Below are 72,089 nucleotides of genomic sequence, written 5' to 3' on the forward strand. Positions count from 1 at the left end.
GGTTAGTGAAGCCCTGCTCAGCGTGGTGAGACACCGCTGGCATTGGCCAATCCAAATCTGAGCTTTGCTCACTTCCTCTCAGCCTAGCCCAACGCCATGGACATTAAGAATCAAGTGTAGAAACCCAGGATCTGCTCAGGCCAGCCTGAACTACCATCTTTGAGACACGGTTTCCTGAGCTGCACCTAAGAACCCACCCCACCCCAAAGCAATGAACCTGAAGGATTAAGTACATTGTGAGGTGTATATACTTGCTTATTAGACAGCAAGAATGCTATCATTCCCATTAACAGTGACCACCAGCTTCATACATAAAAATAATCGACCTACTGCTTATTCCCTTAGAAAATACAGAAAGATCCTGTCTTGAAACAAGAGAGAGAGAGAGAGAGAGAGAGAGAGAGAGAGAGAGAGAGAGAGAAGAGAGAGAGAGAGAGGAAAATAAACAGACTGGAAAAAGACACAGTAATTCAGAATGTTTCTGGGAGAAAAGTCCAATATAATCAACTATATTAATGGATTAGAAGTTATAATTGCTGCGAACACTGATAGAGGCCTGGGACCCTAGGCTGAACCAGAGGATGTGTGCTGAGTCCAAGGGCCAGGCTACACAGCAAGACTGCTTCAGAAAAGGAAGGAGATGACACAGCAGTTAGGATCACTGGCTGCTCTTCCACATGGCCCTGCTCTCTCACAAGGCCCAGGTTCTGTTCCCAGCATCCACAAAGTGGCTCACAACTGCCTGTAACTCCAGTTTCAGGGGATCCAACACCCTCTTCTGGCCTCTGCAGCCATGTACACGGTATACAGACAGGCAATCAAAACACTCACACACATGAAATCTCATACACATGAAATAGTTAGTCTAAGAAGTGAAGACAAGGAAGAAATTAACATAAAGCTGAGAAGTGTTATATGATCAGAAAGAAACTTAACCAGAAACAAACAGGAGACTGTATGAAAAAAAAATACATATACCCTTCACTTCAGTATTGGCCGAAAGAGAATAATATTGGAACAACTAGATTGCCTTGTGGGAAAGCATGTGGTTAAATTAATACATAGTCTACATGGTATAACAAAATTCCACTGAACAGAAAAATACAAATCACAAAAATAAGATCCTAAGGAGCCCAGGACTCAGGTCACCTGGCAAAAGCTCTAAGAGTCCCACAAACTCCCACAAGCAAATGCTGGGGCCCATCTGACATGTAGAAGGGACATCTGCACCTGTAATCCCAGCACCCCTGAAGAAAAACAGAGACAGCATCACCCAGAAGCTCTCAGGCCAGCCAGCTGAAGACACAGTAGCTTAAGAGAGACATTTCCTCAGAACAAAGCAGACAGCCAAAAAGTTGCTGTGGCCTGCATGTGCACATATGCAAATTCTCTCCCTCTCCCTCTCCCTCTCCCTCTCCCTCTCCCTTTCCCTCTCCCTCTCCTTCCTCTCCCTTTCCCTTTCGCTCTCCCCCACCCCATAGAATTTATTAGTTTTTAAAATCAGTAAAGATAAAAATACTACAGAAAGCATATATCTTTAAATCTTTAAAACTCTTTATTACATGTGTTTATGATTCTGTGTACCATGATGTACATGTGGATAACTCAGGTTGTCAGGATCTGCAATAGCCCTTAAAAATAATCTTATTAAATGACGTTCTTTATAACCACTCTACAAAACTTTAGGTCAGTGGTTCTCAACCTTCCTATTGCTGCCACCTTTTAATACAGTCTCTCATGTTGTGGTGACCGCTAATCACAAAAGTATTTTCATTGCTATTTCATAGCTGTAATTTTACTACTGTTATGAATCATAATGTAAATATCTGATGTGTTGTTTATCTGATATGCAACCCCAAGGGTGTCTCAACCCACAGGTTCAAAACCACTACTCTAATGTCAATAATTTGAACCATCTTTTAAAAAGAAAAGACCAAATCCATCATATAGTACTATGACGTGTAATCCCAGAACACGAAAAGGTAAGGCAGGAGAATGTGTTACATCGCAAGTGGGGGGCTCGCTTAGGAAGTAGGATCATGTACCCTTACCTCAAAAAAAAGGGGGAAGAGCTGGCATGGTGGTCCGCGCTTTTAAGAGGCAGTCAGATCTCTGTGAGTTTGAGGCCAGCCTGGCCTGTGTGAATTCCAGGTCAGCCAAGGGTACACAGAGAAACACTGTCTCAAAAGACTAAAACAAAAACAAAAAAAACATAAGAGAAAGAGAAGGGGAAAGGAGAGAAGGGGAGGGAAAGAAGGAAAAGAAAGACCTAGGTTCTGGGTGGGCTCCATAGTAAGGCACCTGCCTAGCAGCCATGAGTGTATAGATTTGTCCCCAGCTCTGGAGAAAGAAAACGGAAAGAGTATCTAGATATGTGTGCACACGTTCCAGGCCAGACAGAGCTACAAACTGAGTCTCTGTCTCAAAAACAATAAAGTGCTGTGAAAGGCTCCTTAATCACTCTTAATCACAGGAAAACACACTCAATCTCATCCACAACAAGATAAACACAAAACGAAAGTCAAAGATACTAGAGACAAGGATCGCCATGGTTGATAACAGGCTCATTTGACTAAAAGAAAATAGACATTCTTGAACAGTGCCAGCCGGAGTCTGAACTGGGATAATGTCTGTATGAGCAACTTGGCAGAACTAGGAAAGAAAAAGTCTGGCTGGGACTTGGCTCACTTGGCTGAGTGCCTACCTAGTACGCAGGAGCCTCTGGGCTCTATCCCCAGCAGAGCATTCGCAGGGTACAGACAGCTACACATGCCTGGGGTCCCAGCCGCAGAAGATGGAGGTCACCCTCAGCTACCTAGCAAGTGTGAGGCCAGCGTGGGATACATGAGACCCGGCTTCAATAAACAGTCAAGCGCTTGCCTTGGCAACCCGACTTCTACAAGTGCGTTTCACAGTCCACTTACCCATTGTGAACCAACAAAAACAGACTAGCAATTTCAGCACTGCTTAAGAGCAAAGGAACAGGGAATGGATCAGATAATGACCACACTAGGAAAAAGAGGAAACATGCAAAGCGGTGCTCAGTGTCTGCCACCGCATATACAAAACCGTGACATAGATGCTTTCATTTGCTTGTGTGAATCACCAGCTGATACACTTACTCCATGTGACAGATAAGATAGGCATGGCGGCTCATGCCTGTAATCCTAGCACTTAGGAAGCTGAGGCAGTAGGTCCATCAGAAGCCAGCACAGGCTACATAGCGAAACCCTTCAGCACACAGACACACACGGGAGTAGGGGAGAGGGCAGAAACAAAAAGAAAGGCGTATAGGGAGGAAATCAGACAGAAAGTGAGAGTCGCAGCGGAGAGAGGAGCTGGGCGGCTGAAGCACAGGAATGAGGGCGACCCGACCGCCTTTCACTGTGTGTAGCTCCTGAATTTTGTCTTAGTCAAAAATGTTAGAGGACAGATATTGGGGTGCGCACCTTTAGTTTCAGCACTCGGGAGGGATGCACAGACAGGACAGCAGGACTAAATAGAATCACCCCACCTTAGAAAAACAAAAATCACAACCAAAAAAGTTAATGAGCATGAGAAGGCCAAAAGGTGCGGCTTCCTTAGCCTTACATAAAACCTAGAAATGCAGATCCTGCGGGGTGAGGAGGGACCCAGGGTCAGTGTGATTTTAACAAGTGCTGTGCGAGGTTCCCCTGCATGCAGCATCCAGGCAATGCACCGTTATCAATGTGATAACAGCATCACACTGCAGGAGGCACTCCACTCACCAAGGAAGAGAGAGCCCACACGGTGACTGCCAAGATCTTGTAGGAATGTCCTGGGGGAAAAACTTTGACATAACAAAGCTCAGAGAGACTTTATAGCAGGCAGGCATTCTTTATGCTTTCCAGTGTTGTGGGTAGGAGGAGGGGTGATATGTTGTCCTTTATGTTCTCTGATGAATGTTTAGTAAGAGGGGGGTGTTTGGGGTTGGGAATTTGCTTTCATTTGGTGTGGTTTGAGCTTTTCCAGACAGGATCTCCTATAGTCCATATCGACCTCTAACTTGACATAGTTTACCATTTTGTTTTGTTTTTATTTTTTGAGGCAGGACTTCTGTCTTGAAATTACCTTGTCCTGGACTCACTTTGTAGACAAGGCTGACCTTGAACTCAGAGACATACCTGCCTCTATTTCAAGAGTGCTGGGTTTAAAAGCATGTGTCATCACGGCCGGCTAACCTTAAATTCTTGATCCTCCTGCCTCCACTTCCCAAGTGCCTGGACAATGAGGATAAAAAGGTAATAGGGTTCAAATTAAACGGAGGCCCTGGGGCCAGCATGTAGTGAGCCACTTTGCTTGCTGGATCCCAATTTATTCAGTCTAAGATAAATTGGTTTGTGTGCAGTACTTGGTGTAGAGATCAGCATCCAGGCTAGGAGACCGGTCAGTTAGTCAAATGCTGCATGAAGACCCAAGCGCAGTCACCAGCATCCACTGAGGCTCAAGCAGCTGAGTGTGTAACCCCCACAATCTCGCAGACAGTTAGATCCCAGGCGTACACTAGCTGGTAAACTCAGGTTCAACGAGAGATGCCTCAAAGCTAAGGGTTATTCCCTAACGATAAAGGAAGATGCTTGACCTTGCCCTCTGGCCTCCACAGTGTGCACAACAACCATTGTACCACATCCCACATGCATGCACTACACACACACACACACACACACACACACACACACACACACAAACACACACACAGAGAGAGAGAGAGACAGAGAGACAGAGAGACAGAGACAGAGAGAGACAGAGACAGAGAAACAGAGACAGACAGAGACAGAGAGAGCTAGAGAGAGAGGGGGAGAGAGAGAGAAAGAGAGAGAGATCATCACCTTTGAAGCCCCACATAAATGGACTGTTTGCTCAGGCTGGCCTTGGAATGTTAAAAGAATTCACAAAAATACAGCTAAATAGGCTGAGGATATATCTCAGCAGGTACAGTGCTTGCCTGTTGTGCACAAAACCTGGGTTTGATCTGCAGCACAGCGAACTAGGGTTGGTGGCACAAACACGTCAATCCTAGCATTCAGGAAAGAGAGGCAGAAGCATCAGTAGTCCACCACACAGACACTTTCAAGCCATGAGATTTTCTCATAGTTATAGAAAGTGTATAGAAAGAGGCCGCACCTCGTGTGGAAACTGGAGTAGAGCAGGTATTATCTGAGTAGATGCTTCTGTCTCCTCAGGAACAACCACAAAAATGCTGACCAAGCACACGGGTGGGGAGACAAAGGAACGTGGAACCGCTAAGGAGAAGACACGGAGGGAAACAGTGTAACAGTTATGGAGAAGAGAGGGATGGAAACAGCTAGGGAGAAGACACGGAGGGAAACAATGAAAAGTTGGCTGTTTCTAAGAAATAAAAACCTCACTAAAAGACACTGACGAGCCAAGCAAAGCAAAGCTGTTTTTTCCTCGTCCTGGAGACCCAGAGGCTGCCAGACTTTTCCACTTTCCTGTCTGGGTTTATATAGATGTGTAAATTTTCTGTGAAGGGCCCCAGACCTAACAGGTTCAAGGTGAGGGGCAGTGCCAAGTCTTACCAACCCATGCTCTTGAGGGTGATAGGATTTGTTCTCCCTGGACTTACTCTGAAGGCCAACGCCTGGGGTGGGGGGTGGAGAGTGGATGGCAACAAGAAGAGGAATGGAAGGACAGTCTATGACTGGTCCAATTCCACCAGCTTCAGACCAGGGGACCCCAAACCGGGCTGCATGTGCACTATTGCCTCAAAGATATTCTACTGTAGGAACTGTGGGATGAAAATGCAGACAGGAGGAACTCCTGAGACTCAATGCCATTCTCAGGCTCAAGAAGGAAGTCATGGGCTGGAGAGATGGCTCAGCGGTTAAGAGCACTGACTGTTCTTCCAGAGGTCCTGAGTTCAATTCCCAGCAACCACATGGTGGCTCACAACCATCTGTAATGGGATCTGATGCCCTCTTCTGGTGTGTCTGAAGACAGCGACAGTGTAACCACATACATGAAATAAATAAATAAATCTTTAAAAAAAAAAAAAAAAAAAAAAAAGGAAGTCATTCTAAAGCTGCAACATCTCCAGATAATTATCTTAAAAGAGATGGCCATTAATAACAAAAATGGATGCACTTCTGCTAAGCACACAGTTTGTCTTTAATTGCTATAGTTTAGCCATTTTTTACAATACTTAAACAAGTAAATAAAAACCAAGCCAAATAAAAGTCTTTTTAACTAAATTAGTGACGTCACCCATGTCAGGCACGGAAAAACAGTGCAGAGCAACTCTCTCCTGCAGATATGGGAAACGTTGCTGGACTTTGGGGAGCATGGGTGCTCCCCTGAGAAGGTTCAGCTCTGTCTGTGACATCCTGTTCTTGAGGAGGGACTGGGAACTGTCAACCGGGACCCATTTGTCCCAAGTCCCTGTGAACTTCCTTGAGCTTGAGCTGTGGTATTGAACCAACCAGAACACTGCAATCTCTCTGCTCTGTGTGACACACACACCCGTGTCTAATGCCTTCTGAATCTGACTCCCACCCAGGGGTCGAAAGCCTGCTTGGAAATCACCCATTGAACAATCCATCCAGAAGCCTCAAGCAGATAGGGTTTTAGGTGCCAAATTTTAACCAATGGACTGTTTGCAAAAGATCTGGGTTCAGACTAGTAGCATAGGCTTGTAACCTCAGCTACTCTGGAGACCAAGACAGGAAGATGGAAAGTTCAAAGCCCACCTTGGCAACTTAGTGAGACCTTTGTCTCAAAATAAAAAGAAACAAGGCAAAAAGCAGAGAGGGGTTGGGGATGAGGGAGGGAAGAACTAGCAGACAGATCCAGGAGAATTGGCTAGAGCCAATCCAAATGCCGTGGCCCTTTAATACAGTTAACATGTTGTGGCGACCCCCACCCATAAAATTATTTCATTGCTACTTTATAACTGTAATTTTTCTACTGTTATATCTGATATGAAGGATATCTGATAGGTGACCCCTGTGAAAGGGCCAGGACTCACAGGCTGAGAACTTCTGGGTTAAAAGCTCAAGAGGCAGTGGACCTGGACTATGGCTCACGGCAGCAGGAACAGAAGGCGGAGAACCCCGTGCTTACACTTAGACATTCACACAGTGACTTTTGAAGAAAGGACTGAGATGGCTGCTGTGGTGGCACATGCATGTAACCTCGAGATGTCAGAGGCACGTGCATGTACCCTCAGCACAAAAGCAGAAGTAGTAAGATACTGGAAGTTCAAGGCCTCTCAGGACAGTCAGGAGTGCATAAGGAGTCACTGTCTGAAAGGGGAGTTGGGGATGGCAGTGTACGTTGGCAATCAGTGCTAGAACGGTCATGTGCCGTGTGCAGAGGGCCTCATGGCACTCTCGGGTACCTGATGTACATGTTTGTTCTAGCAAGTTTACTGATATTTGTTTCCCATTTGAAATAATCGAACTCCAGCTAGCGTCTTTAAACTTAGCAGTTTAAAAATAACGTTTTGCTCTTTCAGAGAACCCAGGTTCCTTCCCAGCAACATCGCAGCTCACAACCCCCTATAACACCTGCCCCAGAGGATCTGATGCCCTCTTCTAGACTCTTTGGGCATCAAGCACAAACATATACATACACATATGTGCAGGCAAACCATGCACACACACAAAAAAAAAATTTATCTCCTTAACCTTCCTCTATAGACAGCCAGTGCTGCCAATTGTAATACTTCAACCCAGAGCGGCTCCATTAGGAATTAATGTCTTCCCTCTCCCTCCTCAGTCTCCCCATACCCACTACTTTGTTAAAGGCACAGGGATCCACAGAACCCACAGATGTGCACACGGGACTAAATACAAAGCCACTGCCTCGTCTGGGACTGGGACCTGGCAAAGCCACTGTGGCCTGTATTACCTCCCAAGGGCTAATTTATCTGAGATCTGAAACTGTACTAATTTCCAAGGCCTGTGGAAAACATTTCCCTTGAGCAAGAAGCTAATTTATCTGCCAGAAGTGAATGCTGCCCTGCTTTCCTGACCCTCCCATAGACACCAGGAAACAACATTAAGGGAACCTGGAAATAGACCCCAGACGGAGCTTTGCTTGTATAAAATCAGACAAGGGTAACAGGATATAAATTCTACAAACTGTGGTAATGGGCCTGGGGGCTTTGTAAGCTAAGGAGCAACATCTATTTAAATTAATTCCCTACTGAAAAATAATAAGCTGGGCTTGGTAGTGCACACCTGTAATCCCAGCATTGAGGTAGAAGTACAAAGATTAAGACTTTCGAGGCCAGCCTGGGCTACACAGCAAATGCAAACCCAGTCTGAAGATTGTAGACCTGGTCTTTAAAAAAAAAAAAGTATCAGTCAGGCTTTGAGAAGTCGAGGTAAGCGGTACATTTGGAAGTGAGGGGCTTCTGCTCTGTTGGGTTACAGGTAAACAGCGTCATTTTAAAGGCCCGGATGAACACGACTAATTGTGCTTTAAAATACACTGCAGAAGCCCTGGGCCTTTCCTCTGCCTCTTGTCATTTACTCCATAGCTCCTGGAATTCTGTCCACCTTCTAACGGAGGATTAGCAATTATACAGCATTTTAGGATTGGAGAGGGTTTTGTGAGACGCTCTCCACCTCTCAAAAGTGGTCATTCGGAGCTTATTAACTTGAACTCCCAATCATCTAGATGGGATGGGACTGGACCAGTACGGGGATGACCACTCAGGGTGATCCTGATCTATAAAAGCAGTTGGCCAAGGAAGGTGAACTGAACGTCACACACACTTTGCCCATCTAGCCATACCTCTGGACTTGGGGGTGAGGAGAGCCCCACACACCTTTTTGTTGGTGGTTTGGTTTGGTTTGGGTTTTTTGGTTGGTTAGTTGGTTGTTCTTTTGGTTTTTTAAGACAGGATTCCTTTGTACAGCTTTGGTTGTCCTGGAATTCTGTAGACCAGTCTGGCCTTGTAGAGATCTGCCTGTTCCTGCCTCCTAAGTGCTGGGACCAAAGGCATGCACACTCAAGTCAAGGAGTGGGAGCTCTTGCCAGCCTTCTTCAAATTCAAGTTACTACCATGCGACAGGCACTGTAGTGGGAATAGTGCATGAATTGTCTCACAGCAACCCCATGGATTCTACATTGTTTGTTTTGTAGATTATGGAAAGTGACAGTTAATTGGATAATCTATCACTGAACTAACTGGTCTCTGGCTGAGCAGAGACTTCATGGGAAGCCTGGTGGTCTGGTTTTATACCTAACTCCCTAGATATACACACCAGCCCTAAGAACCTGCCAGCACGGCCTAGTTTTCTGCCATAAGATTTCATCTACTGCACCAAGAATATCTGTAAAAAAAAAAAATCGAGAAAAGAAGTTCAAAATGCCAGACATTCCAAGAGCCAAAGTTAAACATCACCATTTCCAGTTGTACCAACAATTGCCTAACCTCCTAAACTCCACCCAACAAAGGTTGTCTGGTGGGTGTCAGTCCTGCAGCACCAGAAGTGAGGACCATAAAGGAAAGCGTTCTGACCTAGAGCCCCAGAGTTTAGTCACTCACAAAGAAGCCCAGAACTGGCTAAGATGTTTTCAAGCAGTGGTCTGAAATAACAGACTGCTCATAATCTCAATGTCCTCCATGATGGTCACATTCATTTATACACAGTACCTCCAATTGGCACTCCATATGCCAATTTCAAATAACCCAAGGTACACAATAAGCCCCCAAAGAACAACTTTTAAATAAAGGTCTCGAGGCAGCTTGCAAATACCACCAGCACTTTTGTATGTTTTTTGTTTTTCAGAGGAGAGCTATGACACTTTATAGTCACGAACAGCAGTTCACGTACAGCAGTAAAGTAAGTTGAAAAGGAAGGAGCTCACTGTACAGAACACAAAACAATACCCTTTTTATTTTTTTTAAAACTCTGGTGAAATAGGTTTCCATACGATATCCCTTTAAAAAAAATAATAATGTAAACCAACCTGTGGGTTAGTCACACGGTACAGACGTCACGAGTGTTTACAGATGCTTAAACTATTTACAAATGCTATTCTTTAGGTAGTAAAGGTTTGTTGCAATTTTCCAGCACTTTTTCCTCAGTAAAAGAAATGGGGATGTGTTGGTGTTCTTGTATAAAAATTCATAAATGGAGAAAGGCAATTTCCTGAGAGAAGATTTGTTCTTGAAATCGTTTTTCTTTTAAACAATTGGGAATACAGAAGTGGGCTGTGGGTGTAAGAAGCATATGTCTAAAGTTAACATTTTTTTAAATTATTTTAAGTACCATTAAGTTAAAATGTTTACATTCATTATAAAAATGCTGTTAAATCTTATGCAAATGATTTAACACTGATTGCTGCAACGCAAATTGCACTTAAAAAAATTATTGTGTACATGGAAGAAAAATATCTTGTTTGCTACCCTGTTTACAAATTCCAAGTGACCTCAGATCAGCCACGTTACAATAAACGTTGAGATAAGTCAGTCAGTGTCTGTCATAATGCGATCTTGCAAACTAATATTCTTCTCAAGACCCCAGGAATGCACTCAGCCTCCAGGATGGACCTAATGGCCTCCAATGCTCCTCTCCACGAATGCTTGTGAAACGTGCACGTAGATCAGGGATGAAAGAATTCTGGGATAACCAAGGTTGATCACAAGAAGCACATGATTTGGAGCAATACACAAACTATTTTTTTTTAATCTCTCAATCTTCCTTAGCAGACAAGGCCCCAGTCATTGTCACAGTTTCTCCCACTGGTGTGGAGCAGAGCCAGAGGCGAGCTGGCTGGAAGCAGCCCAGGCTGACAGGAATAGGCCACACGCCCACTGTGCTGCCCCTTCCTACAAAGACCCATCTCTTCTTACTTCAATAAGCTTCTTGGGAAATATATCTCTTTCAAAACAAAGGCACAGAAATCACGCATCGAAGGAATGTTATGTCTGCATTTTTTGCCGCCATCTGGACTGCTGGACAAAATCAGACACAAGTGGTATGAGGCCTTCAAAGCCCTTGGCAGCACCAGCTCAGGCCAGGGCCAGAGCACACCAAGAATCCTGTCGCACCGAGGATGTAACTTCGGCAGGGGAGGACAAACTGACACCTATGTAGAGGCCATCTTGACCTGAATACTTGAGGTCACTGTTCTCAGGGTTGGCACTTTCTCCCACTGCAGACATCACTGATGCACCCACCTGGTAGAAGAACAGAGAAGGAGAGATGGTTATACGTGTTAGCTGGTCCAATCCTCCTGCCTCAACACCAGGGAACAAATGACATAGTCAGCAAAAAAACTAAAGCCACTCAGGAAGAACTAAGGCTCGCCTTGCTCTTCCTTGCCCAAATCAAGGGGCATGCACTGTGCTGACCACTGTCGGCCAGTGCCGTCCACCTGCTCCTAGCAACAATCTTAGAACAGTGCTGTTACCTTTTCAACCATGACTACCCAGCACAAAACAAAGGTAGACAGGAAGGGGTTCTGAAGGACCAACTCCAATTTGTCAAACTTAAGAGTGGAGAAGGCAAACAAATCATGCCCAACAAGGTACACACTGCAAATGCCATAGGACCAAACCCAAATAACTAGAAAAGAATGGAAAAGAGAAGGAAGGAAGGAAGGAAGGAAGGAAGGAAGGAAGGAAGGAAGGAAGGAAGGAAGGAAATCCCAAACTCAGATTTTAATGTAACTATTATAAGCATAAAGACCCAAGGTGACAGCATTATATGCATCAGGAGAAACGGGGGGTGGGAGGGACGCAAACGTCACAAAGCTGTAAGATGTCAAGCCCTTTGTTTTGTGTTGTTTGGTTTTTTTGTTTTGGTTTCTTTCTGGTTTGTTATTGTTGTCACTTGAGACAGGGTTTGTCTAGGTGTCCTGAAATTTACTCTGTAGATCAAGCTAGCATTGAACTCAATATCCGCCTGCCTCTGCCTCCCAAGTGCTGGGACTAAAGATGTGAGCCACTATGCCTATATCCAGATGTTTAAAATTGTATCTAGATTCTTGTGAAGTTACTGAAATAAGTGCAGCGATGCTACAGATAGCAGGACACTCAGAACTCTGACGAATGACTTTAGATCTTGAGTCCAGAAACTCCATTACAAGCACATAAGTCCAAGTGACACAAGAACAGTAGCTTCTGTAGAGTGATTTCTATCATGCCTGACTTCTTACCAACACACTTATTCCAAAACAGCCAATCTGCTAGTCTCTGGTGTCTGATTTCTCTGAAACAAGGTGTTACTTCTGAGAAATTCAGAGAGAGCTGGGATTGTCCAGACAGCTGGGACAGCAGGGAGCTAGCCCAGTGCACCAAAGCACTCCACCAGGGTCATTAACAAGCCCTGCTGGGGTTGGTAGGAGCTCCAGGAGGGAAGGCTAGCCAGCAAGCAGCTTAGCTTACCATTCTGCTCACAGCTTAATACAAGTGATAGGGGAGAAGTCTCAGAGGCCAAAGGCTGGGTTGGGATCTAAATCAGCCTGCTTGGTGAAGACAGGTTGAATTCCAAAGTTCTGGGCGGGTCACCTAGGGTGCACTCCAGTCTACACACAGGTTACCTGGCTTAGGCTTGACTCAGCGTGTCTGTAATCATGTCTGAATGGTGCCTTGCTATGTAAGCATTCTGAAGGGGCAGCCACATGGCAGCTCACCACTGTGACTCCAATTCCAGTGGATATGACACCCTTGTGCAACACATTCAGGCAAACACCAGTGCACATAAAATAAAAATAAATAAAATACCTCTCAAAACTAAAAGGTCAAGTGGTGATGGTGGCACACACCTTTAATCCCAGGGCTTGGGAGACAGAAAGGCAGATTGAGTTCAAGACCATCCTGGTCTACAGCGAGTTCCAGGACAGTCAGGGCTACACAGAAAATAAAATGGATATCTGGTGCCGGAACATCATTGTTGTTAACTGCCATGTCTGTATATAAAGTCTCTACAGTAAGTGCTAGACCATTGTAAAGATTATACACATAGAAAGTACTGTTATTAAGTTAGCATTGTTAAAATGCTCTCCCCTGTTTATTCTCTCCCTAGTTCTATCCCCCAGCCCGGGACAGCAATCATTGTCCAGGAACAAAAGCGGTGTAAGTGAAAGCCAACGGTCAGGCTATGCATTTGTTTATTTGCCTGTTCATTTGAGACACGGTCGGCCTGTAATTTACTATTTAGATCATGCTGACCTCAAACTTACAGAGATCTGCCTGCCTCTGCCTCCCAAAGGCTATGCATCTTAATTTTAGCGACAGCTCTTCAGAAAGAGAAATGCAAGATATTCAACAATCATTCGAAATGACCCTTAGCTCCTGTCTGTTTTGAAAGTGTTTTGAAAGAAAATCTTTGAGCTGTGCACAATACTCAGGAGGCTGAGACTGGAGGAGTACCATGAGTTGGAAGCCAGCTTGGGTTACAGAGAGAGAGAGAGAGAGAGAGAGAGAGAGAGAGAGAGAGAGAGAGAGAGAGAGATTAATTCAAGCACACCAGAGTTCTGTCCCAAGAACCCAATCATAGTGGTTTTGAATAGGTACGGCCCCATAGACTCATGTGTTTGACTTTCCATAGGGAGTGGACTGTTAGGATGCATGGCCTTATTGGAATAGGTGTGGCCTTGATGGAAGAAGTTTGTCACTGTGGGGGTGGACTTTGATTGAGGTCTCCTATGCTCAAGCTACACCAAGTGAAGTACACAGTCACTTCCGCTGCCTTCAAATCAAGATGTAGATAGAACTTTCAACTCCTTCTCCAGCACCATTCCTGCCTGGATGCTGCCATGTTCCTGCCATGATGATAATGGACTGAACCTCTGAAACTGTAAGCCAGCCCCAATTAAATGTTTTCCTTTGTAAGAATTGCCTTGGTCATGGTTTATTCCCTGCAATAAAACCCTAACTAAGACACCAAGTAAGCTGCCTGTTACTCCAGATCTAGGAAGATGAAAACATAAAGACTCAGCCATCCCATGCACTAAAATCCATGCGTGCAAACACATGCAGGCATAGCCCACACTGAACTACATCCCTAGCTCCAAGGGAATGCTGATGCCCTTAGTATTGTTCTTATACCTGAAAAACAATTCCAAGTTTCTGAGAAATAACTCTTCTATATGAATACTAGACTATATATAAGAAGTTCACAGTCCTACAGAGGGCCAACCAACCCCAAAATGCAGATGTGCACACGAAAAACATCAGCTCCTAAAACGACAGCTGAGGCTCTCAGGAAACACAAGAGAATTTTGTGCCAAGACTTCATAACCTTTCACCTTTCAGTGTGTGTGTGTGTGTGTGTGTGTGTGTGTGTGTGTGTGTGTGTGTGTGTGTGTGAGAGAGAGAGAGAGGGGGGAGGGGGGATTGGGGAATGGGAATAGGGATGTGTATGTGCCATAGCATGTATGTGGGCAGACAACTTCATGGACTCTCTCTCTCTCTCTCTCTCTCTCTCTCTCTCTCTCTCTCTCTCTCTCTCTCTCTCTCTCTGTGCCTTCTAAGATTAGGCGTAGGGTACCAGGCTTGTAATACTGAGCTATTTTGCCAGTCCTAAGAACATGGTATTTAAGCATGAAATACAACACAAGAAGTCTGGGGCCTGCTGATGTCCCTGGTGGTATACAGTAAAGCCAATACTAAGACTCTGGGTTTTCTTTCTCACCACAGAAGGAAAAATAAAATTTAAAGTCTTTATAACACTTCAAAAGGCTGGTGTCAAGTAAACATGCCAGTCCTTTGTCTGTGGCCCATGAGGCTACACTTTGGTTCTGACAAAAGGCAATTAAAAGTGTCCAAGGCCACTGAGAAGCTTATGCCCTGCTGAACTCGGTAATTCCACTTCTGGAAATGTATTATAAGGAAATAGTCCAAAAGAAAGGAAAGGTGGCACAAAGGAAGCCATCCATTACTGGAGTACTTAAAATAGTTGAAACCATGGGAACAATCCAATATGGAATGGTCTGGAAACCTGGGTCATCCGCTCCATGAACGATTATGCAATTATTAAAAATAATAAGACCGTGTAGCAGGACAGGAAAAATCCCTCCTACAGTGGTAAGTGAAAACCATCAGGTCGCGGACCCTGTGTCCTGTACGTAAACCCGAGTGTCAGGACAGGAGTGAGGACATGGGAGAGCACTGGGCCTCCTAGCCAGTTACTCCTCTCTGAGAATTTTCCTTTGAATGCTCTAAGGGAACAGGGAACACCAAGGCTTCACAAATCAGAGGCAGAAGTTAGAGACTCGGGTGACTGAATGGGACTGTAATGTAGATGAAATGAGGGCGTGAGAGGAGGAGAGGCCAGGCGGGCCCAGTACATCCGAAACCATCTCCAAGCTGCCCAGCATAAACCCAAGCTTGACACCCAAGCCTGGGAGAAACACACGACTCTGCTCTAGTTACGAGCACTGTTCCTGCGTGGAGTGACTCTCACAGCTGTTCTTAATTGCAGGGTCACTAACTCTCCTGAAGAAGCCTAGCTCATCACTGGTGTTCGTCTTAAATCCCTTCTCTCACAGGTTTTAGTCATGGATCGTCTAAGAAGAAAAAAAAAATCAGAAAGCATTCATAATCCTGAAACCAGCCATTTCTGGAAACTGAGGCAGAAGGACGGAAGACTTTGAGAACTGCATGGACTGTATAGTTAGATCCAGTCTCCCCCAACACCCGCACCCCAACACACATGCACGCACACACGCACAGAGACACACAGACACACACACACACACACACAGGCACACACACACAGGCACGTGCACACATGCACACAGACACGCACAGAGACACACAGACACACACACACAGGCATGCACACACAGACACGCGCACACAGGCAGGCATAGTATCTCATACCTATAGTTTCAGTACCCAGGAAGCTGAAGCAGAGGTCAGCCTGAGCTTGTCTTAAAGGATTTTTAAAGGGGGTGGGGGGGGCACAGAGCTGGGAGCTGCGGTGAGCGGCTGTAACCCAAGCACTGCAGCAGCAGGAGGATGGGATTCAAGGCCATTCTTCTCACTTGCACACAAGGTCAGAGGCCAGTCTGGAGGATTATGAAATACTGCCTCTCAAAAAAAAAATTTTTTTTCCCCAAAACAGCAACAATAATAAAAATGATCTGGTAAGAATTTTAGGGGGCTGGAGAGATGGTTCAGTGATTAAGAGCACTGACTGCTCTTCCAGAGGTCTTGAGTTCAATTCCCAGCAGCCACATGGGATAGTAACTCACAACCATCTGTAATGGGATCTGATGCCCTCTTCTGGTGTCTGAAGACACCTACACTGTACTCACACATATAAAACAAATAAATCTTTAAAAAAGAAGAATTTTAGTTGTGGTGCATGCCCTTAATCCCAGCTTTTACGAGGCAAGTGGATGTCTGAGTTAGAGACACCGGCCTGACGTAGTATTTCCTTAGTTACAGACCAGCCAGGGCTACATAGGGTGACCCTATGTCCAAACAAACAAATCAAAGAATTTCCATGAGTTAACATTTTCCCACATCTAATTAAGTCCTTCAAAGGACTTTATCAAATGGTGAGCCTCTCAATATAGCCAAAGGCTCTTCTAGAACTGAAACAAATGTTCCGGCGGGAAAGCAGAGAGGAGCTTAGATACCAGAGCCCAGCCATCCTTCCTCCCTTCCCCGGGCAGACAGGCAGCTCACGAGACAGAAATCCCCTCTCCCAGATCAAAGTGCACAGAGGGTGGAGTAAAATCTGTTCTGTGTTCCCATTCACTGCTTATCTGCCCTCCACCCTCCTACAGACAACTGAAAATGGAGGTACTTCCTGTTGAAAGAATGTGTTATCAGCACCAGACTCAGCCTGGCCTTAGCATAGCATGCACGCCAGGGTAGGTGGGAGACAGCAGCATGGGAAAATGCCCCTGGAAAAGAAGAAGCGATTCCAGGAACAACTCAAACAGAAGGGAAGGAGGGGAAAGCCTGTTTGCCCGTGAGGCACACGCAGGTCATCTCACATCACCCAGCTGCTTCTCTTGAGAATAAGCCGTCTCTGTCTTTGAATGTCACTGGTAAAGTTATTAAAGGATTCAGATTTGATTCATTTGAGCTGTCAAATGCTCAGAACGGTGTCTACCACCAGTCGGCTCCCAGCGGTCATCTCCTCCTTCCTGCCCTGGCCTTCACATCTTGCAGGGCTGGAAGCTGGGGAGAGCCTCCACAGGAATAGAACTCGGAACACACCAGAGAGAAGAAACACAAAGACAGCTCCGGGGTAAAAACGTGCTCTGAACAAGACAGACCACAGAAAATTCAGTTTCCAAACCTAGAGAAAAGGGAGAAAGTAACTCTCAAAAGTTTTCTTTCCTGCACTGCGTGTGGGAGTTCTGCACATGGACTTACACACACACACACACTAACACACACTATTCTAATTTTGAACAGAATGCTGGACATGGGGGCACATGCCTTAGGGGAGATAGGGGCAGGGGGATCTAAGTTCCCAGGCTAACCTGATCTAATAGTGAAACACTATCTCAAAAAGAAAAACAAGTGAAACAGAGCAAGAAAACAGATAAAAGTTTTCTAGCTTATGAAATTGTGTGCACATGTAGAAACACACACACACATTGGAAATGGACTGTGCTGCTATCTGCCCAGGGTGGCCTGGTTCTCACTCACCATCCTCCTGCCTCCCACATCACAGTGCTGGTATAGACACATGCTACCATACATAGCATAAGTTTTAATGTTGTAAGAAAGCCCCAATGAAGCTATTGAGGAGCTAGCTCAGTGGGTAGAGCCCTTGCCAAGCCGCATGAAACAACCCTGGATTCAATCCTGAGCAGTACATGCACCAGGCATGGCGGTGCTGCTGTAATGACTGGGGAGATAGGTCAGAAGGATCGGTTCAATGCCACCCCAGCTACATACCAAACAGCTGCCAGCATGGGTGGGCTACAGGGGCTTTTGTATCAAAGAAACCACAGAACTCTGCTAACCTATCTGCATTGCTTCTAAAAGTTCCTCTCTGCAGGAAGGAAGTGCTGTCTGTACCCAGGAAAGTTACAGGGTGAGTGGTCATGCTCTGGTGTGGAGCTCTAAGCTTCAAGACCCTGATCTGCCTCCCATGCATCTGAGTGAGTCTGTGCTCACGAATCCTGTGTGAGGGGAAACCAGGCATTCCTCAGCAAAGCTGTGTTTTTGTAGCCTCTGGGCTTAAACCCCTGTGGGGCTCTCTAGCTCCCTTCCACAAGAAAGGAAAAAAAGTATGCATAAGTCCCAGTACAGGCATATACTCTCATGGAAACCTGTATGCCCACTTACATGGTGGCAGAATGGGACTCAGTTCCCAAGGTGACATGTGGAAGGTACCGGAACACGTAATCTCTTACCGCAAAGCCCTCGAGCTGTCCATGCCGGCATGCCAGCCTGAACTCCTCCACTCCTAAAGAGTAGCCAGTCCCCATAACTGGCCTAACTCTGTCTGTTTAGATTCCTTCCTAAAATGTCAGATTCTCTAGCTGCAGTCCACCCTGGACAGGGAAGCAAGTTGGCCTAGCCCCCGTGCTCCCACTCTAAAGGAGGGCATCAGGTGGGGAGGGTAGCCAGTTTGAGGCTATGCAGGGGCAAATATAAACTACCAGGGTCTGTCTGGGAACGTGAAGTCAATCTGGAAACTTCTTTTTAAAAAAAAAAGGTTTGTGAAATTGGAATGGATTATTCCATTTAGTAGTCAAAAGAAGCTGTACAGGACCCCGAGGCAAAGCCTTTCAATGAATGCTGTGTGTCACCACTTTCATGTGCTCCTTCTCAGGAGATGGGTGAGGATCCTAAACCCTGAGCTTCAGTAGGAAAACAACGAAGGTCAGAAGAACACATACTCAGCCACCACATCAGGAACTAAGGAACACAGACCATAAAAATGCTAGCAGAGAAAACAAAAGCTTGAAAAGCTTCTTATAACACGGGAACACTTCTTTACATTCCCCTTTTAGAAAGTAAAGATTTATTCCCACTATCTTGGGGGGGGAGGGGGTCTGAGTGCTACTCGAGCTTCTATCTTAAGTGCTTGCTGTTCATAAGCTTCAAAGCAGTCTGTGGGCATCTCCCATTACGCTACGCAACACTCCTTAAGGACCAGATGGGAGGAATTATTCTTCCCTTGTAGGAGGACAAGTCTTGCCAGCTCCCTACAATCACGGAGAGCTTCAGCTGGCTCTTGGCTGCCTGAATCTGTTTTCTCCCAGCTGCTAATCTGTGAGCCCCAGAATAAACTTCAGACCATATCCAGGCTTCCGTACAAACCAAGCACTAATTTAATGACATCAAACATAGTTTGATACAATAAAAAAAAATGGCTTGTAACACTGGCAAAAATTCTTGTAACTGTGGTGAAAGCTGACCATGCCAATACACCAGACAGGCAGCAAGCCATGGAGTTGGTCCCCTTGAAACAACAGATACTGTCTTGGAATTCTGTTTATCACATGACATGGGCATGGCGGCAGATTCCTATCACCACTCTTAGGAGGTGGAAACAGGAAAATCAGGAATTCCTGGCCAGCCAAACAAATCTGAGGCCAACCTGGGCTATTTGAGATTCTGTAGCAAACAGAAACATAAACTGAGTCCTAGGCTGTCCTGGAGCTGCATATGACAGAAGCTGGGTTATGAGCCATTAAGTCTGACAACACCTGTCTTTGAAAGTATTGGTATACAGAAAAAATCATCAGGTAACCAACTCTAAGTATGAGCAAGGCTATCACACTGAGCTTAATTCGGACCCACTAAGTCTTCATTTTGCTGGTAACCCTGTTGGCAGACACTCACGAAATGCATAATTACTTCAATTCCAGTAAGGGAATTCATTTTCTTCAAAGACTCATTTAGCAATAACATTTCAGATCATCCTAAGCCAGATTCCTTGTCTGTAGCATTGTTTTCCCATAACATTATTTTATATTTTGTGACAATTCTGTATTTTTTAGAGGCAAGGATTTAAAACGAACAAACAAACAATCTTTAAGAATCTTTAAGTTGGGGCTGTACAAAAAGCCAATAAGCCCTGCTGGCACACACATGCTTTCTGCCTGGCTCTGGCTTTTAGAGCTGTAAGGAGCAATGAGTCACTTACCACTTAAGCCTCAGTCCACGGTAGCTTAAGTGAGCACATACTTCGTAACTGTTTTCTAATGCATATTTTCAAAGCCATGGGATATTAAGGAGACAGTGGATTTTCTCACTACCTTACACGGGGACGGACAGACACACAGACACACAGACACACACACACACACACACACACAGGGGAGGGGGGGAGAGAGAGAGAGAGAGACGAGACACGGGGTTAGATAGAAAATGAAAGTATTCGAAATCCTTATTTAAACATTCTCTGCTAGGGTGGCTTTCTGTGAAGGCTAGATAGTGTTCAGATAGAATTACAAGTTACTAGAAAGGCTGTGAACAAAGAGAGAGAGGGTGGCTGGTACACAGGGAATGTGAAGATAAAATGCCAACAAAATATTTATGTTCATGGCTTGCAGCATGTGGCAAGTGGGATATTAATAACTGAGTTGATTGGCCAACTCCCCAGGGTGCAGGGAGGGGGAATAGCTCTGACTTAGGAGCTAGGAGACGTTGGTTCCAGTCCCCGATTCAGCACCAGACTGTTCTGTGACCTTAGGGAGTCACTCAGTGTCCTGGTTTATAAATGAAGCAATTATAATAGTGTCTTACCCCAGTGCTCACAATCAGTGTGAGAGAGTAATGGTTTTTAACTCTTTTTTCATTCTTTAGACAAGAGTGCTTGGGAATAGAAATGCTGAAACTAAAAAATGGGCGCTAGACTCCTGGAAAGTGTCTGTCTGTTTAATCATTTCATAAAACTGAGGGTTGGCGAGGTGCTTGGTGGGAGAAGGCACCTGCTACCAAGCCTGATGGCCTGAGTTTAGTCCACAGGATCTGCATGGTGGGAAGAGAATGGACCTCACAAAATGTCATCGAACCTCCATACACAAGCCACGGTCATGCATGCTTATGAGCACTCTGTCATAAAAACCTGAAACAGTAACTACCACAGAGAGCAATTTACTAACACTAGAGCAAAGCACAGAGAGCAGTTTAGTAACACTGTTAACTTTAACCTTACACATAACATCACAATTTCCACCTAATATCTCCCTGTCATACTCTGAACTCCATAATACATTTTATTTTCTATGTTGCTTTAATTTAGATTAAGAGGGTGTGTTCATTGGTAAAGCCCGTGTGCTGGAAAAGATGGCTCTGCTAAGAGTCTCGCTGCTATATCATCAGGATCAAGGGTACAATCCTAGAAACCACATTGAAAAGCTCCCTGACACCGGCAACTCTAGGCCCAGGACCTCCACAGACGCCTGTGCTGGACCTGCATACCTGTGTATACACACAAGCAGATCCACATGTATGTGAGGAGATGTGAGTGGTTGATCTAAGGCTAGAAGCCCCCCAGGTATTCTGAAGGGGTACCAGGCCCCTGTCACTACCACACCTGTGCATGAAATAAAAATTTTAAGTAGGGCTCGAGAGATGGCTCAATGGTTCAAAGCACAGACTGACTGCTCTTAAAGAACCAAGTTTGGTTCCCAGATCTAGATTGGGCTGCTCAAAAATGTTTGACTTCTGGTCCAAAGGAAATAATGCTTTCTTCTGGCTTCCATAGGTACAGCTTGAACTCACATGCATACAGCCACACACACCTGGCACAGACATACACACATATTCTTAACTTCTGAGGAGGCAGAGGCAGACAGATCTCTGGGAGTTTGAGGTCATATTGGCCTGCATAGCCAGTTTCCAGTCATCCAGAGCTACCTAGGCCAGACATGACCGATACAGGGACACACGTGGTCACTATTTTCCACCCTATTTTAGTAGTAAGATATTTGTTTCTTAAATTATGCACTGAGACTGGTCAAATGTAACAAAACATTATTTCTTCTGTCTAAAGAAATCAGTGTTGTATGCTGTAGTAGTAGTAACACTGATTGTCCAAGCCAGACCTGGTCCCAAATCAAAGCCTTGACCATTAAACTTGCCACAAGAACTTGGGCCTCTTCCGCATGTTTGTGACCCATTCGGGTGGATGAGTAAAAGTACCTAGCACATAAAAGATACTTGGAGGAAATTAAGCTCTTGCCCCTGTGCCACTAACTCACAAGTGAGAAGGCAGCTGATAACAAGGCTGGGGCTGCAGAGAGAGCTTATTAATTAAGAGCATTTGTTGCTTTTGCAGAACACTCAGGTTTTATTCCCACACATGTGGTGGTTCACAAGCACTCAGTTCTGGCGGTTGGATGCCGTCTGAGTACCAGGCATACATGTAAACAGACACACATGTAGGCAAAACACTCATATACATAAAAAGCCAAAAATAGCTGAAGTACTTCCCAGTAGAAACAGCAGGGGTCCAAGCCCGGGAGAGTGGTTCAAGCCTGAAATCCCAATACTAAGGAAGCTAAGGTCAGAAAATTCCTGTGACTTTCAGACCAGCACATACATACATGCATACATACATATATATTCGCTTACATGCAAGCAAAGCTCTCATATACATAGAACAATTCTTTTTTAAAAACTAAGAACAAGATTAACTGATATAATGGTTTAGCTTTCAGTGCTCTGTGAGGTGCATGCAGAACATTCAAATGGTGATGATGCCATGCTATTTCCCAGCCCCAGGGATGGGGGCAGGGCACTGAAACAGGAGAATCATCTGCACCCAGGCTCAAGGCCAGCTGGACCATCATAGGAAAACCCCATTCTAGATAGGTAGGTGGATGGATGGATGGATGGATGGATGGATGGATGGATGGATGGACAGACTGAGAGGTGGACAGAGAGAAGACAAGCTAGAGAGATGGCTCAGTGGCTATGAGCGCGTCCTGCTTTTCCACCATCTAGTTTGGTTCCCCGTTCCCAGCACCTATGACTGGCTCAGAACCACCTGTAGCTCTGGAGCACACACATATGTATGTGTAATACGCTCCCAACATATTTATGTATACATAAATAAAACAATTTTTTAACAAGAGCAGACCCGGGGTTGTAGCTCAGGTTGTAAGTATTTGCAGAGCATCCTCCAGGCCCTGAGTATGGTCTCTAGCACCACAGGGGCAAGAGAGTGGGAGAAGTGGTAGCTTTCTGCCCCAGGGCCAGCAAAAGCAATCCACGACTGGTGCAGGCTAAATCTGTCACCGATGTGCCTTCCAGTTCCTAAAGGAACTACTGTCTGTGACTAGCAATAACATCTTGGTAAACCCAAACTGATTCCAGCACAGTAGAGAAAAACCTTCCCATAAAAATTGTCACACTGGTAACCCAAGCACTCAGAGGCAGGCAGATCTCTAAGTTTGAGGCCAGCCTGGTCTACAGAGTGAGTTCCAGGGCAGCCAGAAGTCTCAAAATAAACAAAGCCAAAAACAAAAGAACTTGGGTGAGAGGTAAAGCCCGAGCTAAGGAATGAATGAAAACAATGCTTTCTAATTTCACCACAGGTTACAAATGTCCATGCAGAATCCTAGCACCTGGGGGGCAAAAACAGACAGCAGGATCAGAAGTTCAAGGCCAGTCTCAGAGAAGTTTGATTCCAGCCTGGACTAGTCAAACCATGTCACAAAAACTGCAAACAACACCCTAGCCTGGAGAGATGTGGACCATCCATCTCTCCACCGAGCCGGCTGTGGGTAAGAGCACTTGTTGCCCTTGCAGAGAACTGGGATTTAATTCTCAGCACCTACATGGCAGGCAGCTCACAACCATCTATGACTGACTGCAGGTCAGGGGCACCCAAGGCCTGATTTCTGCAGGCACCAGGCACACGCATACATGCAGGCAAAATACTCAGTCACAAAACATAAACATTTTTTTTATATTGTCTATGAAAAGAACCTCAAATGTTGGCCTTCCCAGGTATCTACACTGTCGTCTGAAGGTTTCACAAAGCTTATTTTAGTCTATCCCTAAGTCACTGCCGCTGAGGGCAAGCACTTAAGGGTACATGCTAACTCTTTCAAATCACCACAAAGCTCAGGGAGGGGTGCCTACAGCTAGGAGGGCAGCCAGTGTCTACAGAGAGACAAAACACAACACCTATTAAACTTCTGAAACTGATCCAAGCAGGGTTGAGACCACTGAGACCCAGACATGGGATTCACACCCTTCTGCCTCTTGGTGCGTCGTCAACAAGAAACACAAGTAAGGAAACCTGTTTCCCGACACAGCAGAACCCCTGTCTCTGGTAGGAGGTGCAGCAGAGCAGCCCCCCACCCTCCCCACCCTCAAGTCCGAGGCTGAGAAACCACTGTGTAAGGTGTGAGTTCAGTGCACATCGTGGGATTCCAGAAGAGAGAAGGAGACATGCCGGGCAAGCAGGGGCGTGCTGGCATTGCTCAATTAGCAAAATACTCCCAATCAGAAATATGGTAATTGTCAGAGTCCAACAGGCAGACAGAAAGCACACTGGTCGTGGAAGCCAGGGTTAGCTAAAGTTCCTTATTTACAAAAGAACATAGTTTGGGCTCTCATTACTGATGACTTGACATGGCTTTAATATATATATATATATATATATATATATATATATATATATATATATATATATAAAAAGAAAAGCCCATTCCTCCCTCTGTCTTCCAAACATCCAATCTCTCTGCCTTGTAGTCACACCAAATTCAAACACTCGCCCTTTGGTACCATGGATTGCTACTCCTCCTTCCTGGATACTTCTATCTACATTTTGTTTTTAATTCTTAATTACTTTATTGATCGGGAGTGGTGGCATGTGAATGACGGTTTATTAGTGTGGAAGTCAGGGCAACTTTGGGGAAATTGTCTCTTACTTTCACCACCTGTGCCCTGGGACTGAATTCAAATCTATCCATCAGGGTAGGCTGTGATCACTTTTACTAAAGAACCAATCCCGTCGGCTCTCTATCCCCGTTTGTCTCTTCAAACCTACCCAATTGAAGGAGGGTATACGTACTTTGCAAAATACATTATGCAAAAATCTCAAGTGACTAATTTTTATGAGAAAAACAGGCAACTATTTAGACAAAGGAACAGATGCCTGTAATCCCAGCATTTGCTAGTAACTCCCGGGCGAGGAATTAGGAGTTCGGGGTCCCCACTGCTTACAGAGGCTGAGCTACATGAGACTTAAAAGACTAGGGGCTGAAGAGATGGCTCGGCGTTCAAGGACACTGTCTGCTGTCCCAGAGAACCCAAGATTCCCAGCACCCTTGTGGTGAACTTATATAACTGCACCTCCAGAGAATCCCACCTTCTGCTCCTTCTGACCCCCAGGCCTCCTTGAGCACCAGGCACAAACATACGCAGCAGGCACACAGAGGCAAAACAGCCATCCACACACATGAAATATTTTTAAAACTAAATGTTACCAGTTACTCCGGGGTTCTGTTCTCCACAGGTCCTTTCCAACTGTGACAGAGCTGAAAGCCCCCCTTAACCCCTCTACTGCTTTGCTTATCCTGGTACTTTCAGGTCTGACTTGCAGAGAAAGACCATGTATGTGCGTGCCTGCCACTCCCCAGCACCTCGTACTGTGGACAGTGCCAGATGGGAGAAATGGGAGACCGTGTTCTCCCCCCCCACACCCCGTAAAAGGGGCCTCCTACACCTCCTGACTCCTTCCTCAACACCCAGCGAAGCAGAAGCGAAGTAGATATTTACCGATGCCAAGTGCAGTGTTTAATGATGACTGATATAATCTCAATCAATCTCGTTTTTAAGTAATGGCTGATACTATTTTTAGGCAAAATATGTCCAGTGATTCTTTATATTCGCGCATTAATTCTCTGTACATAGCCCAAGCTGGCATCAACCTGGAGATTCTCCTGCCTCAGTTTTTGGAGTTCTGAGATTACAGGTCTAGGTTACCACTCTAAGCAGGTGAGTGTCACAAGTGCACGCGCACACACAAACACACACACACACACACACACACACACACACACACACACGTGTTAGCCTTTTAAGTCAAGGGGGAAAGACTACTGACCAGATATCTATCTAACAACGATGGAAATTGTACACATTAACATTTCACTCGTAAATAACAAAAACAAAAGGTTTATATATTGCTCAACACCTGGAATTCAAAAATATTTGGGTTTTGTTGTTGTTGTTGTTGTTGTTGTTGTTATTTGTTTTGTTTTGGTTGCTTGGTTGCTTGGTGAGGTTTTCTGAGACAGGGTTTCTCTGTGTAGCCCTGGCTATCCTGGAATAACTAGCTTTGTAGACCAGGCTGACCTCGAATTCACAGAGATCCACCTGTCTCTGCAGGTGTGTGCAGCCCTATGCCCAGCGCACACCCAAAATAAAGTTTTTCTTAAAGATACAGTCTCAGTCTGTAGCCCCAGCAGACCTGGAACTCTCTATGTAGAGTGGCCTTGAACTCAGAGACCAACTGAATGCCGAGATTAAAAGCTAGTACCACCACATCCAGCAGATTTTAGTATTTTTATATGCCATGAAGAATAAACACCAAATTCTGTCAATTGGGCCAGTTTAGTGTTTCTCAGTAACCTTACAAATAAAAACTGTAGCCGTAGTAAGACAGACTTGTTAGCATATTTGGAAGTAAGAACAAGCATTAACATGCATTCTTTTATCAATGCTGCATAGTACAGAGTCTCCCCAACATCAGGCGGGAAAATACTGCCTGCCTTTCTCCCTTCAGTCTGTAAACCGCATACCAGCACGGCTTCCCACAAGGAGAAACTGAGTCACACCAGGTTCTGACTGGATGACTCTCCAGAAGTCTTCCTTACTCTCCCAGACAAAGGGCTCATGAAGCACAAGGAGAGCCGATACATAAAGCGAGGAATAACCAGTGCAATGGAGCAGAAGTGAGACTCCAGGCTCCAGCTCCTACAGAAGATCTGGTGTAGCCAGGAATGGTGGGTGGCTGGCATTCAGGAAGCTTGCCAGGGTGCACATAGAGATCAAGGTAACCTAGCAACTTAGTTAAAGGCCAAAATTTAACTACACGCTAAAGGCCGCGCACATGGTGGCAAACACCTTTAATCCTAGCACTTGGGAGGCAAAGGCAGATAGATCTGTGAGTTCAAGGCCAACCGGTCTACACAGTGAGTCACAGGCAAGCCAGGACTACACAGTGAGGCCCTTGCCTTCAATATAAATAAATAAATAAATAAATAAATTTACTGACCATGTTTTAAAGAGGTTGAGAATATCACTCAATGTATAGCACTTGCCTAGCATCCACAAGGATGTGGACTCACCTCCTAGGACTACGAAACAAGAAGAGGAAAAAAGTAAAGGATTGCATTAAGATGGCCCACTGGAAAACTGCTTGTTACACCAGTCTGACTTCCCATTGCAATCTCTGGAACATAGTGAAGAGAAGCGTCTTCCCAAAGTTGTGCTCTGACCACCACACATCACCATGGCGTATGCACATATACAACATAAATATACGATAAGTTAACTTAAACGAGAGAGAGGACTCCTTCCCATACCCCATTGCTGCTGAGAAGGGACCCGGGGCCTGGCTCAGGCTACAGCAGTAGTCAAGACAGCTTCCCTCCAGTGTCCTTTGGCCAAGAGAACCCAAGAAGCTGGTGCCCGTGAATCCACAGGCAAGGAGCCAGCTAGAAATGCCATCACTGGCTCCCAAAGAGAGAAGGACAACATGGGGGCTACTGCACCCTGTGTGTGGAACAGTGTTCGATTTCCACCAAGGGAAGGCAGACATGTTTCCCCGTCATCTCTCGTCAGAGGGCCGCGTAGCTCCAGCCGCACCATCTGTGCCTGAGATTTCCACCTTTTTTTTTTTTTTTTTTGAGATTTCCACCTTTTTAAAAGTGCTTCTTTCTGCCAGCTGCTCACAGACTTCATGCATGAACGGTTCTCTCCACACCCATGAAGTCGCCACACCAACCACACCACAGAACCACAGAACTTCAGCGCAGCCAGATACAAGCACTAGAAAGTGCTAAGGGCCAAAGAGGCATGGAAGGACCCTCCTTGGCAACAATCTAGAGAAGGGACACGCTACCTGCAATTACTCTTCATGTGGGACAATATCCAAAGGTGGACTAGTTCCTCACAGCAAGTCAGGAGCAGCTTACAAAGACACCAATGGTACGGTTGCCATGCAGGGAAAGCATCTCTGTGGCAACCTGGTATTCTCTGTAGGAGGTTGGTAAGAAGTAGAGTGAAGAAGCAACTCCATCCAGGGCAGATGGGAGGCAATGTCACCCAGCTCTACCCCAGCTGCCTGAGGAAGCTGCAGCTCACACCAGCTGCCACAGGCTCTCCAGGTCCCATGGAGATTTCACAGCTAGGACCTTGACGTCTGCAGCCTTATAAAAGGGCCTCTCTGGAGGAGTCCCTGCTAACAATTCTTAAGGCTCTGCCTCCTGGTGTCAGAAGGAGGCTGGTCTTCCTCTGAAGGGAACAGGCCACAAACAAAGCAAGCCTAGAGAACCAGCCCACAGCTCACAGGACCCTCATCCAGTCAGATTAGGTTCCTCTTCCAGTTTTTTTCAGTCTTTTTCTAACAGACTGGATTTATTAAGAGAAATTTTTAATTTTTACATCACGAAACCACAAGAGCAAATCTGACTGCCTTCACAATAGCACCACTCCTCAAGCAAACACAGGAAGCCTATGACATAACGTTTAAACTAAGTTTCAGCCACAGGAACTAGACACTACCTTCCCCCAACAGTAACTTAGGGCTAACCATAGACAAGACACAGACAGTGGTTCCAAACCTGGCTGCTCCTTGATACACCAGAAAAAAAAAAAAAAAAAAAAAAAAGCATCATTTTGCCCCATTTACCTACACAATCTGAGGACCAAAGAGTAGGAGGAACCAATTCTTGATCTTTTATTTCCCAACAAGTAACAAAACCATTTTACCACTTCAGACAAATGCAGGTGCATTCAACACTCTAAGTAATGAGCACAGAGAACCAGGAATGGGTAAACAGGTACAAGTACTGGCTGTCTGACTCCGCAAATCTGTCCCCTATGTCTACAAGTATATGTGGCATACAGACATAATGGGCACACGAATATCCCACAAATATATCACACACACACGCACACGCACACGCACACGTGCGCGTGCTCGCGCGCACACACACACACACACACACACACACACACACACACACACACACACACACACACTTATAAAAGCTCCTTAACCTAACATTTGCAACAAACAGAACCAGCTGGAAGACTGAGCACACGCCTTTAATCCCAGAGGCAGAGGCAGAGAGAGGCAAATGAACCTCTTTGAGGAAATTTGGTCTGTCTACACAGAGTTCTACGTCAGACAGGTCCAAAAGACCCTGTCTCAAAAAAATGTAAAACTTTTTGCTACATTATTCTTTCATTGTGTCCATTCAACACTATTTATAGAAATGCATTATATACTGGTTACAATGTTTTCAATTCTTTGACAGTTTCATACATATATAAAATGTTTAATTATTTCAATCTACTTTCATTAAAGGAATTTGGTCTACAAAGAAACATCAAATCTTCTCAAATATGGAATACTGTTCTTAGTATGTTTGTTTGGATTTGTGACTGAGGTAGGACCAAGACAGACAGAGAGCCTATGGAAGCTTCCAGATACCTCTAGTGTAGTACTTTCAGTTTTGCCGGTGGCTATTGTATGGAAACACAAGTTTCCAGGCCCCACACCCAGAAATTTTGACAAAAAAACTCCAGGATGGAACTTAGAAATCTGCAGCATTTTAAAGTACCTTAAGCAATCCAAGGCCAAACTATACAGCCAACCCTAGCAGAAAGGGAAGAATCTGGGCTGTACTCCGTTATAGAGTCCTCCCCGAGGGCTGCGGGTGTACCTGAAAGGCCCTCTGTGGAGCCACAGAGCTGAAGCTGAGGGAAGCCAGGTGCCCTGGACAGACACTAGAGTGGGTTCCTGTCACAGCACCACAGTCACTGGTACTGGTATTGCTTATCATTGCTGAAATGACCCTTTGGAATTAATGACCCCCGGAAGCAGCAGGTCTCCCAGCAAGAGCAGTAGGAGCAACTGCAGACAGAGGACCTTGCCTTGACTGGATCCATGAAAGTAAATCTCAGGTTGATAGGCACCTAGTCATTTTACTAATCTAGGTTAGAAATACACAGTGACTCTCACAAGCAAACAAGCAAGCAAGGAAGAAAGGGAGGGAGGGAGGGAGAGAGAGAAAGGAGAAAAAGTAACCGTGATCACCATGAGGCTTTAACACTTCTTCCTTTTCTTTGGGCTAAACTAACACTAAAAAAGCTGGACCTTAATTAAGAGGTTTGTAAAGTACTTAAGTTGACATTTTGTTGACATTCAAATATAATTTCCCCTGAAAAAATAAAGATTCTTAGGTACCAGTTCACTAAATTATTGGTTGAGATTATGATACTGCTGATAAGATAGAATGTAAGATAAGTCGGTGCAGAACAGTTCCCTCGGCAGTCACCGACTGCTTTCACACTCACCCCTGAGGCCGTCGACTGTGTGGGAGGAGAAGTATTTTTGGTGCAGTCATCTGAATTAGAGGAGGAGGAAGTTGGAGTCATAGGAACAGAGCTGTTACCTGCAAGAGATGAGCTGTGAATCCAACGACCCCCACTGCCAAAGCCAGAAAACACTTCACAGATAAAATGGCATTTATCATACTTACCGGAGCAAGCTTTCGACTTATTTATATTTTTAGGTTTTCGTTTCCTGGTTTGAATTCCTTCTTTTTTCATAGCAAGTGGTCGAGGCACCTAAAAAAAAAGAGCCCACATTGGTCTTACATGTAAATATTATACTGAAGTAAAAGATGATTTTAGCACCGAAAGCCCTCATTTTAAGTACCTGGGAATGCAGCTTGCAGAACGCTTACGTACCCCAGAAAATAAGTAATTTTCTTTTCAGTATTAAAGATTCAGGTGTGCTAGGGGAACACTATTGGGCTACAATGCTTTAAACTAATCAAAGACTTTTGGCAAAAATTTTCATCCACATGTGTGTATTGATATTTATTAATATATATATTGATTGATTGTAAATGTATATAAAGATTTCCCCTTTCTCCAACAAATAGATTCTTTCAGGAAAAAAATTAATTTAATCGTGGACAATTTAATATTTTCAGCTTTGTTTATTATCTGAAATAACAAACAATTATAGACCAGATATTTCTTGTATGAATCTTTACTTTAATATCCTTATTTAAAAGACATCAAATACCTTCTCCCTACAACACAGGTTATTTACCGTAAAAGACTGATCATTGTTAACCAGTGGCTCGTGAGGAAAGTCTTAGCGCTCAGAAGGCTAAGGCAGGTGGGCTGTTGCACCCTGGGCTGTGAATTAGAGGTCAGCCTAGGCTACAGAATGAGACCTTGTCTAGAGCAGACAAACAAATATTGAAGTTTACAATAAGCTTTGCAACCCTTTGATGAAGTACACACTCTAACAGAAGCTATCAAATACAATTCCTCAGACAAATGCCTTTGCCAAGTTTCTTAAAACTTAAGATTTACTGTAAACATTATTTTGCTATCAATTTTTGAAGTATACACTTTAGATTTTTACATTTTCCTTTCTTTTTCTCTGTGTGCAGGGTTTCTCTGTACAGCCCTGGCTGTGTTAGATTAAAGGCACACACGGCCACACTTAGCTCATTTTTACATTTCTAAAATCGAGATGTTTTACAAAGAATGTTAGTGTCAGATTAGTTGGTAGTGGGTTTTATTCCCTGGCTGCTTAGTGGCTGAACTGACGAGATCACATTACAGTTAAAGAGCAGCTTGGATTCACCATGGGTCATGTGTACACACACATTCACTTTTATACCGTCCTTTTCATTTGCTGATTCTGACTTATAATCGAAATTCTACAATTCAGGTAGTAACTACGTATTCATAATAAACAGAATAAGAGGCATACCCCATGGAGTTTCATATAAAGCCCGCAAGCATTGCACACGGGCTCACCCTCAGCGTTTCTACGCCATAAGGTAGTGGTTGTGGTGTGACAGTTGGCACAGGACAGTCCAAGCCGTCGTGATGAAGGCTAAAAAAAAAGCACACACAAAAAAACACAGTAAGTACAGAAAGGCAACCTTTACACATTTTAATGACTTTATATGTACATCAAGTTTCTATCTTCAAAAAACACTTTTCCTGCTAATTATACATAAAATGTCCTGTCAGGGGAAAAAAAAATCTGTCAAATTAGGCAGACCTTCCTGGACTAGAAACCTTAAGGACTGCTTGGTGTGCTTAATCCCGCAGGTAAAATTTTCTCCCACAGCCGGCTGCTGCGTGTTCTACAATAATCTGGAAGCAATCGTTCACTGACTGTGCTAAGCTATCACAGCCTGTGCCATAGTGGCTGCTCCTCCAAGAAGTCAGGTTTCCACACATTGCTGTTGGGGAATTAGATTCTTCAAGTTGCCCCAAACAGAGCTAAATTCTAGAACATTAACAAGAATACATACAACCAACCACCAGGCAGCCTGAATCCTGAAGCACAATGAAAACCAGGAATCTAGGAATTAGACATAACCACATCTATTTTTCACGCACATGTAGGAAAAAAAAATCACCCAGAAAACACAAAAAGATGAGTGAGAGTCTGGCATGGTGAGCCTTTAACCCCAGTACTAAGGAGGCAGAGGCAAGTGGATCCAAGTTCTAGGCTAGCCTGGGCTACACAGAAAAACCCTATCTAGGAAAAATGAGAGGGGTGGGGGGAGATGAGGGAAAGAAGGTCAGGACCTGAATAAAGAAAATACTCTGTTTTACAAAAGATTCCAGCGCATTTGCTAACATTCTTTTAATACACTGCCTTGCACATGGTGATGTTGACACACTACTGTCCCAACTATTTTTCATATAAATAGTTAACTGAGTTAACCGGCATCACCAGGGCAAGCCACATCTAATGCTGCCCTTATGATCCTAACATTCCTAAAAGAATAAATTTCCTCCAAATCTCTACAGAAAAGGAGGATGTTGAAAACAATATAATCGTCTCCCAGGAAGACAAAATGTGATTTATATTTAGATTTATCAAACAAGTTGTTTAAAATTATTAAAAACAAGTGCTATGGTCAGATACTACATATATATATATCAAAGCTCCAAAGGCTATAGAAAAATTATAAATAATTGGAAAAGATATGTTAGTCATATATATTGGACATTTATATTCCAAGTTCTTTCCTTGTAGACAAATATAAATGATTAAACAGACTTTTTCACTTATAGCTCACACCTGTTCTATTATTAGGTTAGCATCCTTTATAATCAAGTTATAAAAACAAGGACACAGCCACGAGCCCTTCAGTCCTGTACCGTTTCTAAGAACTTGGGGCTAATAATTCTCAGGCTCTGGTGAAAATGCACATACTTGGCAAATAGAACTACTTGAGAAATTGCTTTGCTAAAACAAAAAAAAATATTATCAAACCTTACATAGTGTAGGTTTCTTTTCTCTTCCCCCTCTTTGGGACTCAGGGGAATTAAGTTTCCAGGTGAGCACTCCTTTCTGTCCATAAACGTGAAATTAGTGAAGGACGGACAAAATGATCCGTTTTATAAATGAGCCATTTATGACAGTTTCCAGTGGAATTTGGAGCCAATGTGGAGCAAAATTGTTATCAGAATTTGCCATTATAACAAAGAGCTTTATGACTGTCAACTGCGGTTTATAAGTGAAGGCAGTCTCTATAAACATGTGTAAAGGTGAGCAGGTTATAAAAGTTCCTTGTAACAAGCGATCTCAGTTCTGTTCCTCACTGACAAGGAATTCAAGTTACACCATAAATGTCTTATTTTGCAACGTAATACAAGTTCAAATTCACAGTGATTGTTCTGTTCTACTGGCTAAACAAACTGGGGTTCAATATTCTGTTTCTGAGAACTAAGCCAGATTCACCAAAACCATAAGCCCACAAAGAGCCCCAATTGATAGCACACGCCTGCAATTGGTATCATTTATAACTCATTCACAAGCGTATTGGCTGACCTTGGTTACTGCCGAGACACCTGCCACACAGAGAGAAAACTAATGGATTTACAAACGTTTACGTTGGTTTTCTTATGCGTGACAGTTATTTTTTACTAGTACATGATGAAATAAATGGAACTTCGTAATATGGTTTTCAGTTAATCAAATGTGTAATTCGACAAGAACCTAAAAACAGCCACATGCACACCAAGTTTCTGCTCAGTTTTGAAAAGGGAAGTTTCCTTTCGGAGCTCAGCTTGGACGCTGTGTGAGTCTGGCTGTCCCTCTGGAAAGTAACATTTAGTTGTCCTTGCTTCTCTGATCGATGAAAGGGAGAACTCCCTTGGAATATTTTCTGACTACTTTCTTTTTAATAAAATACATGAGGATCTCAAAAGCCCTTGAGTCAATTGCATCCTGAATTCAAGGATACCCTTTAAAGAAAACTCTAAAAAACGTTTGTAACAAGCTTAAAGCACATTCCACTCAAATTAACCTCAGCTACTTTATTTTAAATGCATTAAAAACAAAACAATCATAAAACTAATTGCCTCTCCTTAAGGTGTCAGGCTTACACTGTGATGCAATTTCACTCTAATCTATTTAACACAAACAACATGTATAGCGTTTGTTCTGCTAATTAGAGAATAACAATTAAATAAATTACCTGGGTCCTTAAGATGTCTGGCATCTAATTGCAAAGCATTTACTTTAAATGACATTTAGAATACTATTAGTTGGGGCTAGACAAATGTTAGCCTTAAGGTGCAATTCATGAAAACTTGCCCCCCACTTCTTTCATTTCTAGCTTTATATGCCCTAACAAATGTATTAGCTTAATCATGGGAGAAAAAAATAAGAATACCTCACACTTATTTAAAAGATGGTAAACGCTTGAATTAGTGACATTCACAATTTGTGAAGACTCTACCTTCTCAAGTTCTGTGCCTATCTGCAACAGCCAGATTTCAAAGTAACCAATGTTTGAGTAAATAAATCTTCACCACAGTCAGGGCAATTTAAAAGGCAGAGGAATAGGGAGCTAAACCTGGATCTTCAAAGCCTACTTTTCCTTTGCCTACTTTTGCTTTGCAGATGTTACCTGCAAGCCCAAATTTTGGGGTTTCCATTTTGTATACTAGCCAAGAATATCTCTTTAAGATAAAATATATATGCGCGTGCTTAAAAAACTGAGAGGCAGCACAGAGCGGAGCAGTTCAGGAGCAGAGCACTGGTCGAATCTAGGTGGTGTGGAAAGGGAACTTTTTTTTTTTTTTTTTGGTTGGTTCTCCGTGGGATTCCGACGTGTGCACTAGAGGAAGTTTTGTTGTTGTTGTTGTTTTGTTTTGTTTTTGTTTTGTAGGGGGAACGGGGGGGGGTGAGGGAGAGTGCTCCGAGTCCGCACTCTTAGGCGACACTTACCACGCGCTTCTGTGGCTTGATGAGGGGCCTGCTGAGGCCGTTCATCTTACTGTAGAGACCGCATGCGTTGCACAGGTAATGACCGGTGCCATCTCGTCTCCACAGTGGCGTCTGGATGGAGCCACAGTTCACGCACTCGCGGCTCTCCGACAGGTCCTCCAACAGGTCTGTGAGGAAAGCAAGGACCAGAGAGAGGCCTGTGAGGTCGACAGCCCCACGCACACCACACTGGAATGTCCAGTCGGGAGATCAGAAGTTGGAGGCCCACCCCCAGGCTCTCCAAGGCTTCTACCCATAGTCTTGGTTGCCCTAGATCCTAGATCCCCACTGTCCCACACTCCAGTGTCCCCCAGGGGCTTAGTAGAAACCCCAGGGAAGTCGGAGGTCCTAACAATCTGGGAGGTGGGGGATGATCAACTCTGTTCCCCTTACGCTCCTCTGGTCCCTGTGCTGTCTAAAAGGTTTTTACAACCGAGGCCCGTCATAATTATAAAATGCAACTTGCCAAACGAAAGGTTACTGCATAATACTCACTGATCGCTGCCTCCAAATAACCAGGATTTGCTGCCCATTCCTTGTTATCAAGAAATTTTTAAAGTATTTTCTGTGCTCATAACATTTCCTTCTTGCATGCCTTTTCGTCAATTAAAAAAAGGCAAACCATATTGGAAATACTGGCTCTCTTTCTCTCTTCTCTTTCTCTCTTCTTTCTCTCTTCTCTTTCTCTCTTCTCTTTTTTCTTCTTTTTTTCTCTCTTCTCTCTTCTTTTTCTCTTCTCCCTCTCTTGCCTGTCCCTTGTCTCCGTCATCTCAATAAACCTCTTCCACGTGGAAAAAGATGCTATTCTTAGCATTTACAACGATTAATAATAAATAAGAAAAGGATTTTCTCAGGGAAGGGAAAGGCACACTACTAAGCATGGAGACTACATTTTATTCTTCATGTCATGAGGATCTAACACTGAAATATTTCGATTTCTATCTAAAATCTATTTTAAATGTTTGTTCCCATCTTTCGGATCATGCGGTTAGCTTTTGGGATTTGAAATGAACCTAAAGCTTAATTAAAAACAAATCCAAAAAATAATCTTAATTAACAAAAGTGACAGCATTTGCTGCTTCTCTGCAAGGAGGTTAAATATAAAAGAACATCGATTTTCTAAACTGAGATTAAATGTATCACATACACACTTTGTAAAATGAGACCCCTTTCTGATACAAAGAGTTTGAATGTTCTAATTTGACATTCTTCAAGAAACAAATACTTGAGTCACTTTTAACTTTACACTTTAGCATTTTATTTGAAGAAAACTCTGCCAGCAGACAGCACCACCCCTCAACCCCCATGTTCTGAGTTTGTGTTGACAGTAATCTGGTAAAAAAATATATATATTTAAATATGGTTTTAGCATTAAAATGCTTTTATCATTAATTTTTACCGTACCAAAAATAAAGTGCCCTTCATTTCTAGAGTTATGCCTTGAAAGGAAACTAACTAACATCCCACACAAGTGAGTTCAAAGTTATCCTGGGGACACTGGAACTTACAACACATCACAAAGATTTATTCTTCTCTGCCCTAAAAGCCACTATTGACCACAGGAATCAGTAAAATACTCAGGACTTCAAGGACACTGAAGTTAAACAAGGCTTTTGCCTTTGTTGTTGACTTTAAAATGTTACCTATCAGAGAGCTCCTCTACCAGAGTGGGGCATTCCCTGGAAACCCTGGCCATAGGTCTGGCCTCCTTCAGGCTAGGAACAATGAAAAGACTCCCCGAAGAAGACTGTGTGAATGCCCCCAGGTAGAACACAGTCCTCTGGAGTCCCAGAGGCAAAATTTGAAATTCTAGAAGCTTTTTTTTTTTAATTAAATAAAAATTCTTTAGTTCCTTTTCTCTCTCCCAGCAAGAAGAGCCAGACAGCAATAATTCTAAAATGACAAAGAAAAATACTTTAATTATAAAATCTGGTTGTGCCAGGAGGTTGGCACCTCAGTTCTAAATGGTCCCTCGGGGTGCTCCTGGGAAGTGAGAGACTCCAGTCAGGTGTGGCTCCCTAAAGGGAGCTCTGCTCTGTGGGAGCTAAGGAAGACCAAAGGCTCAGGGACTACGCAGACCCAGGCTCATCTCAGTGTGAACAACTTCAAATCCACCCTCCAGACAGGGAAAGGGTGGAAGACAGGCTTCTTACTGTGCAGGCTGATTAAGCACAGCACTCAAGCTTTAGCTTTGGTGTTGGCTCAAACCACTTAGAGGGTCACCTCTAAACGCAGTTTTAAATAATAATCATTCTTAATATAATTGTGGAGCCAGGAAGATGGCTGCACATTCAAGGTCAGCAAGGGAAACAGGAAGATACTGGCAGAGATGAGGGAGGAAAAACAATCCCAGTAAAGAAACAGGTACGGCTGTGTGATCAAACGCTGGCCTACACTCTTGGCCAATCCCTGCCTTAGTTGATTCTTAGCAGACTGCAAAATCTGGATATTCCTAAATCCTGTCACTCCAAACCCACTTTAAAAAGATCTGCTTGAGTCTACAGATTTTTCCAACTTTGCAATGCCCAAAAGGGAGGGGGTGGGAGGGGGGGAAATCAAGGAAAATATAGACTAAGTTCAAAGCCAAAAAAGAATCTCCTGTGGTGCCTATGACAGCATTTCTCAAGCAATCCTAGTCCTGGCAATGTCTAAAGATGGAATTGTTTCTGCACAAGCTATCTTCTCAGTCAAATGAGAGAGATGGTTCCAGGCTAGAGAAAAAAAGAATTTAGAGGGAAGTCAAAGGTATGTCAGGAAACAGGCAGAACTGGGGTGGGCTCAAACAGCAAGCTCCATAAACTCTGGGTTTTCCTACTCACATCACAACACAAGCTTCCCAGTCCAGCCACCCTTTCTCATCCTTTGAAGATTTTTAGTCTCTCAGTCTTTACCCTTGTCAGCCAAACAAGGTCTTTACTTATGTGGTAGGAAGGGTGACAGTCTATCAAGTCCCAAGCTATCAGAACAGGGTCCTCGAGTCTGACAGGAAAGGCGCAGAAGGGAGGGGAACGCCTCAGAGCCTCTGGGAAAACTGGTTTCTTCACCAGGTCTCTGGATCTCTCTGTGTTATTAGTGAGGAGATGACCAAATCGGGTTCTTCACTTTAAGCCAGTGGGTTTTCTAAATCCACCTGAACAACATTCCCATTTAGTGTAACAGGTCAGGGGCCAGGAAAGGCCGTCCCTAAGGAGTGGAGGAGCTCTCAGAATGAGGCACAAGGAAGGATTCATTCATGGGAAGGACAGTTTGGACAACTGTGCCTCCATTCGAGACTAACTACTGCCCTCAAATAGACAGCTACCTTTTTTCCTAATAGGATCGGTTGTCAAATGGCTGAAATCCTGAGAAGGAAAGACTTATGGATGAACCCAAGGCTCAAAACAGGATGGCTAGGGAAAGAAACCATGCCCTGACCATACCTTCCTCTGCTAATAGCAGACAGAGCTACTTTCCAAAATAAGATCTTTCCAAGGAAGCTGAAGTGTTTTCTCACTCTACACTTCAATAGCCTCTGGCACAGAGAATATGAGGGTAACTTCCTGAGCTAAATTCTGAAGGTCCAGGCCTGGCCAAGTAGGAGCCATATCCCTGAATCCCACACAGCAGATGCCAAGCCTGAAGGCCTATCCACCACAGATGTTACAGATGACCATGTTCCCTTTGCACCCAGTGCTTGGGGTTACAGCGATGCTTGTAGATGCCTGGGTCTCAGAGATTAGAGTGTCCTATTTAAAAGGGACCGAGCTGCTTAACTTAGCAGGCTGAATTAGACAAAGCTGAAGATGTCCACGTGTCTACCTAATCAAGTGCCCAGCATTCCAAATGCACCCAGTCCTGGAATCTCACTCACCACTCACACAAACCAGGATGGATACAAGCGGAGATCTCTCAAACTGAAATGCCCGTTTTCTCAATTCCCGGGTTCTTAACTACTCACCAAGCGCCCCCCGCCCTCCCTCTCCCACACCACGCGCATCCCCTCCCCATGGTTCTGAGGTCACAGATGTGCGTTCACCCTCTTTCCTGGACAAGAGTATTTCCCACAGCATCACTGCTAACTTTTGAATCTGCCACTAAGACTTTCTAAGAAACCTTTGCTGGCCCCATCGGGCCTCTAGTAAATAGCTGTTCCACACTGTTCCAGTGTCCCCGGCGCGCGCCCCCACACTGCGGCGTGATCTGATCCTTACCTGCGCTGGGGCCTCGTGGCACCGGGAGTGGAGCTCCCGCGCGGCTCTGTAAACTGTGGAGCACCGGCGTTTCGAAGGGTCCCGCTGGCCAGGCAGGAGTCAGCGGAGCGCCCATGTAGGGCGAGTAGGTCGGGTGGTGATGGTGGTGATGGTGGTACGTCCCGTTCAGCGGCCTCGCTGCAGACAGCGAGCTGTACTGGTGCTCCCGGCCACCCATGGCCGCCAGGCTGCCGCCACCGCCACTCACGCTGCCCGCGCCCCCGCCGCCCGCAGCCACGTAGCCCCCGGGGTCCCGCGCTGCGCCGTTGGCCATGGGCGGGCTGGGCGAGTAGGGGAAGCGTGCAGAGGCGTGGGCTGTGGCTGATCCCGCACCTCCGGGTCCGGCCGCGCCGCCGCCCGCTGCACCACCCCCGCCATACGGGGGGCTGTCGGCCGAGGCCTGGGGCCAGCCCGGGTGGGCGCCCGCGCCGCCCGCGTGATTGCTGGGCCCGCTGCCCGCCCCCTGCAGGTAGGGCAGGCCGGGCAGCATGGAGCCCACGCGTGTGGTGGGCACGTAGACCGGGGAGCTGGCTGCCGCGGCCGCCGCGGCCGCCGCAGCTGCGGAGTGTACGAAGCCGCCGGGCGCGCCGTCGTAAGCGGCGGGCCCTGGCTGGACAGAGCGGCGAGCGTCTGGTACATTTCCTCCGGCTGCTCGGCCGCGAAGGGACTCAGCTTGGCGCCCCGGCTGGACCACAGCAGCTTGCTGGCGGTCGCGGCCTGATCGAGGTCAGTGAAGAGCAACAGGTCCTCCCAAGTCGACAGGGCGCTCCCGGGGCCAGCGACCCCGGGCGCCGCGGCTCCGTGAGCAGCGGCGAAGGGATGGGAAGTGTAGGGGCTGAGCAAGAGCGAGCGGCCCGGAGGTCCCGCCACCGCCTCAGTGTCGAGCTGCGGCGTCCTGCAGTTGCTGGCGCCGCAGGGACCACGATCCCCACCCCGGGAGCAGGAGGAGGAAGAGGACGAGATGGGGGAGAGCGGCGAGGAGGGCTCCCGCGCTGGAAAGGGCCCAGAGTCGCCGGCGTCCGCAGCAGCAGCCCCGAAACGCTTCGGCAGGCACCAGCCGCCGTCAGTCAAGGCCATCCACTGTCCGGCGCTGCTCCAACCTGACTTTTGGTTCCTAGGGTGGGATTGAGGAACAAGACGGGAAGACAGAAAAAGTGGACTTACTTACTGTCTACAAACATGCTTCACTCCCTCATCCAACCCTCTCCTAGTTTAGGGCATTCCTTAAATATCCTACTTCTGCCCCGTGCTCGATGGGTTAGAAAACAGTAATTGAAATTTGTGCAGCAGCCAAGGTATTCTGGACAACTAGGGTGCCTCTCCGTCACCCAGGACACGTGTCCCCGAGCCCTCCTATCCCACCCCTCCATAGCATCCATCCTCTCTGCAAAGCGCGCCAGATCCCAAGAGTGACCTCGAAACCGGCCGAGATTTTCCTTCTGTCTCAGATTGGCTAACTCTGAGCCGACGATACGAAAGAATTTAATGTGTGTCAAGGCTGTCTCACCCCGCCTCCTTGTAGGCGCCCCTTTCTTGGGATGCCTCACTGAGAGAGTTCCGCGTGTAAAATAGCTAGAAAAGACAACCTGTCCCCGAAAACGAAACCGCCGCTTTTTCTCGGAGCTTCCCGGACCTGCTGACCAGATCCAACGCGAGCTCCAGAAAAAGTTACCCAGCCCAGAGAAAGTGGGATGCCAGGAAAGTCATAAGGACCTAGGAAACAGTGCTGGAAACCCACTCGGCAAAACCTCACGTCCAACCACGTCCAGGCCAACTGTACACCTTAAACACAGACTGCCTCACAACCACCAGCGCGCTCACTCAGGCCGGCAGGGCCACCCCCCCCCGGCCCACCCCCATGGTCAACCCCAGCGGGGAAAAGGCCAGATCGTGCAGGAATTGGACATAGTAGGGTGGAGCAGAGAACAGAGAAAAGGAGGGGGAAACGCAGGAGGGGAGGGGAGTGAGACCGCCCCAGAGCCGAGGCCACCCCAAAGGGGAGAGCAGGAAGAATGACAGGGAGACTTGGAGGGGGTGGGGAGCCAGGCAGGCCTCCACTGGGCTGCTTTTCCAAATCGCTTAGGCTCATCGGAGATAACCACACTAAAATTAACACACAGACCCGGGCAAGGTAGCAAGAAAGAAGTTTCTCTGCCCACTGGACTACAGGCTCCCGCCCCTTGGCGCTGTGATAACTCAGAGATAAGCTGCGGGCAGATAAGCACGGGAGGGGGGGGACGGAGGGGGGAGGCTGGTCCGGAGTATCCCAGGAACCTCGGAGTCCCTGCAATCCTCTAGAGCGAAGGAGGGGACACCCTCGGAACCGATCACAGCCCAGGAAAGGCCACAGAGCTGGAGGCCCGTAGAGTTGGAAGGGAGAGGAAGGAGTAAACAAAGAAGGAAGCAGCCGAACCTCGGGCGAACGACGTGTGTGAAGAACGGCCGCGGCCGAGGGTGCTCCGGGACGCGGAGAGAGTCGGAGGGCGCCGGCGGGAGACCGAGAGTCCAGGGTCTGCTCGTCGCTGCTGGTGAATAAAAGGGAGAGAGGAGGCGCCTCTTACTGCTCTGCCGGAAAACTGCAGCCTGCGCTCCTGATTGGACTCACCGAGCCCTAAACAAACAGCGCTCGCCGAAGGGTGCCAGGCTGTGGGTCGGAACTGCTCTCTACAAGCTGCTGGGTGCGGAGGTGAAGAGAAGGAGGAGGGATCCAGGGGAGGAGAAAAAAGCGGGTGGGGAGGGGACGGCCAGGGGGAGGGGAGTGCTGCCCTAGCGGACAATAAGAGCTAGGCAGCCTGCGGGCGTGGGCTGAGCTCCTAGCCCTGTCCTCAGAGTCAGGGCGAGTCCGCCCCGGGGGCGCCCAGCTAGGGAAGGGGCAGCAGCACGCCTGACCTGGCCAGCGACCCATATTCATCCAGCGCTGGAACACATCCTCGGGTCCCCAGTTACACACACGCACACAAGCAAGCAAGCAAGCAAGCAAGCACACACACACACACACACACACACACACACACACACACACACACACACACACACACACACACACACGAGTCACACCCGGGGCAGAAGGGGGAGGGAAACTTGGCTTGGCAGAAGCTGGATCTTCATAGACCCGCACTGACCGCCGCCGCAAAGGGAAGGGCTCGCCACCTCCTAGGTCAGGGCGCCCCCAAAGTCAGCGGTGGGGGGGGCTGGGAGTAAATGCCCAACTGGCCCTCCCAGCTCCTCCTTCCAAATTAAACGTCCCCCCACCCCCCCTGGCTTGTAACCGACCTTAAACTTTCCCGACCCTATTTCGGGACGCTCAGGTCCTGAGGGTCGTTTGGGATCTAGGCTACGATCTGGGAAAGGTGTCCCTTTGTACTCCCTACCTCGCCCCGCTCTTAAAATTACAGAATAAATTCCTGGGAGGTTTTGTAGAGTTCGGGACGACATTCCCCAGCTAACCTTTTGGTTGTGGTGTACGGAAAGGTTGAATCTATGAGGTGCTGGGGACCATCATGAATGAAAAACACTGCGGTGTCCAAGGACGCTAGTTTGGTTGTCGCGTTCACTCTGAGCTTTCTCTGGACTTTAGGTCAATCCAAGATAACGCGCTGAGTAGGAGCGGGGTACCTTCTCTGGACCCAGAAAGAAATAACCATTTCTCCACCCCCAATCTCACACACACCCCTTAGTCGCTCCCTCCAAATGGTTATCACAACTGTGTACAAACTGATACGGTTCTTAGCGGGCCAAGGACTGGAAATGAACACTGGCGGGGTTATCAGTGCGGATCTGTCAGCAGCGAGTGGCGCACTGCTTGTCCCAGGCAGCCGCAGTGGTGTACGTCTTATTCCTTCGGGCCCACAAGAAGGATTTCTTCCGACAAGCTGGACACTGGAAGGCTGAGGGAAGGGAATTGAACAGGAGAAACATTCTTATGGGAGTGGATTTTTACACGCACACCCCACGTAAATTAAAGTAAGTGTTTTCTATAGATCTTTCTGAAAACATTTGAACTCTCTTTTGTTGTTGTTGTTTTAGTTTTGTTTGATATTTTTATTTTTATTGTTTTTCCAATTGGAGAAAGGAGAGGGGTCCAAGCAGATTGAAACATGAATACATAGGCACGCCTTAAAACATGATTTCGAGAGACCTCGTTGAGAAGGGGGATCTTTCCTTGAACTGTACCTGTGCGCTGAGGGAGAAGGGAAAGGAAAGGACTTACTGAGGAGGGGGAGGGGGCCTCCGAATCCAGGAAGTTAGCAAGAATTCTCCCGTTTTCATTCTTCTTCGTAAATCGCGGCCAAACACTTCTGAATTTTAAACCTGCTACCGTGGTCTATAAACCGTTCTTGCCTAACTGCGTCACGTTTACCGTTTACCATGTTCTTTTTATGCCTCCCCTAGTCACTGTGGCTTCAGTGTGACTTCGGAAAGGCTGAAAGTAGAAAACTCTGGAATGGAGAGGCTGGCAACTGGAGCAGGATTCGAAGGCTTTAAATTTTAACCCGTGTTCGATCGAAAGTTACTACCACAAGAGACTGGCACGGGCCGGCCCAATTCCCACCATGGCTTCCAGAGGCTTGCTTTGGGGTTGTCCGGTAAGTTCATTAAGTCCGGTAAATTTTTAAGCGAAGTTCATTTGTAAGCAATTCATTAAAGCTTCGGCATCGTTTTTCATTTGAGTCCAATTGTTAAGAAATAACGTCTCCAGTTTGCTCTTAAAAGCAATTTTTACAGTTCGTATTTGCTAATAAAATAATAAATGACTTGGCTAACTAAATTTGGCGTCTTGGCTGTGAACGGCCTTCAAGGCTAAGCGAGATCGAGCTCAGGCGCGAGCCTGGTTCCTGTCCTGTAGTTTCGTTGATGGCATTTTTTTTTTTTAAGTTCGGGGGGAGGTTATCCTGCGTAAATTTCCTGGGACAATAGCAAACCCCTACTAATCTGCCTTCTCGCCGCTAGGCACCAGAGACTAGAGAACACCGGTGGCCCTGGCCTCTGGAAGTGAGGTGAGGGGCTCGACCCCTATTGACAGATACGTCAACATTCGGGCTCTAGCGGCTCGGGAAGGGACCCATAATTTTATCCTCCACATTCCCAATCATTTTAGTAGTGCCGCCAACCACAAGAAAAAAACGATAGATCATTGCTTTTCTTTTCAGGGCCACAACATTCACCTTTTTAAAATGTTTAAAGGCTGACTTTCCGAAAGAAGAGTACGTTAGACAAATATTTTTTTTCATCTCAGTTAATGTAAAAATAAAACTATTTAACCTGTCCGGTTGACCAAGACAAAAATCTAGGCTGCCTGCAGACTCTGGTTTGCTTTTTTCCGACTCGTGGACTCTGGCGGCGACACCCCAGCCCAGCAGCAAAGGCACAGTGCAAAGCCCTCCCCCACCGGCCTCGGGCTGGCCGCTCCGGGGAAGTGGAAGCCGGCAGAATCCGGGGAGCCGAGGGAAGGGAGGCACACCAAACTAGGGGGAGCCCCAAGATAGCGATGGTCCCTATCACGCCCGAGATAGCTTCTAGAAGTTTCTTCCTTGGTGTATTTGTTTCGTTTTGTTTCTCTTTCTTTTCAACTCTTTTTCTCTTGTTCCCTCCTGTCTTCCCCTACCCGACTTTGCTAGTCTTGAACGGAATCGTTTCGCTCAGAACCATTTAGACCCAAGAAGCAGACCCTCTGAACAGAATCTTCTTCCTATGCCTGCAAGAGGGGACGGCCTTTCCCCCTACGCTCATTTATTTGGTCCGGGCCACACCACCACTAGCCTTTCAAATTTAGCCCATCACAGCAGCCAATAGGGCAGGGGGCGGGGGCTCTGAGGCTGAAACGGAAGGGGTGTTAGGGGACTCGATGGCGCGCGGCTTCCTGGGGGACCACAGACCTGGGCCTGGATGCCTGTCGCTATACAACTTTGGCCTTGCAAACTCAAGCTCTCATTACCTGTCATTTCACGAAGCTTCTCTCTGCTCCAATGTCGGTTCGAAAGTGGGGGAGGGGTGTAGATATATACACATACAATGTCTGTGTTACATAGTTTGAACTTTAGATTTTAAAATATTACGCTAAGGCTATAACTTACCGGTGAATTGCTTAATGTTCAAGGATGTAGGTTCGATTCTCACGCACCACCAAAAAAAAAAAATAAGATAACACATTTATAAAGCCTCGTCGATTGTACCACATTTCTTACTGTCTTAGGGACTCTTTTCACCCAACGATACGGGTCACCTTGACTCCCTGATTTTCCCCAATGTCCCAGTCCAGTAGAAGGGTGTGGACAGTGTGTCCTACCCCACTCGGAACGCCAGCCATCTACCAGGCTACTCGCTTGACTTGTGTTTGCCTTTTCCCTCCACTTTCTCTCTCCCTTCGTGGTGCGTCGTCCTTTTTCCTTTCTTTTTACCCCACTTCTTCCCTTCCCTTCCTCCGTTTTATTCTTCTTTTCCTATAAACAAACAAAGCCGCTCCAGACAGGATCAGGTGATGGCGGAAGAGCGAAGGTCGCCCCAATTCTCAGTGTTGGTTCTCTTTTTGCCCGGCCTCGGGCTTCAGGGCTAATGCACTGGTCCCCGGCGGCGGGAATAGAGCCACACGCGGGACCCGACCCTGGCCCCGCGCGCTTGCAGCCTCTGGTGACCCCGGCCGGCAGCCACCAGCTCAGCGCAGAGGTGGGCTAAGGTCACTGAGGTGGCATCCCTGTCCGCGCGCTGTTTACGTGACTTAATGTACTTCTTACGCGGCGGTAAGTCGCAGCGGCGATAAGGGGGTGGCCCAGGAAGGGTCGCCTTAAAAGCCCCACGCTGGGCGCCTGCGGCCCACCCTCAGCCATTAACCTTTTTACTTTCTTCTGTCCTCTCTCTTAAAGCTTGTTATCTGGGCCACCCAATGACCGACGAAAGATCTTCCCTCACCACGTCTCCCATCACCGCTTTAAACCAAATAAATTTAGCTATTAAGGGCCAAGATGTCTGACAAAAGATCGAAAGGTGTCTCTCTGGGATCCCTTAAAGAAGCCGAGAAGCTGGCTTAGCTCTCGAATCCCGATAAAGAAATTCCATGCCGGCGCCGGCCTCCCTCCGCAGCCTGCTTGCTTCAGACACCCTGAGATCACTACCTCAAAGGTCCATTGCGACCTGTGACTGCAACTGAGGCATTGTCTCTGAGTCTCCTGGCCTGGGGATGTTCGGGCATTGGAACTAACCCTAACCCTGATGCAAAAGCTGTGGTACCCAAACATTCTGCCTGGCTTGCAGAAGAACCAAGGTCAATAAAACAAACCCAAAGTGCCGTTTAAATTTGCACCCCCACCCTTCTTTCCTTTAAGACAAAGCCTTCTATTATATATGACAGGCTGGCCTGGAGCTCGTGATCCCCCAAGCCTCAGGCCTGTAGAGCATTGAAAATTACAAGTGCTTGTAGCCTTGTCCTACCTTCCTCCCCACCCCCACAATAACTAATAAAGGCAAAACCAAGTCATACCAGTCTACCTTTTCCATGGTTCATTTTAGGATCAGAACCACCCCGTATCTCCTGGGGGTCATGAGCAGAACTGAACCCCTGGCAGATATGATAGACATGTGTCCCTGGACTGAACCCAGGAAGGGTGTAGACTCTCAAAGGCTAGTTTGGTCAAACACAGTGTTTATAATCATTATTAATTACAGCTGGCATGGCTACGTGAAGCCCAGGGCTGTGTGTCAGCCAAAGCCATCATTTCCCTCTCAAAGGATGAAATCAAGGGGGAAGGGGGTGCCAGTTGGGCTGGTCAGATAACTTAGGTTTTGCTGCTTCAAAATGGAAAGGGCTGAGAGGGTAAGAATTATGTCTGAGGTCCCCGGGTCCTGATAGGTAGGACCTCAGCTCTGCTGCTCCCTCAGTCTACTCTAGCAAATGCTGGACTCATTTCCAAAAGTCTGTCACCTTACACTGGGGTGTGAACTTACAGACACCCATTTTCCTACTCCTTCCAAATAGTTTACTTCCCAAACACCCTCCTTGTGTAGCCTTGCCCTTTAACCCAGCCTCTGAAGAAGGAGAAAATAAAGCTTTAGAAAGAAAAGGTACTTTCTGCTCCATGGGTTGGGCTAGACCTGAGGTCTCCTTGGATGTGGGAACAGCTGAGAGCATAGGTACAATGAATCCTGGGATCTGGATTGTCCTAAACTTGTGTCCCTCAGAGCCCTTCCTCCCTTTTGAATAGCATTTGCCATTTTTTTCCTTTTCTTGCTCACTCTTTCTTTCTTTCTTTCTTTCTTTCTTTTCCATCCTTCCTTTTCTTTCCTTTTTTTTAAAGACCAGGCAGGGGAAAAGAAAAAAATAAAGAAAACAGAAAAATGAGTTTTTGAGAGATTTGCTAAGTTATAGATAGACACCGTCCTTGATTTCAGGAGAGGGTAGTAACCAAAAAAAGTTTCTATTCAGAAATATGACCTCTCTATTCAGCTATGCTGCAAATATGCAGAGAATTAGGACCAAAGGGTTTGTCTACCACTGTGCAGCCCTCCAGCTTCCTTCCTGCCACTCATCAACAGATCATGTCTGGGAGCATGCATTGCAGGGAGAAGAAAAAGGAGGGGCAGCTCCAAGCTTGCAAGTGTTTACAGTCAGTCTAGGAGGTTGATACCTCTTGTAGAGAGAGCCACAGGCAGCTTCTTGGAAGGAGCCTAGGGAAGCGTTGTCTTCCTCTGAAAGAGCACATAGATTGCAGTTGTCTTCTAGGCCATGAAGTGGCTTTGGAAAATTGAGAGTTCCTCTAGTTTAAACACTGAGGGAATTTTGTAAGAGCCACTGGGTCAGCCTAGAACTTGGGGCTACTACTGTGCCACTTCCTAATGCCTCCATCTATCTTCTGTGTGAGGAGAGCAAGTTGCCCAACTTCTCCATTCCTTCTTCTGTAAAACAGAGCTTCAAAACACCAAGGCAAGGTGTCCTGACCCTGCCTGGTCTCAGACCAGACAAGACTACACCGTGGGCAAGATGGCTCGAAGGGTAAAGATATTTCCTGACAGGACGAACCAGTGACCTCCACTCATGAGCTGGGACATGTGTACACATACACCCATAAGCATAATTTAAAAATTAAAGGAAGGCTAGAAGGAAGGAAGGAAAAAGAAAGGAGAGAGGGATAAAGGAAGAGGGAGGGAGGGACTCCCTTATGGGATCATTGCAAAGACTAAGAGCTTTGGTAGTAATTCTTGTGCATGGTAAGGTCTGTGAATTATTACTGATAGTCTTACATATACTGCCCAAAATTTCAACTTTACATGCAACCTAACCGCTCTGTACTAGGTGAATTCCCAGGGAAGTACTCCCATTTGACTTGGAGAGGGGGTGTCTTGAGCCCTCTGTGTACCAGCACCAGGACTTTATTTATTGCATTATGGTAGGGAAAGGGGTAGAGGGTGAGACAAACATAGGTCCTTTGCTGGCTTTTGGTGCCTTTGAAGAGGAAACATTCCTTGTTCTCCCCTTTGCAAATGCAAGCAGCAGACTCCAACATCTTCTGCAGAACCAAGATAGCAATCTGGAAGCTTCTCAAAAAAAAAAAAAAAAAAAAAAAAAAAATCCCAGTCCTCCACAGCAGCCCTGCCTGCCATCTCCACTCTGGAGATAGAAGGGAGTAAGGGAATTAGTACTCAGCCATTAAGAAGGGCAACCTAGGAGATTGGTGCTAATATTAGGGGCTTAAAAGAACCAATTTAAATTGATCTACGCGTAACCAATCCTGCACTTCTCTCAAGATTTTTACCTTTCAGTTAGTATTGTAGATTTATCCCAGTTTGATTTTTTCATTGTTTTCTCCCTCCCTCCCTCCCTCCCTCCCTCACTCCCTCCCCCAACACCTTTTATTTTTCTTTATTTCAGGCTGGAGTTAGAAGCCAGGGCCTCCTGCAAGCTAGGCAAGTGTTTTACCTGAAACGCATTATAGAACAGAGAACACTCTAGATTTCTTCACTTGTTTTCTCTCTGGCCCTTCTCTCCCCCTCCTTCCAATGTGTATTCAAAAACAAGAAGAATCCTGTTCCCTTGATAAGGAGACAGTGAAAGAGATGCACAGAGGCAGAGCCATAGTGGGATAGTCTCCCTCTCCTTCTCTGCAGGCAGCTGGCCCCATGTGGGCCCAGAGACTGCTTTCCTCTGGTCTTTGACAGCCCAGATCTTCTCTCGGTTTGATTTACTGAGTGCTGTCATTTCTCTGCTCTTTACTTTCACAATCACACATTCAAACCTGATAAAGTTCAAGACCCTGAGTGCTTGCAGCTTCCCAAGACTGACAGTCCTGCCTCCGCCCAGGCCAGCCAGCTGAGGCTGATTGAATCCTCGTGGACAGAAGCCTCCAGGGATCACAAGCAGCAGCTAGTCCAAGGGGACAGGGAATGTCCTGGCCCCCTCTGCTATTCCAGCAAACCTCAGCTCCTTTCCTGAGACGGATTATCAGAGATTTGGGGGTAGGGAAGTGAAAGACTTGAGCTTGCCCATGCAGAGCTGGTTAAGCTGGTGAAAGCTGGATCTCCTAAATCTACTGAACAGCAATGGACTCAAGGCCGACACACTTAACCCCGAGGTGCCTTACTTGCTCTGTCCATAAAATGATAAAAATATTGCTTCACACACACACTCATCACGGACTGATGACCAGGGTCCTACTTGCCCCATGCCATTCTATAGGCTTCTCAGAGACAGGTACTTACGTATCTGGCCTGGCTCTTCAATCCCTGTCAGGTTCAATACGAATTTAGATGTTAAACTAAACAGTTAGCTTAGACCCAGGTTTCCAAACCACTGAAATGTCTTCTGATTGGAAGATGCTTTCTTTCTTTCTTTCTTTCTTTCTTTTTTTATTTTATTTTTTTCATCTTTATTAAATTGGGTATTTCTTATTTACATTTCAATTGTTATTCCCTTTCCCAGTTTCCAGGCCAACATCCCCCAGCCCCTCCCTCTCCCCTTCTCTATGGGTGTTCCTCTCCCCATCCTCCTCCCATTATCGCCCTCCCCCCAACAATCCCATTCACTGGGGGTTCAGTCTTGGCAGGACCAAGGGCTTCCCCTTCCACTGGTGCTCTTACTAGGCTATTCATTGCTACCTATGCGGTTGGAGCCCAGGGTCAGTCCATGTATAGTCTTTGGGTAGTGGCTTAGTCCCTGGAAGCTCTGGTTGGTTGGCATTGTTGTTCATATGGGGTCTCGAGCCCCTTCAAGCCCTTTCAGTCCTTTCTCTGATTCCTTCAACGGGGGTCCCGTTCTCAGTTCAGTGGTTTGCTGCTGGCATTCGCCTATGTATTTGCTGTATTCTGGCTGTGTGTCTCAGGAGAGATCTACATCCGGTTGGAAGATGCTTTCTAAATACCTTATTTTCTGCCCATGAAGATAAGTGAGCAAAACCAAAGAACATAAACTACAAGTGGTAACCAAGGATGGAAACCTTCTGTTCTCAGCCGGGACAGTGTGAGGACAGAGTAGTTACTAAGCATCATTTATTTATTGCCCAAATTCAGGTCTTCATTTATCCTAAAAGGTATCAGAATTTTCTAGTATAGGGGAGTACACAGTGGTGGAACACACGCTTAGCATGCTCCAGGACCTTACTTTAATGCCTAGCATCACAAAACAAACAAGTAAACTGATGTAAAGTAATTAAGGTAGTAGTGACTCAAGTAGATGGTTGGCAACCTGAGTGTTCTCACCTTGGTAATTACAGAAAAGGGAGAGATGGACATTCCTGGACTAACAGACAGTGCTGTGCCTTGGTGGTGGGGGCCCCAAAGAGCTCACAGAATCTGAAATCTCTGAGGAATATCACGTCTACCAATATGAAAGCCCTAAGCAAAGAAGGTCAGAAGCCCAGGGCCAAAGCAGTTAAGATTCGTCATCCCATGTGTTCCGCAACACAAGCGCTCTGAAGGAACAGTTCACTGACACAAACATGGAGGATAGGACAAGCTGTTCATCAAGAGAGTGAAGAAGACAAAGACCCAGGGAAGAGATCGCCAGGAGTCACCAGCTATCCTCACTGAGAGCCTATACCTCCAAGCCTACGTCCAGGCAAAAGTAAGTCTTTAAGAGGAACAAATGATCAAACCCTAGGAGGAAAAAAATGACTAAATCATGGCAGATACCGGTAATTCCCATGATTCAAGAAGCAGAGGCAGGAGGATCACTAGAAGTCTGTGGTCAGCCTGCTTTACATAGAGCTAGGTCAACTAGGATTATTTAGTTAGACCCTTTCTCGTTTTGTTTGGTTTGGTTTGGTTTTCGGAGACAGGGTTTCTCTATGTGTCCCTGGCTGTCCTAGAACTCACTCTGTAGACGAGTCTGATGGGAAACAGAGATCTGCATGCTTCTGCCTCCCAACTGCTGGCATTAAAGGCATGTATCATTACTACCCAACAGGACTATAAACTTAAAAAGGCATAATTTGTCTCTCTAGCTCTCATGGCCTAAAGAAAGCTAAATAATATCTTAAGAGACAATTGTGGTGACCCTATTAGAGTCAGCACAGTTGCCTGCTGCTGTGTTAAAAGGGCACTTTTACCTGGGAGAGATGGTGGCAGTAAAGTATTATAAATTATCTAACACATTATAACATATAGATTCCAGTACTTAGGAGATAGAGCCATGTGTAGCCAGTTAGAGGTTACTTGAGGCCCTGTCTTTAAAAAATGGGAAACTAAGGCAGGTCAGTGATGATGAACACCTTTATCCCAGCATTCGGGAGGCAGAGGCAGGAGGATCTGAGAGTCTGAGGTAGGACTGGTCAACATGGTGAGTTCTAGGACAGCTGGGACTGTATAAGATCCCAACTCAATACAACAACAACAATGAAGACCAGGGTGGGAGAGATGGCTCAGCAGTTAAAAGCACTGGCTGTCTTACAGAGAGGACCCAAGTTTGGTTCCTAACACCCACACAGTAACTCAAAACCATGTTCCTTCATCCTGTCCCAGGGACCTGACATCCTTTTCTGGCCTTTGTGGATACTTTATGCGTGTGGTGTATAGTGTAGAGCTATACAATGCACATAAACTAAGAATAGATGGATCTCTCTTAGAAAGAAAATCACGTTCTAGCTCTCTGGTCAACAGATACCATTTGTGTATTACAATGTTGCTTCTTTCCGATCATAGTTCTGGCCTCTATGGAAGAACGAAGGACAGACTGATATCAAATGACTTCTCCTGGCACATCCTGAGTCAGATTACTACTCTGTTTATGGCACCACAATTAAAGGCATGTAATTATCCAACAAAAACAGTATAAACGTTACATCATTTATAAAGCGGTGCCCCGCTAGAGTCTAGCCAAAACCACAGTATAGATCCATAAATAAAGCAAGCTGTCAGCCTTCAGCTTTCTTTCTTTTTTCTTTTCCTGTTGTTGCTTTTTCAAAACAGGGTTTCTCTGTGTAGCCCTGGCTGTCCTAGAACTCACTTCGCAGACCAAGCTGGTCTCAAACTCAGAGATCCACCTCTGCTTCCTGTGACAGCAGCCCTGCTCAGCCTTCAAATTTCAAAGGCCTTCTTAGTGTCAAGAGTTCAGCATGTACAGAGCCTCTGTGAAAATAGCAGGGTGAACAGACAGAAGCCCATGTGAGTCAGCTGCTGAGTCATGAGTTCAAATACCAGAGACACAGGGAAAGTTCACTGTCTTTCTCAGGCTGTGAGCCCTTATGCAAATCCGTCCATAACACCGCTTGTCATTTTCCTCGTTTGTTCAGAGGAGGTAAGGGTGTCTTCTGTACCCAGGACACTGTTTGGACCACTTGGCAGGAAAAAGGGAAAGAGATGTCAAGGGCTCAGGACTTGAGAGAGGGAAGCTGATTAAAGGCAGGATGAGAGCATAGGAGACAAAACCTTTGAGAGGAGAAAATGTAACCTACAGGGGTCACTTGATGCCATAAACCGCCTGAGTGTGTTGATGCACACCTGTGATCCTAGAACCTGGGAGGCTGAGGCAGGAGGCAGGAGCAGTGTTTGAGGTCAATCTGGACTACATAACAAACAAAGCCAAAAACCCTTAATCAATGAGTGGTTGTGGTGGTTCAGCAATTAAAGGTGGTTTATAACACCTTTAACCAAGCTGAATGTATTAGTCACTATTGTCTAAGGAAACGGAGCTGACAGAATGATGACAGATATGTAGATGAACACATACATTATCAATTATTATGGTATATAACATTATATAATAATAAATAGCTATATGATTTATTAGAATGTCTTACAGGATATGGTCTGAGTAGTCCAACCATGGATATGTCATACTGGAGCAGGTGAGAACCTGGTAATAGTCCACAATGCTGGATGTCTCCACAGTCCCAACCTGACACCAGAGACATGGAGGACTCCTGAACAACTTCTGGTCCTTAAGTGCACACTGCAAGCCCAGAGAAGCTAGCTCTAATATCAACCAAGAATGCAGCAGAACAGGAGATAGGCTTGCCCTCTCATCATCCAGGCTGCAACCAACCAAAAGACACTTTTGTGGATTTGTAGTCTTTGCTTTTGCTGGACAGGGTTTCTCTGTATATCCCCGGCTGTCCTGGAACTCTCTATACAGGCCAGTCTGGCCTTGAACTTAGAGATCTTCCTACCTCTGCCTCCCTGAGCACTGCAATTAAAGGCTTATGCCACCACACCCTGCTAATACCGCCCACTTTTAGGATACATCTTTCTGCTTCAAATGATCAGATCAAGAAAAGTCTTTCGAAAGAGCACCCAGAGGTTTGTGTTATTCCAGATCTAATCTAGTTGACAAGTAAGACTGGAGTTCCACCCCTGGGACCACCACAGCAGAAGGATGAATGGACTCCCACAAGCTGTCCTCTGACCTCCATACAAACCTTATGGTGCATGTTTGAGGGTATACATTCGAGTGTTTGCGCATATACACAAAATGAATAGATGTATTAAAAAGTATTTTTAAAACCTCGATCTGGTGCTGCTCTGAGCAGGTGTGGTGATGATCATGTGATTTTAGACCTTTGGAGGATTTGGGAATAGAAGCAATAGAGTCAGCTCAAAGAGTGTTCTTTGGCCACAATATACTGAGTTTGAGGCCAACCTAATCTCTCTGAGGCTAATCAATCAACCAATCAATAAATCAACCAATAAAAGAAATGAGGTTATGAGACTTTGAAGTATCAGCAGGTTGTTTTACTATAAAATTTCTTATCCAAGCGCAGTGGGACACACCTTTAGTCCCAGCACTCTGGAGGCATAAGCAAGCAGACCTCTATGAGTGTGGTCTATATGGTGAATTCCAGGCCAGTCAGGGCAACATAGTGAGACTATGTGTCAAAAGAAAAAAGAAAAAACAAAAAATGTTATACTAAACTGTGTCCTTTAAGACAAAAATAACTGTTAACTAAGAAGAAATTATCAAATCTCTAAACTATTAACTGGAAAATTTACCATCAATATAAAACCTTTCAATAGAAACAAATGTAACAGTGAGGGCCAAGGCAGGGCTGAGTCTGCCAAACTTATTATAATGAGATGTTGGGCATTAAAATGAAGCCCAAAATAGTGGCATTAGGATGTAATACTAGAACGCAGGCCCATTAATGCTGAGGTGATGGTCTCTTCTACTTCAAGATTTGCTCAGAGTCCAGTCCAGAAGCCTGGTACACAGTAAGGACACACTTATGAAGGAACATCGCATTAAGACATATGTTGTTCCCCAGCCCCTAAGTTTGCCATTTCCTTCCCTCACACAGAAACATTGTATCACCAAGGGATGCCACCACATGTGTGTCTCTAGGAATAGAATTCCCAGACTCATATGTTCAGGGGTACACGCTGAGGTCTCTTGAGCTGCAATTCAGGTCAGACAGTCTCCTGTCGGCAGGTGCCCATGAAGGCATGGACGAGATGAAGACGCAAACCAGCAAAGCCAATGCCCTACACAGGTTATGATGCATCAAGAGGGCCTTCCCTAGATGTGCTTGGTCTTTCTAGCTTCCAAATAAACGTGTATAAATTCTCTAGCCTCAGGCATCTACTCTTAGCAACAGGCTAAGAGGGTTAGTAACGAGCACAAATAAATAAATGCAGGTAACAAAATATTTTCAAAAGGAAGAAAACAAAGACATCACCCACCCACCCATGTGTACCAGCACACGCACACACGCGCACACGCGCACACGCGCACACGCGCACACGCGCACACGCGCACACGCGCACACGCGCACTCTCGCACTCTTCAGATTTTTAACCTAGTGTGGACTAGAATTTAATAAATTGCTCAGGATGGCTTTGAACATACGGTCCTTCTGACTCAGATCCTTCTGGGTATTGTGACTGTGGCTACATGAGCCTATTGCCAAACTCCAAGGCCTATGGGGGACGGGGAGGAGAGGGAAGTTAAGACAAGGCATGGTGGTACATCTGGAAAGAGGAATCCTCAGTTAAAGAACTGTGCATCCAATTGGCCTGCGGACGTCGTCTAGCTTGATGATTGATGTGGGATAGCCTACCCCATTGTGGGTGGTGTCACTTCTGGTCAGGTAGCCCAGAGCTGACTAAGAAGACTGTGTGTAAACAGGATCAATGGAAACAGACCAGCAGCAACTTTCCTCCCTGGTCTCTGCTTCAGTTCCTGCCTTGGCTTCTTTGGTAATGGACTGGGACCTGCAAACTAAAATACCCACCCACCTGCTTTTTTGTGAATTTGCTTGTTTGTTTGTTTATTTGTTTGTGGTTGTCATGGTGTGTATCATAGTAACAGAAACGAAGGCTGGCTGTGCAGTCCTGGCTGGCCTGGAATTTTCTGTGTGAACCAGACTGGCTAAAAATTGGAAGTAATCCTCCTGCCTCTGACACCCAAGTGCTGAGATGACAAGGGTGTGCCATCATGTCTTGTTCTATTTTTGTTTTAATTAATTAATTAGTTAATTAATTAATTAGTGTAATATATAAGAGGGGAGGAGGGGAAAGAAAGACAAAACATAGCTAAAGAGACCTTTTGGGCGTAGCTTCTGTCTTCACCTCCCATTTCATGGGCGTACCACTCGTCGGGCATTTACACTTGGGTTCCAGGTATTAACCTTAGATCTTTGGGCTTATGTAAGCAGTGTTTCTCCCTGGTCCAGTTCTCTCTTTCAGGGTTATATTTCCTGTTTGTTTGTTTGTTTGTTTGTTTGGATTGGTTGGTTGTTGCGTTAGTTGTTGAGACACAATCTCTTGTAATTTAGTATGTAGTCAAAGCTGACCTTGAACTCTTGATCATCTGCCTTTACTGTCTATGTGCTGAGATTACAAATGTATACCACTAGTTTGGCTTATTTGGTGCTGAAGATGGGACCCGGGCCTTATGCATGTTAGGCAAGCACTCTGCCAACTGAACCACACTCCTCCACATTTACTTCTGCCTGCACATCCTCACCAGGCCCTCACCTGAGCCACACCCCTGCACATCCTCACCAGGCGCTCCCCTGAAAAGCAGCAGTATGAGTGTTGGGCTCCTATGGGGAAGTGCAATTAGACTCTTTACCTGCCTAATTACTAATCCTGAGATTCTTCACCTTCCTGACTCCTTTCTCAGCTCAAGCCCTCTCCTCTCCAACTCTCCTAAGTCCTAAAATTTTCCTCCTTCTCAAAATCTCACCTGGTAAGTTAGAACAGACACAGTGAGCACTGCCTGCGTCCTGACATAAAGCTTCCTTTCTGTGGAACCAGTACTCAGTCATCCTCTGGTGCAGATGTAGCCCCAGCGTACAGCACCTCTCCTTGCCTCTGTCTGTGCTAGGTACATCCTTGAAGTTCAGATAGTTCTCTGGCTGATTTAGACTACAGTTATTAATTCTTCATTTCAAAATAATGATCAACTGGTTGTAAATTTCAACATTCCATTGCTTAAGTTGACCCATTCCATACTGGTTTTCCTTCAAGGCACTAATGTCAGGTTTTTTGTTTTTTGTTTTTTGTTTTTTGTTTTTTTTTTTCAGACATGGTGGTATCTGTGCTCACATTGACCTCAAACTCTATGTGTAGCTAAAGATAAGCTTAAACTTCCTGTCTCCACCTCCCGAGGACAGGGGCATACCGCTAAACCTGGCATGTGGGATGCAGGAAATCAAATCCAGGATTCCGTGCATGCTAGGCAAGCAGTCTACAGGCTGAGCCATAGCCCTGGCATGCCCTCAATTGCTTTTTAAATTAGACTGCATTTTATTTATTGTGTGTCTATACATGTGGTCTTGCGTGGGCCATGGCTTGTGGAAGTCAAAGGCCAACCTGCAAGAGAAGATTCTCTCCTTCCAACATGTGCCTTTTAGGGATCGAGCTCAGGTTGTCAGGCTTGTCAGTGGGTGTCTTTCCCTGCTGAGCTACCTTACCAGCTCCTGCCCAAATGCTGCAAATTTTTGACCAGTTTGTCCTGCTTAGAAAGTTCTTGGCCAGCCCGCACTGTACAACAGGGCCTTGTTTCCTTAGAGTATATATGTATGTGCATATGTGCATGTAAACATGTGTCATGGTGTACTGGTGGGAAACAGAGGGCAACTTTTTTCCTCTCAGCATGTGGGTCTTGGGAATAAAACTCAGGGAGTCAGGCTTAAAGACAGGCACCTTTACACAGTCAACCATCTCCTGAGCTCTACAACAATAAACCTTCCCCACCTCAACCCCAGCAGTGGACTGAAATGGAAACTTCTAGTTCTTTAAAAAGTTAGTTATATCAAATGATGTTTTGCTGGGGCACACGGGTGAAAGGATGTCTTACAAAGCAAACACGTGAAAGACTGTTTTCTTGAAGCAGACACAGGTGAAAGGACATTTGGATATAGCAGACACATGAAAGGATTATTGATTAAGGAGTATAAATATGACCCCCACGAGACAGCGGGAGACGAGCACTACTGAGTATTGGTTTGCTCCATCTCACTGTCCTTCACTAACGAAACACATGTATTGGTTCACCTTACATAGTGTTGTTGAGCTCAACTTGTGGTAACTCTGCCATTGAGAGAAACTCTCCACAAACTTCTCGTGAGGCTCCTGCTGCAACTTGCTGCTTCTTCAGCACCACTTTCAAGCCAGTTGGCCAGCATGGTAGCTCATGGTAGCTTCTTTAGGATTGAACTACAGCTGTGAGTTCATGCTTGATGTCTACTTGCTGAAAGGACTGGACTGTAGCTTCTGGTTCGTGCCTGGTGTACGCCTGCCTAGAGGACTGGTCTGTGGCTGCTGATTCATATTTGGTGTTCGCTATGGGACTGAACTGCTGCCGAAGAAGATGAAGCTCACCTCCAAAGAACTATTGCTGAACAGGTCCACTTCCCACACATCCTAATAACTTTCTCTTCCACTACATCTGCTGGGTGGTGGGCTAGAGGAGAGGCTGAACCCTTATTAAAAGTAGGTTGCAAAAAAATCTATGCCTACAGTAGACCTTATAGTTATATATTTAGTAGTCCCTGAAGCTAGAAGACATGAGTGTTTACAAGCTTTGGGTCATGCCCTTAAAGGAAAAAGAAAGACCGTGTCCTCCCTTCTCATAAGAATAGCCTTTTCTGCTTTGTTTTGTTTTTAGTTTTTTTCTTTTTTCAAGACAGGGTTTCTCCGTGTAGCCCCGATTGTCCTGGAACTCACTTTGTAGGTCAGGGTGGCCTTGAACTCAGATTCACCTGCCTCTGCCTCCCAAGTGCTGGGATTAAAGGCGTGCACCACCAACGCCCCACAGCCCTGTTAGTTTTAAAAGGTATAATGGGCTCTGCAAACTCTCATGTCCTAAAGAAAGCTAAGCAACATAGATGTTTTTGGTGTGGGATACAATGGAGATTTAGACAAGGACCACTTAGTATTGAACCAAAATAACAGCCTCTTAAACAAATAAGATGTTTTCATATAATAAACTGAAGGGCTGGAGATGTAGTTCAGCTCATTGAGTCTTCTCCTTAAACACACCAAGCCTTGAGTCAGATCCCTAACACTTATTAAACCAGGTATGGTAGCATACACCTATAATCACATCACTGAGGAGGATTAAGAATTTAAGGCTAGTCTTGGTTACAAAGGGAATTTGAGGCCACTTTGGGCTCAAAGTTAATTATATATATATATATATAATATATATATATTATTATATATATATATTAGTGATAACTAAGTACAATCATAGAACCACAGAGAGTAGATATAGAGTAAGGGCCTAGAGCAGTGGGATTCAACCTTTGGATTCACATTAGATATCCTGCATATCAGATATTTACATTATAATTCATAATGGTACCAAAATTATAGTGCTGAAGAAGCAGTAAAAAATAATTTTATGCTTAGGGTCATCACAACATGAGGGACTGTATTAAAAGGTCAAAGAACTAGGAAGGTTGAGAACCACTGAACTAAAGAGTACAGATAAATCTCATTAGAATAGGTAATTATGTGTTGGAAGGAGCTGAAATAAAAGAATCAAGTTGGGAGGGGCTGGGGGTAGAAGGGAAAACAAGAAGAGCAACTAAAATTAAGAGGTATTTGAGGGGTTATATGGAATCCTAAAACAGTAGAAGCTTCCTAAAATATACACATATTTGAAGGCAAACTAATTGAAATTGTCAAATAGGAGAGACAGAGTCCTAACTTGCTATCTCCTGTCACCAAATGAAGCATCCAGTTATAGGATTGGATCACAATTAATTAAGTTGTTAGTCAAAAGGGTTCCTTCTATGGGAATCCCCAACAACCAAGGCTGCTGCCTAGACAATAAGTTACATCCTGCCTGGTGCACACTTGTGGAAGTAACCAACCAATGATTGATCTGCTAGGGCAATGGTGGTGCACACTTGTGGAGGTAACCAACCAATGACTGATTTGACTTAAGGCCAACTCCATGATGCAAAACCATACTTGACACTGCTTGGGTGAAGAACCAGACACTGGGTAGCCCACTTCTCCGCTCAGCTTTAGGACCCCATCTTATGCAGGCCCTGTGCATGCTGCCTCAGTCTCTGAGTTCATGTGTGTTGTTTGTCCTGCTATGTTTCAAAGGCTGTTTTCTTAATGTCCTTATCCCTTCTGGTCCTCAAAATCTTTCCTCCTTCCTCTCCCCTCTCCCTCCCTCACTCCCTTCCCTTCAGTATGGCTTCCAGTTTGGTGTTTGGTTTTTGTTTGTTGATTTGTTGTTCAAGGCAGATTCTCTCTAGACCAGGTTGGCATTGAACATCAGAGATCTGCCCACCTTAGCATCTGCAAATGCTTTAATTCAAAGCCTGTGCCACAATGCCAAAAAACCCGTTTTCAATCAAAGAAAACAAAATTGTCCTATGGTCTCCCACTCGGGTGCTATGGTATACACACTCCTTGTCTTAGGATTGCTGTGATGAAACACCGTGATCAAAAAGGATGCTGGGGAGGAAAGGGTTTTATTCAGCCTACACTTCCAGATCACAACAGGAACTCAAAGAGGACAGGAGCCTGGAGGCAGGAGCTGATGGTCATGGAGGGACGTTGCTTACTGACTTGCTTCCCATGGCTTGCTCAGCCTGCTTTCTTACAGAAGCCAGGACCACCAGCTACCAGGGCTTGGCCCTCTCCCATTGATCACTAATTGAAAGAATGTCTTACAGCTGGATCTCGTGGCATTTCCGCAGCTGAGGCTCCCTTCTCTGTAATGACTCCAACTGGTGTCAGTTAACATAAAACCAGCCAGTATACTCCTAAGTTAATTAACTTACATGCAGTGTTACACATTTATACATACAAATAGACTATGCTGCTTACCCTTGATTGGCAACTTGACTGCATTGACCATGGAACACACCTCTGCACACATCTGCAAGGATGCTTCCAGTGGGAAGGCCACTCTGACTGTGAACTGCCCCATCCCATGGTCCTAGATTGAATAAAAGGGGGAAACCAGAAAGTAGCCAAGCTGCCTTGATCCCTGCTTCCTGAATTAGTGAGCAATGGAGCTACCTCAGGCCACCTCTCCCTCCTGCCACCATGCCTCGCTGGCTGCAGTGGATGCTAAACAGGTATTTTGCCATGGAGATGAGAAAATCGACTACAACTTGTGAGTAGTTTACCACTGCTGCCCATGCATGGTAGCTGTATTCTGTCAATTTCCTGAAAACCAGAATAGTATGAACTCAGTTTACAGGAAATAGAAAATTAGGTTTGCTTTATTACCTAACCAAAGTTTTAATCTCTTGTTGCTGTTTAGACAGGGTTTCAGAGAGCCCCAGTTGCTGGCTGCCATTGGCCTAGAACTTGCTTGAACTCCTAGTCCTCTTCCTCCTTCCCCTCCTCCGCCTGAGACCTAGAATGACAGTCAGTTAGACATCACCATGTCTGACCCAGACTAAACTTTTCCTTTTTTCCTCCTGCTTCTCCTCCTCCTCCCCATCTTCCTCCTTCTCTTCCTCATATTCTTCCTCCTCTTTCTCACTGTCCTTTTTCTCTTCTTTACATAAGGTCTTATTTAGCTCAGGTTCACACACACACACACACACACACACACACACACACACACACATATATCACCAAGGGACAAGTTTACTTCCTGATCCTCCTGCCTCAGCCTCCCAAGTGTTATAACCATGTATCACCAGATTAGCATGAGCTCAGTTTAGGGAAATAGAAAATTAGGTTTGCTTTATTACCTAACCAAGGTTTTAATCTTTTATTGATGTTTAGACAGGGACTCAAATAGAACCAGTTGCTAGCTACTGCTGGTCTAAAACGAACTTATGGGTAGTCTCTATATAGTAAGGTAATTTGTTATAATGACTTACAGTTTGCAGTCCAACTCCCCAACAATGATCAGCTGTGAATAGAAGTCCAAGGATCCGGTAGTTGCTCAGTCACACAAGACTAGTAGATTCCCAACAGATGTGCTACCAAGTAAATGCAAGCAGGCATAGAAGAGCCCTCCTTCTTCCAATGTCCTTATGTAGATCTCCAGCAGCTATGGCCCAGATTAAAGGTGTGTACCACCACTCCCGGATCTGGGACTTGCTTTGTCCCAGATGACCTTGAACTCAGAGATCTCCTTACCTTAGTCTCCTGGGATTCATAGTCACTCCTCAAGGTCTCCATGCTAAGATCCAGGTCAGAAACTTGTATCTTCCAGCCTCAAGATCTGGATCACAGGTGTGCCTTCCAATTCTGGATTATAGTTCATCCCAGATGTAGTCAAGTTGACAACCAGGAATAGCAACTGTAATCCACCCCTTGTCAACTTGACACAAATAATAGTTCATGTCCAGATGGAACAAAAACAAGGTCATGAACATGCCTAACATGATATAACTATTCCTCATACAATCGTAAACGAATTTGTAAATTTACAGTTGGGCAATGTTCCTTGGGAACATTCTTTTAGTATCTCAACTTTTTTAAAAGATATTTTATTTTATTTTATGTATATGGCTATTTCACTGAGGTAGATGGTCCTTGAATTTTGGTTGGATTTATTTCCTAACCTCTGGTGTGCATATGTGTTACCAATGAGTCCAAAGTGGTTGCTTCTTCCTGTTCACTTGGTCCAATCAGCATATTGTCATCAATATAGTGCATCAATGTGATATTTTGTGTAAGAGGAGGACGATCAAGATCCTGTCTAACTTATGTCTAAGTTATGACACAGGGCAGGAGAGTTAATGTATACTTGAGGCAAAACTGTAAAGGTATACTGCTGGCCTTGCCAACTGAAAGCAAATTGCTTCTGGTACTTATGGACAGGTACTGAGAAAAAGGCATTTGCTAGATCAATGGCTGCATACCAGGTACCAGGAGATGTGTTAATTTGTTCAAGTAACAAAACTACATCTGGTACAGCAACTGCAATAGGAGTTACAACTGATTTTGTTTTCAATAGTCAACTGTCATTCTCCATGATCCATCTGTCTTCTGCACAGGCCAGATAGGAGAGTTAAAGGGAGATGTGGTGGGAACCACCACCCCTGCACCCTTCAAGTCCTTGATGGTGGCAGTAATTTCTGCAGTTCCTCCAGGAATATGATACTGGTTTTGGTTCATTATTTTCTTTGGCAGAGGCAACTCTAAGAGCTACCATTTAGCATTTCCAACCATAATATCCCTCACTCCACAGGTCAGGGAACCAATGTGAGAATTCTGCCAATTTCTAAGTATATCTATCCCAATTATACATTTTGGAACTAGGAAAATGACCACAGGCTATGTTCGGGGACCCACTGTGAATTGGACATCAGTCAAAACTCCATTAATCACCTGTCCTCCATAGGCCCCTTCTTTAACTTGAGGGTCACAATGTTTCTTGGGATCTCCTGGGATAAGAGTCAATTCAGAACCACTGTCCAATAGACCCCAGAAAGTCTGACTGATTATTTCCTTTCCCCCAGTGTACAGTTACCCTTGTAAAAGGCTGTAGGTCTCTGGGGAAGAACTGGAGAAAGGCTAACAGCAGAACTTTTAGGAGTCTTATCAAGATCCTTCCTCAGAGGAACCTGGCTACCTCTTCATTCAAGGGTTTCTGGGTATGCAAACTGGCTCAAATCTGGAAATTGATTCACTGGCCGAGATTGCCTTTTGCCATGATTCAATGTAGCCTTTCTTTCATTTGTTTGAGAATTTTTCTGATTATACAGATCAAACAGATATGCAGTAGGCTTCCTACCTATTTCATGCCTAGAGACACCATGACTGATTAGCCAGTTCCAAAGGTCTGAACGAGTCATGTAATTGTAAATTTCACCTCTCCTGTGCTGGCCATTACAGGCTATGTCATTATAAACATTTTGTCTACACTGTCCATTATAATAAATACGATCACCTTGTCTCTGGTGATTCAATGATGCCACCTGGCCCTTGTTACCTTGAGGCCCAATTAAACCCATTGCATTTAATTCATCTAATTGAGCAGCAGCGTCTCTAGCCCTAAGACCTGGCACAAGGAAAAGGGCAAACAAAACTCTTCAATGTGTGGTGCCCCTCTCACCAGTTTGCTTCTTATAGGATTCCTGAAAGGCATATCTTCTGGGCCTTCCCATTGTGGAGGATTAGGTTTTACACAATGTATCCACTCTAGCATTGCAATTTCCCTGAGCCTTAAAATCCCTTCTACAATACTAAACCAAGGTTTATCAGGCATCTCCAACTCCTTTTCAGCAGCCCATCTTCAGCCAACCATTCAAACAAACCTCTGACACCTCCATATTAAATCTAGAATCTCCACCTAGAGGGCCCATGTCAATAAACTCAGCCTGCTCTAGTTTTATGTTCCTTCCACCATTATCGAAAACCCTTAAAGTTCATTCCCACGCATATTCCCCAGACTTCTGCTTGAATGAATTAACAAACTCATTAAGCTCCTTAGTAGTGTAACACATTTCCTCATGGACTACACTTTCTACTTCCCCTCTAGGGATCTGTTTTGCCTTGAGTGTGGTTATAGGTCTAGAAGAAACTATTGGTGGGCCTTGGGAAACATTGATATTGTCTTGTCCTACATTTTCTTCAGAGAAGGTCCCTGCTGGTTTATCAGACTCTGAGGGATTAATTTCCTCATGTGAAAGAGGAATTATTTCAAGGGGTGAGGCTAAGGGTACTATTTCCTCAGGTGGGGTAAACCCTTGAGAAACTGAAGATTCGAAATTCTCAGTTTCAACAGAATCCTCCCAGACATCCCCATTCCCCATTATAGAATCCCATTCTTTGCCAATTAATGCCCTTTAACTGCTGACACCCTCTGAGGCTGAGACTTGAATTTTTGCTGTAATTCAGCCAACCTTTCAAAGAGTGCTTCAGTTTGATTTTCTGCAATTCGAGCTCTATGGCCGCTGGAGAGAAGATTCTCTTCCAGGGTACATTTAGAAACCTTTAGATTGTTTATTTAATATGGAGTCATTTCAATCTTATCATACAGCTCGTTCTTTTCCTTCATCAAAATTTTTAGAGATACTAAGAGCAAAATCATTTTCCAATTCCCCTCACACACACAAACTTGTAGAAAATTTTGTACACTGGGTCACCTAATTCATGGCCATTCGCAAGTGATGGATCAAGATAATCAAAGGCACTAGCTACTTTAAGTTTGAAATATAGTTTCTACCACGGGCCTTCAATATTCTCTAAGCTCCCAGGAAAGAGAATATTGGGAGAAGTTTCAGTAGTTGAAGGTGCTGGTGAATTATTAAACCAACTCCAGAATCTTAAAAGATTCATCCTTACACTTCTCTTCTTCTAGAACCACTCCTGGTACCAACTTCTGTCTTGGTTAGGGTTTTAGTGCTGTGAACAGACATCATAACCAAGACAACTCTTATCAGGACAACATTTAATTGGGGCTGCCTTACAGGTTCAGAGGTTCAGTCCATTATCATTAAGGCAAGAGCATGGCAGCATCTAGGCAGGAATGGTGCAGGCAATGCTGAGAGTTCTACATCTCCAAGACCTAGGGTTTTATAGCCTATGCCCACAGTGACACACCTACTCCAATAAGGCCACACCTCCTAATAGTGCCCCTCTCTGGCCCAAGCATACACAAGCCATCACACTTTATAAGTCTCAAATCACATTTTTTTTTTGTCTTGTTTTACACTTACTTCAGGGTATATTTTTTCTCCCAAGTGTTGTAAGGCCCATGGCAGTGTTCTCACACTAAGGAACACTAGACAGAAAGAATCACTAAGACAAAGGCGCAGACATATGCCACTGTGGATCCTGGAAAGGACACTTATTTCAGTGTGGAAGTGGAACCAGAAGGCAGCCGGCCTCCACTGTAAACGTGCATGTCAGCAACCAAACCCTTTTACTGCTCTGCAAATGTGTGAGGGTGACTGGGAAACACTGGGTATGATAAAATGTGGGCACGTAGAGAATTTGCAAATGTGGAGTCCACAAATTAGAGGGATCTTAAACATCACAGCTTTTTACCATCTTGATTAATGTTAGCTGAAGCGTTGGGACTGCATTCAATAGTGCTATGCTAAACCCTCTGATTTAAGAGCAGGAAGCAGTTGCTTTCCTTCCAATAGGCTATCCTCACAATGACAAATGTGTCAAGAATTGTAGATATGAAAATGTTTCCCCAGGTACCAAAGATAGGAGTATCCATCACAGCAAACACTTGCCATGAGCCAAGCTCTTTGTCTCTTATCTCAATGCCCCTCCCCCCCAGTGGCCCAGTAAGTGCTGTGAGTTACATTCTATTACTATCCAGAGCATCTGAGAGAGAAACCAAGGTCTGGAGACTTCAGAAATTTGGCCAGAGGATGGTCAAACTAGTTCTCCAGCCCAAGCCCCAGCCTGGCAATCCCTTCACCATTCTGCCTGTTTTATGGATAAAGAGACAGAAACAGGAGCCTCCAAACTCATTGAGAATCAATCCACATGTGGGGCAAGTCTCAAAAAGGCACCCTAAATCATCATCAGTGAGTTCATTGGCTCCCACATCTGTGAGATCTGAAAGGCACCCAACACGTCTCATTCATCTTTGTATTCCTAGTGACAAGGTATCAGCACACAGATTTCCCTTCATGCTTCTGGAATAAGTTGATGACTATGATCATGAGAAAGGTCTTAGATAAGACTCAAGCTAAAAGCAGGAATTCCAGGGTCAGTCATAATACACGATTCAACACTATGAACAATGATCTTTATATACAGCTTTTAAGATTTATAATTGTTAGGGGCTGGGCTGGAAAGTTACCTCACTGGTTAAGAACATTTGTTGCTCTTCCAGAGGACATAAGTTCAGTTCCCAGCATCCACATGAGGCAACTTACAATTACCTGTAACTCAAACTCCAGGGGATCTGACACCCTCTTCTGGTCTCTGTGGGCACACATCTCCCCCATAAACAAAAATAAAGTTTTATTACACATCAATAGCACCTCTAAGCCAAGCATCTCAGCATGTTTGTCATCCCAGCACTCAGGTGGTGAAGACAGGAAGACCACTGAAAGGACAACACCAGTGTGGCCTACAGAGTGTATTCCAGGGCCGTCAGGACTATATTCCAGGTACTTGAACTACCATCCATTTCCTCTGCTAGACATAGAACACAGCTCTCTTTTGTCTATAGCTTCTTTATGTTAAGGAATCTGTCTCAAGAACAACTTTCCAGCATCCTTAAGCTATATGAACTTCCATACAAAATGTGCAATTATAATCTAAAGTCATGTTAGGGTTGTTTTCTCTGCAACATTTATTCATGGAAGAAGACAGCATATGAATATGTGTTCTCCAAAATGATGAGTTTATAGGATTGGAAATAATGAACAGCTGAGCTGCTAAGGGGGCATACTGATTGTAAGGGTTCGCATATGCTCGTCCCAGGGAGTGGCACTATTAGAAGGTGTGGCCTTGTTGGAGGAAGTGTATCATGGTGGGGATGGGCTTGGAGATCCTTCTCCTAGCTTCCTGAGGATGGTCAGTCTGTTCCTGGCTTCCTTCCGGTGAAGATGTAGAACTCAGCTCTTCCTGCACCATGCCTACCTGGATGCTGCCATGCTTCCACCTTGATGACAATGGACTGAACCTCTGAACCTGTAAGCTACCCCAGTCAAATGTTATCATTTATAAGAGTTGCCTTGGTCATGGTGTCTGTTCACAGCAGTAAAATCCTAAGACACTGATCTTCCAGAGGAGGTCAATTCCCAACACCCACACCAGGCACTCACAAACCTAACTCTAGCTTCAGGGCATCATGTCTCTGGCCTCCAAGAGTAGCCACACTTATGTGTACATGTGCATACATACAATTAAAATTAAAATAAGTCTTTAAAAATGAGGCCAACTTAGAAATTTCCTAGTAGGATAAGAGCAATTCCACTTTGTCGTGGCTACACATAAAGAAATAGAACAATAGACCTTCCAAACGAGGATGAGGTCACACCACAAGAGGAAAAGAGAACAAGGCAGCAAAGGTCACCCTAAAGAGGTCATCAAATACAATGTCAACTTTCTTCCATTTTTGCTGAAGTCACCTAAGGGCCATTATTGCTTACGTTCCTGTTGCTTTGTTCAAGGTAGTACAGATTTCCCTGTCTGGGAGAAGTATTCCATGTGAGAACCAGTGAACTGTTTAAGGAAAGCCATTCATCATGTGCAGCCACAATCTTCCTTTCCTAGAAGTCCCCCAAATACCTGGGAAATGGGGCAGGACCTGCAGAGGAAGCTGGACTCTCACACACACAGAAAGAAACAAGAGTGACTCACAAAATGCTGTGGAAACCCGGGCTGGGGCGCTGTGCTCTTAGCACTTTGGAGGTGGGAGCAGAGAATCAAAAGTTTAAGGTTATCTTTAGCACAATTTGAGGCCAGTCTAGAATATGTGAGTCCCTGTCTCAAAAAATGGAAAGAGACAGAGAGACAGAGAAACAGACACAGAGAGAGGGTGGGGGTGGAGGGGAGAACAAAACAAAGGTTAGGTGAGAGCTGGGGCGCTGGGCTGGGCAGGGTGGCTCACAACTTTAACCCCAGAAGTTGGGAAGGCAGAGCTCTCTGAGTTCAAGGCCAGACTGGCCTACATAGTGAGTTATAGGAAATCAGGGTTACATGAAAGCTACTGTTCAAAAACCAAAGGAGTAGGAAAAGAATTCTGTTGGCTTCTTTGAAATCGTGATGATGCACAGAGAAAGCTCTAGGCAAAGCTATGACACAAGACAACCTGTCTTTGGCTCCCTGCTTCCATACTCTATGCTGTGTGGTAACTCTCATCAGATCTTCCAGCTTCCCTGCCCTAGCACTCATCACACACCACACCATAGCTGCCAGCTGAGAGAAGCTGTTTGCTTCTGAGAGGCAGTGATACATGGCTTCAGTGGACAGCTACATACTGGTGATCTGTGGGATTTCATAGCAATTGGTAGAATCCCAGGCTTTGGAGGTCCACTGGGAAAGTGTTTTGGGAGAGAGTTCCTTTGTGACATCCAGATTGCTCAAGAGTAAACAAGATCTGTCATGCCTTTATAGAAACAAGGTTGTGATAAATGATGACTGTTCCCCCTTCCTGCAACTTGTCTCCCTCCAAATTTGATGGATTTTTCTTCTTCCTCCTCCTCCCCTTCCTCCCCCTCCTCCTCCTCCCCCTCCACCTTCTCCTTCTCCTCCCCCTCTTCCCCCTCCTCCCCCCTCCTCCTCCTCTTCCTCCTCCTCCTCCTCCCCCTCCTCCTCCTGTTCTTTCCCCAGAGTCCAGTTAGGGTGGAGTATGTACAAATGGGTAGATCATTTGTTTTTTAATGTATAATCTAAAATTTGAACCAAAAGTATGAACTGTAGTGGAAATTCTGGTTTCTTTAAAAACACAGAAATGTTTTAAATATGTTTAAATATGTTTTTGTTTTAATCCAGGTGTACGATATGGGGCTGCTTCAGAATATCCACAGCAGATGACTATGATTTGTCTTGTGCTCTGGCGGGGGTATCACGAGATATTGCCAGCTGCAGATAGTTTACTTTTGGAATTCTGGGGACTCTTCAGAGGGAATATAAATGCCAGCTCCCCGAGAGAGGTGGTGGCTGCTGCTGCTGTTGCTGGTTGCTTCTTGGAGAGATCCTGACAACGAAGAACAAACTTGCTTCAAGGAACTTGATGCCCCTAATCAGCGTGAAGAAAGTCTAAGGAGATCAATGCCCTTTTCCCCTTTATCTTTCTTTCCTACCTAGTGTTAGGGGCTTGGAAGGGGAGAGAAGAGTGGTAGAAAAAAGTAGAGTAGCAAAAGTCAAGGTACACTGAACCATTACATTTCACTGCTTCAAAGCATCTAAAATCAGGCATATATCTCTATTCTTAGAGTCCCTGTGTCATAGCCACAGAGAGAGTTGGAGGCCAGTCTGGACTGAGACCCTGTCTCCAAAAAAATAAGAAGTCCTTGCTTGGTCTAACTCATGTTTGGAGAAGAAAGGCAATACTGTTTGCTTTTGCTATTTGATTCACTTGGATTTCCATAAAATTGACAAACCAGGAAAACAACGAAGTGTTGGCAACAAAGTAGACCATGTATACGTATTTACTGATAAGATGAGAATTCAATGCTAGATGTGTCAATATGATTAAGATGATCACAGTAAATCCTCAGCTGCTATCAAAACAAGTATGATACATCGTGCTGAATGGCCAACAATCTCTACATATGAGGCTATTCAAGAACGTTGCTCTGTTTCATCAATTCCCTTTTACTTCATAAGGTGAACTAGTAGCAAAGAATCACAAAATGTACCGTCATGAGGACTGATATTTGGACCTCATTTCCTGTGAAAAAGTCAGGTATCCTGCATGGCTTGACACCTTGACCTGACTATGTTTCAACAGAGTGAAGAAAGAGCAGATACTGAAGAAAAGGTAGACTGTGCACAGATAAGCTAGGTTCAGTGGGATGTGTGCACTCTGATGGAGCTGTACATACAAGGAATGAAGTAGGGAGTCCCTGAGCAGTCTCAGCCTATAAGCAGTCTTTAAAAAGGAAGCTGCAGTTGCTAATTTTTGCACACGCTGGTCAATCATTCCCAAGCACTGTGCACGCAGTCAACATGCACACTTGACAAAGCCACAGGAAGGCTGTTCCATCCTTCTGAACTTTCCAGACAGAGGTGCTTTGCCAAGGACTTTGGGTCCTTGACATGGTCATACCTAAGTCAACAATACATATCCACTTAGGACTTCACTCTTCACACCTTCAGTCCGTCCCCTCCCTCCCCACCTCCTCTACACACCTAGGACACCTCCACCACTGTGTTCTGAGAAGCAGTCAGTGGTTGCTCCCACTCGCCTGGAGTGTGGATTACAGGGTTTGTACTCACAGTGAGCAATGTGCAAACGATGCTTTACTTTGCTCAGTAGCACTGCTCAGCGAGGGAGCAAGGCAGGGATCTGGGTCACTGTTCATCACATTCCTTCTAGAAACTCTGGTCTAAAGTCCAGATAAACAACTTAAAGGCCTCAAATTTCCCATAAGCATGTATTATTAAATGTGAGAATCCTCAGATTTAATATTTTATTTATTATATTTTATTATTTTATTATTGTAAAAGGGATTTGTGTGTGTGTGTGTGTGTGTGTGTGTGTGTGTGTGTGTGTGTGTGTGTGTGTGTGTGTGTGTCTGGGGCACGAGGACAAGTGTCTGTGCACTGGGTGCAGTACCCATAGAGGCCAGCATGGACACCCTGCAACTACATTTGTAAGTATAGGTGCTGGGAACTAAACTCAAGTCTTCTGGAAGAACATTTTTCTTTTTTTTAATTTGTATTAGATATATTTCTTTATTTACATTTCAAATATTATTCCCCTTCCCAGTTTCCTGTCCATAAGCCCCGATCCCACACCCCTCCCCCATATGAGTATTCCCCCTATACATTCCCCTTACTGCCCCCCCACATTTCCCTGTACTGGGGGGGTCCAACCTTGGCAGGACCAAGGGTTTCCCCTTCCACTGGTGCCCCAACAAGGCTATTCTCTGCTACATATGCATTTGGAGCCCTGGGTCAGTCCATGTAT

At 45.3% G+C, this 72,089-nt stretch overlaps 1 protein-coding gene and 1 long non-coding RNA gene across 2 annotated transcripts; one reads left to right on the forward strand and one right to left on the reverse strand.

Annotated features, from left to right (window-relative positions):
• Window positions 1-9,863: 9,863 nt before the first annotated feature.
• On the reverse strand, window positions 9,864-42,201 carry Gata6 (GATA binding protein 6). The gene is given in 8 exon segments (XM_032885715.1): window positions 9,864-11,176; window positions 30,479-30,576; window positions 30,664-30,751; window positions 31,920-32,045; window positions 35,409-35,575; window positions 39,638-40,276; window positions 40,279-40,790; window positions 42,090-42,201. Coding segments are annotated over 7 exon segments (1,761 nt in total). The 5' UTR covers window positions 40,754-40,790; window positions 42,090-42,201; the 3' UTR covers window positions 9,864-11,008.
• An 826-nt stretch (window positions 42,202-43,027) lies between these two features.
• LOC116884572 lies at window positions 43,028-47,147 on the forward strand. Its single transcript, XR_004385881.1, has 3 exons — window positions 43,028-43,639; window positions 44,069-44,262; window positions 46,537-47,147. It is a non-coding gene; the product is annotated as an uncharacterized LOC116884572 (long non-coding RNA).
• Window positions 47,148-72,089: the final 24,942 nt, after the last annotated feature.

This window comes from Rattus rattus, chromosome 15 (genome assembly GCF_011064425.1).
Source record: "Rattus rattus isolate New Zealand chromosome 15, Rrattus_CSIRO_v1, whole genome shotgun sequence".
NCBI classification, from domain to species: Eukaryota; Metazoa; Chordata; class Mammalia; order Rodentia; family Muridae; genus Rattus; species Rattus rattus.